Here is a 63,751-nt window from a genome sequence, read left to right as displayed (position 1 = left end):
GAGTCACTCACCACCTTCTGGAGACACTTCAAACCCCACCTCTTTAAGGAATACCTGGGATAGGATAAAAGTAATCCTTCTACCCTCCCCCTACCAAAATAAAAAAAAGGATATATTGTAAAGTGGTTGTCCCACTGGCTATCATAAGGTGAATGCACCAATTTGTAAGTCGCTCTGGATAAGAGCGTCTGCTAAATGACGAAAATGTAAATGTAAATGTATCAGGCTGGGTGAAGAAGGAGTTTGCTTCTGTCAATTAGGTCAAAGTATCCAGAGGCGGACGTGTTGATTTTTTGTGTGTCTGCTGCTCAGAGGGAGAGGGCGCTGCGAGTTTCGAGACTCGGGACGAAAGTGGTGTCCTGCTTTGCTCTCCAGCGCCGCTGAAAGTAGTGATAACTGGGGTTGGGGTTGAGTGTTAAGGTGGATCAACTGAAGTTGGGACTCCCCGATGTCTGTGATGCACACCGTTTGGTGCGACGCAGACCTGGTGGCGAGTGTGAGACTGAGGAAACCCTGTCTGTCCTTCTGAGTTTTGATGCAGAGTGTTTGCCGGATAAAGTCATGCTATGCTATATAAGTTATCCCGTGAGAGCTTTTGTTCCGAACCCACTACGTTGTTTCAGGTGCCAGGTGTATGGTCATGTTGCAGCAGTATGTAGGAGGGAGATTCCAAGGTGTGAGATATGTGCAGGAGGGCATGGGACAAAAGAGTGTGTAGTTTCAGTGGAAAAAGTGTTTCAATTGTGGGGGTGGCCATGTTGCTGGGGATCAGAAATGTCCTGTGCGAGTGAGACAGATTTAAGTTTCCAGGGTGAGAGCAGTGCAGAAAGTGTCATATGCTGAGGCAGTGCAGAAAGTAGAGGATGGTGGGCAAAGGGTGAGGGAGCCTGAGCGGATCCCTGTGAGTAGTAGGCCAGTACAGAGTGACCCGAACAGTTTGTGCTTTAGTAAGGTTGGCTTCTTGGTATTTATTGCTATGGTACTTAATTGTGCCGCACAGATGGAAAGGAAATCCCAGAAGATTTAATTGGTAGTAGCAGCAGAGAAGTTTTTGGGTATCAGAGATTTGAGTGCAGAAGAACTACAGGGGGTTTTGAGAGAAAGGGTTCCAGCCTCCCAGGCCAACAATCCTGGTATAGGATCTGTCTGGGACAAAGTACTGGGAAGGGTGTTGGGGTAGTGGCATATTTTGTTTTATTTTTTTATTTTACCTTTATTTAACTAGGCAAGTCAGTTAAGAACAAATTCTTATTTACAATGACGGCCTACACCAGCCAAACCCAGACGATGCTGGGCCAATTGTGCGCCGCCCTATGGGACTCCCAATCACGGCCGGTTGTGATACAGCCTGGAATCGAACCAAGGGGTCTGTAGTGACGCCTCAAGCACTGAGATGCAGTGCCTTAGACCGCTGCGCCATTCAGGAGCCCATACTTTATATAGGGTTAGATGGCGGTGCAATTTCATTTCACCCCATTTCCCTTTTTTTTATTTTAATTTTTTATTTTATTTTTTACAAATATGTTTCAGCTGCCAAGTGTATGGTCATGTTGCAGCAGTGTGCAGGAGGGAGATTCCAAGATGTGGGAAGTGTGCAGGAGGGCATGGGATAGAGGAATGTTTAGTTTTGGTGGAAAAAGTTGTGTTTTAATGAGTATAGGGTTAAATGGTAGGGTAAATTGTTTTTTTTTGTTTTGTGGATCAAATTATAATGGATTTATACTCCAGTCTAGTTGGTGGTGGTAATTAAGTGATAATGCCAGAGAAGCCGGTGTTTGGAGGATATATTGGCACGGGTGTTGTTAGGCAAACCGTGCCAATATGTCCTACAAACACCGTCTTCGAGGGCATTATCACTTTTATACAACGGGTTACCAACATATTCAAATAATGATTAACATACAGTATTTTAATTTAAAACATTATTTTGATTAATTTATTCATACTATTTCATTGTTCCACAAGATACAGTCCCGACACAAATCTAGGGTTGCTACCCAAGCCGGCTAATCGTTTGTTCTATCGGTTCGGTTGCCAGAGACACGAGCCAGTCATTCAGTCTTTTTGTACTGTATCATGGACGCGACCCAGTTCTTCATTCTAAATGTTCCATTGCCATACTGGCTGGCAACGTTCCTATCCCTTGCTTTCTAGCTAGCTAGCCAACTATGACTAACTTACAGTCACGTCAAAAAGCCAGAATAACAGCAAAGTAGCTGCATTTGCATTTGTTAAAGCTGTTTTCTAGTGACATTTATTTGGATACATCCATAACAATGAGCTAATGTGGTGCGATTTCGCCTGGCATAGAAAATGTGCTCACTCATCAGGACACTGTTGTTCAGAGGAGCTAGCCAGCAACACAGCTAACAACACAGTAACTTCAAACGGAAGCTGGAAAGACTGCAAACTAACTCACTTTTACCTTTTTTCAATAGACATTTCTTTGTATACAGTATATCCATAAAATGATGCCAGCTGATTCATGATTTCGACTGGCTGAGAAACGCTGCCTGCCTGTCTGTCTCGTCCCAACTCGTTCATTACTATGGGACAGCTGGAGATGGAATTTGAATATTAAAACAATGTTGCAAATGCAAAAACAATGTTGCAAATGTCGGAGAGACATACAACAAGGTTTATACAAATCTCTGCTGTTGAAAACTAAATGTTAGTCTAAAAGAAATGTACGATAATGTCTAGCTTTTTATGGTGGAGATCAAGTTGATAAATTGCCTGGCTGGGCTGATGAAACAGTGGATTGCGCAGTCAGATGGAACAGAGTAAATAGGCATTTTAACTTCATAGATTTAGCCGGTGGTAACTTGTGGAATAGACACCGGCTGGAAGGCAGTTTTAACCAATCAGCATTCAGGATTAGACACACCCATTGTATAATGCAACATACATTGGATTCCAGCCGCTGTTAAACCTCAACGAAGAAGAGGAAGAAGAAGCTCAGTCTTGCTGATGACATGAACACATTTGTGTTTACTGAGGAACTAACTGCAAGCGAGAATCACCTGCCTTCCACCAGCAAGAATAAGCAAGACCTAGCAAGAATACATCTGGGACCTTGTCGATTTTCCTTCAAAATAAAAGTCCCACAACGAAGAAGGTGAAAAATAATAAATGGTCGAAAATCGTGAAATTTTATGAGGAAATGTTAGCAGACTTGAAATGTTGTTTAACAATATGAAAAAATGAAAAGTTAATCGCTTTTATAGCACAAATAATATTATAGCATTGTTTATTATTGTTAACAGTATTAAAAGTAATGATTAGGCCTACTAGATAGTTATCATGGTAACAACAGTAAAACAAATAACAAAACATTATTTATAATGCTACTATTAATAATAATAGTAATAACAATATTAATAATAATACAATTATTATAATTATAATAATCAACTTTAGAAAGCAGTTTAAAAATCCCATTGTTAATTAGCCCATTCCTATTGCACTATGTTCAGTACCTTTTGGACATACTGCACCGTTGTACACAATTTCCTGTACGTTGTGTCGCAGTAAAAGCGGGGTCCATTCTACTCAGTAGCACTTATAGTTTCCAAATCCACAGAGTTTACACCCAGAGGAGCGTTGCTGCTCATTTTGCAGCCCTTATAGTGGCCCATCATCTTAAATCCAACAGATTTTTCCATATTGGACATACACTGCCTTCAGAATGTATCATACCCCTTGACTTATTCCACATTTCGTTGTGTTACAGGCTGACTTCAAAAGGATTAAACACAATACCCCATAATGACAAAGTGAAAACGTTTTTCGACATTTTTGCAAAAGTATTGAAAATGTAAGACAGAAATATCTTCTTTACAAGTATTCACACCCCTGAGTCAATATTTTGTAGAAGCACCTTTGTCAACGATTACAACTGTGAGTCTTTCCAGGTAAGTCTCTTAAGAGCTTTCCACACCTACAGTGGGGAGAACAAGTATTTGATACACTGCCGATTTTGCAGGTTTTCCTACTTACAAAGCATGTAGAGGTCTGTAATTTTTATCATAGGTACACTTCAACTGTGAGAGACGGAATCTAAAACAAAAATCCAGAAAATCACATTGTATGATTTTTAAGTAATTAATTTGCATTTTATTGCATGACATAAGTATTTGATCACCTACCAACCAGTAAGAATTCCGGCTCTCACAGACCTGTTAGTTTTTCTTTAAGAAGCCCTCCTGTTCTCCACTCATTACCTGTATTAACTGCACCTGTTTGAACTCGTTACCTGTATAAAAGACACCTGTCCACACACTCAATCAAACAGACTCCAAACTCTCCACAATGGCCAAGACCAGAGAGCTGTGTAAGGACATCAGGGATAAAATTGTAGACCTGCACAAGGCTGGGATGGGCTACAGGACAATCGGCAAGCAGCTTGGTGAGAAGGCAACAACTGTTGGCGCAATTATTAGAAAATGGAAGAAGTTCAAGATGATGGTCAATCACCCTCGGTCTGGGGCTCCATGCAAGATCTCACCTCGTGGGGCATCAATGATCATGAGAAAGGTGAGGGATCAGCCCAGAACTACACGGCAGGACCTGGTCAATGACCTGAAGAGAGCTGGGACCACCGTCTCAAAGAAAACCATTAGTAACACACTACGCCGTCATGGATTAAAATCCTGCAGCGCACGCAAGGTCCCCCTGCTCAAGCCAGCGGATGTCCAGGCCCGTCTGAAGTTTGCCAATGACCATCTGGATGATCCAGAGGAGGAATGGGAGAAGGTAATGTGGTCTGATGAGACAAAAATAGAGCTTTTTGGTCTAAACTCCACTCGCCGTGTTTGGAGGAAGAAGAAGGATGAGTACAACCCCAAGAACACCATCCCAACCGTGAAGCATGGAGGTGGAAACATCATTCTTTGGGAATGCTTTTCTGCAAAGGGGACAGGACGACTGCACCGTATTGAGGGGAGGATGGATGGGGCCATGTATCGCGAGATCTTGGCCAACAACCTCCTTCCCTCAGTAAGAGCATTGAAGATGGGTCGTGGCTGGGTCTTCCAGCATGACAACGACCCGAAACACACAGCCAGGGCAACTAAGGAGTGGCTCCGTAAGAAGCATCTCAAGGTCCTGGAGTGGCCTAGCCAGTCTCCAGACCTGAACCCAATAGAAAATCTTTGGAGGGAGCTGAAAGTCCGTATTGCCCAGCGACAGCCCTGAAACCTGAAGGATCTGGAGAAGGTCTGTATGGAGGAGTGGGCAAAAATCCCTGCTGCAGTGTGTGCAAACCTGGTCAAGACCTACAGGAAACGTATGATCTCTGAAATTGCAAACAAAGGTTTCTGTACCAAATATTAAGTTCTGCTTTTCTGATGTATCAAATACTTATGTCATGCAATAAAATGCAAATTAATTACTTAAAAATCATACAATGTGATTTTCTGGATTTTTGTTTTAGATTCCGTCTCTCACAGTTGAAGTGTACCTATGATAAAAATTACAGACCTCTACATGCTTTGTAAGTAGGAAAACCTGCAAAATCGGCAGTGTATCAAATACTTGTTCTCCCCACTGTATATTGTGCAACATTTGCCCTTATTATTTTCAAAATTCTTCAAGCCATGTCAAATTGGTTGTTGATCATTGCTAGACAATTTACAGGTCTTTCCATAGATTTTTTAAGTAGATTTAAGTCAAAACTGTAACTCGGTTACTCAGGAATGTCTTCTTGGTAAGCAACTCCAGTGTAGATTTGGCCTTGTGTTTTAGGTTATTGTCCCACTGAAAGGTGAATTAATCTCCCAGTGTCTAGTGGAAAGTGGATTGAACCAGGTTTTCCTTTAGGATTTTGCCTGTGCTTAGCTCCAATCCATAACATTATGCCACCACCACTGTGCTTGAAAATATGTAGACTGGTACTCAGTAATATTTTGTATTGGATTTGCCCCAAACATGACACTTTATATTCAGGACAAAAAGTTAATTGCGTTGCCAATTTTTTTGCAGTATTACTTTAGTGCCTTGTTTGCAATACAGGAATACAGGATGCATGTTTGGAATATTTGTATTCTGTACAAGCTTCCTTCTTTTCACTCTGTCAATTAGTATTGTGGAGTAACTATCATGTTGTTGATCCGTCCTCAGTTTTCTCCTATCACAGCCATTAAACTCTGTAACTGTTTCAAAGTCAACATTGGCCTCTTGGTGAAATCCCTGAGTTGTTTCCTTCCTCTCCGGCAACTGAATTAGGAAGGATGCCTGGTATTGGTATTTTATTAGGATCCCCATTAGCTGTTGCGAAAGCAGCAGCTACTCTTCCTGGGGTCCACACAAAACATGAAACATGACATAATACAGAACATTAATAGACAAGAACAGCTCAAGGACAGAACTACATAAATTATCTTTGTAGTGACTGGGTGTATTGATACACCGTCCAAATTGTAATTAATAACTTCACCATGCTCATAGGGATATTCAATGTCTGCTTATTTACATTTAACCATCTACCAATAGGTGCCCTTCTATGTGAGGCATTGGGAAAACCTCCCTGGTCTTTGTGGTTGAATCTGTGTTTGAAATTCAATGCTTGACTGAGGGACCTTACATAAAATTGTATGTGTGGGGTACAGAGATGAGCTAGTCATTCAAAAATCATGTTAAACACTATTATTGCACATGCAACTTATTATGCGACTTGTTAAGCAAACGTTTACTCCTGATTTAGGCTTGCTATAACAAAGGGGCGGAATACTTATTGACTCAAGACATTTCAGCTTTTCGTTTTTAATTAATTTGTAAAACAAATAAAGAAAATTAAAATTAAAATAATTCCACTTTGACATTATGGGGTATTGTGTGTAGGCCATAGCCGCGTGAAGTAAGGGTGCTGAGGGTGCTGCAGCACCCCCTGAAAAATCACAATAAAAATATATTAATAAAAATATAGAAAAATAATAATAATAATGTCTTCACAAAGGTAGTGATCTGGGCCTTTACTAGTATTAGCAGACCGATATAGATGTCTGTAGCGCAAGCAATATCTATTTTTTTAGCTTTGGCAAATAATGTATTAAATTAAGCAATAAGGGCCGAGGGGGTATTGGTATATGGCCAATATACCACAGCTCAGGGCTGTTCTTATGCATGATGCAAGGCGGAGTGCCTGGATACTGCCCTTAGCCGTGGTATATTGGCCATATCTCTAGAAAGAGGCCCGAGTTCCTGACTTGGAATTCTGAGTTGGATGACCGTTCAAAACGTATTTTCAAAGTCTGAGCTAGTTTTTTTCAGAGTTCCCAGTTGTCTTGAAGTCTGAGATTTCCCAGTTCCGAGTTTCCAGTTGTTTTGAATGTGGCAGAAGTCATGCTGGATTGACAACATGGCCAATGTATTCAACCTTTTCTGGCCCATGGTGTGTTGCGAGTGAATGTTTATCCTTTTAAGCTTGGAAAAGAGACCCTTAAACCCAGACTTGGACCACACACCCTCTCCACTGAATAGCAGGCTAGTGATTGCTTTGCAAAGCTTGCAGTTAGCCACTGATTCCTTCCAAACCACTCATTGTTGAATTTGCGATTTCCAACTTGTTGTGTACAGTTTATGTCCAATTGCCAATGAGCAATGGCCGATAGGTTGAATCTATAATTTCTCTTCATATGACAAGGTTTGAAAAGGATTTGCCAGTAGATTGTTGACATGATTTTACAGCCCTCTAACCAATTGTACTATTATGTGTGTTTTTTCGCATTATTTGTAATTTATTCTGTACATAATGTTTCTGCCACCGTCTCTTATGACCAAAAAGAGTTTCTGGATATCAGGACAGCGATTACTCACCTCGTATTGGACGAAGATTTTTCTTCAACGAGCCGGACGCGAAGGATATCCTACAGACACCCAACAAGGCCCAAATACCCGTCATTCGCATGAGAAAGAGACGGAGATATCGTGGACGTAGGTCGGGGTGCCTTGTAAGGATCCGATGGCGAGCGAGTAAACTGCCTCTTCCATCAATCCTATTAGCCAATGTTCAATCATTTGAGAACAAATTGGACGACCTAAGATTACGGTTATCCTACCAACGGGACATTAAAAACTGTAATATCTTAAGTTTCACCGAGTCGTGGCTGAACGACGACATGGACAACATACAGCTGATGGGATATACGCTACATCGGCAGGATAGAACGGCTGACTCCGGTAAGACAAGGGGTGGCGGTCTGTGTATATTTGTAAACAACAGCTGGTGCACAAAATCTAATACTAATGAAGTCTAGCTGTCTATCTACCACCACAAACCGATGCTGGCATTAAGATTGCACACAATGAGCTGTATAAGGCCATAAGTAAACAGGAAAATGCTCATCCAGAGGCAGCGATCCTAGTGGCCGGGGACTTTAATGCAGGGAAACTTAAATCCGATCTGCCTAATTTCTACCAGCATGTTAACCAGAGGAAAAAAAACTATAGAACACCTTTACTCCACACACAGAGACGCATACAAAGGTCTCCCTCGCCCTCCATTTGGCAAATCTGACCGTAACTCTATCCTCCTGATTCCTGCTTATAAGCAAAAACTAAAGCAGGAAGCACCAGTGACTCGGTTATTAACAAAGTGGTCAGATGACGCAGATGCTAAGCTACAGGACTGTTTTGCTAGCACAGACTGGAACATGTTCCGGGATTCTTCAGATAGCATTGAGGAGTATACCACATCAGTCACTGGCTTCATCAATAAGTGCATCGATGACGTCATCCCCACAGTGACCGTACGTACATACCCCAACCAGAAGCCATGGATTACAGGCAACATCCGCACTGAGCTAAAGGGTAGAGCTGCCGCTTTCAAGGAGCGGGACTCTAACCCGGACGCTTATAAGAAATCCCGCTATGCCCTCCGACGAACCATCAAACAGGCAAAGAGTCAATACCGGACTAAGATTGAATCGTACTACACCGGCTCTGACACTCGTCGGATGTGGCAGGGCTTGAAAACTATTACAGACTACAAAAGGAAGCACAGCCGCGAGCTGCCCAGTGACACAAGCCTACCAGATGAGCTAAATCACTTCTATGCTCACTTTGATGCAAGCAACACTGATGCTTGAATGAGAGCACCAGCTGTTCTGGATGACTATGTGATCACACTCTCCGTAGCCGATGTGAGAAAGACTTTTAAGCAGGTCAACATTCACAAGGCCGCAGGGCCAGACGGATTACCAGGACATGTACTCCGAGCATATGCTGACCAACTGGCAAGTGTCTTCACTGACATTTTGAACATGTCCTTGACTGAGTCTGTAATACCAACATGTTTCAAGCAGACCACCATAGTCCCTGTGCCCTAGGACACTAAGAGAACCTGCCTAAATGACTACCGACCCGTAGCACTCACGTCTGTAGCCATGAATTGCTTTGAAAGGCTGGTCATGGCTCACATCAACACCATTATCCCAGAAACCCTAGACCCACTCCAATTTGCATTACGCCTCAACAGATCCACAGATGATGCAAACTCTATTGCACTCCACACTGCCCTTTTCCATCTGGACAAGAGGAACACCTACGTGAGAATGCTGTTCATTGACTACAGCTCAGCGTTCAACACCATAGTGCCCTCAAAGCTCATCACTAAGCTAAGGATCCTGGGACTAAACACCTCCCTCTGCAACTGGATCCTGGACTTCCTGGCGGGCCTGCCCCAGGTGGTAAGGGTAGGTAACAACACATCTGCCACGCTGATCCTCAACATGGGGGCCTCTCAGGGGTGCGTGCTCAGTCCCCTCCTGTACTCCCTGTTCACCCATGACTGCATGGCCAGACACGACTCCAACACCATCATTAAGTTTGCTGACGACACAACAGTGGTAGGCCTGATCACTGACAAAGATGAGACAGCCTATAGGGAGGAGGTCTGAGACCTGGCTGTGTGGTGCCAGGATAACAACCTCTCCCTCAACGTGATCAAGACAAAGGAGATGCTTGTGGACTACAGGGGGGAAAATGAGGACTGAGCACGCCCCCATTCTCATCGACGGGCTGTAGTGGAACAGGTTGAGAGTTTCAAGTTCACCAACATACTATCATGGTCCAAACACACCAAGACAGTCGTGAAGAGGGAACGACAAAGCCTATTCCCCCTCAGGAGACTGAAAAGATTTGGCATAGGTCCTCAGATCCTCAAAAAGTTATACAGCTGCACCATCGAGAGCATCCTGACTGGTTGCATCACTGCCTGGTATGGCAACTGCTCGGCCTCCGACCACAAGTCACTACAGAGGGTAGTGCGTACGGCCCAGTACTGGGTACATCACTGGGGCCAAGCTTCCTGCCATCCAGGACCTCTATACCAGGCGGTGTCAGAGGAAGGCCCTCAAAGTTGTCAAAGACTCCAGCCACCCTAGTCATAGACTGTTCTCTCTGATACCGCACGGCAAGCGGTACCAGAGCGCCAAGTCTAGGTCCAAAAGGCTTCTCAACAGCTTCTACCCCCAAGCCATAAGACTCCTGAACAGCTAATCATTGCTACCCGGACTATTTACACTGCCCCCCACCCCCACCCCCACCCCCACCCCCCTCTTTTACGCTACTGCTACTCTGTTTATTATTTATGCATAGTCACTTTAACATATTACCTCAATTACCTCGACTAGCCAGTGCCCCCGCACATTGACTCTGCACTGGTACCCCACTGTATATAGCCTCCCTACTGTTATTTTATTTTACTGCTGCTCTTTAGTTATTTGCTTTAATTTTTTTACTTAACACTTTAAACATAAAAAAAAAATGCTTTGTTGGTTAAGGGCTTGTAAGTAAGCATTTCACTGTAATGTCTACACCTGTTGTATTCATCGCATGTGGCAAATAATATTTGATTTGATTTGATTCATGATGATGACTGCTTGTCTAGCTTGCTAGCTAAGATTTAAAAAATATGATGTTGACATGATCAGTCCGATCAAAGCTACGGTAGATATAACGTGATTTGACATCATTTTATCTGTGGCCAATGACCTTGAGCCTTCTTGGATGGGCACTTCTGATGTACCTCTAGGGCAGCACCAAATGGGCTTGAACTTTCTAGGTCTCCCTGTAGATTTTGCGGTGACGTAGTGTCGCCATGAGTGACAGAACACTGAGCCAATCACAGCGCAACTAGAGAAGATTACCGACCCCTACGCTCTGTATTTTCCGCTGGCTGCCCATCCACCACAGAAAGCACTGAGCTAGGCTGAAACACCTACATTTTGGAGCTGCCTTAATCAAGAAAGCAAAAAAGTTACTATGTTTGTATGCGGCTTTATTAACTCAATAAATAAAAAACATTGTTTGCAAACTGATATGTGACACGTGTTAATGACAAAATAACAGGCAAAACAGGCATCAACAACAAAAAATATACAGAAGATAGCCCTATTTTGTAAAAGACCAAGTCCATATTATGGCAATAACAGCTCAAATAAGCAAAGGGAAACGACAGTCCATCATTACTTTAAGACATGAAGGTCAGTCAATCCGGAACATTTCAAGAACTTTTAAAGTTTCTTCAAGTGCAGTCGCAAAAACCATCAAGCGCTATGATGAAACTGGCTCTCATGAGGACAGCCACAGGAAAGGAATACCCAGAGTTACCTCTGCTGCAGAGGATAAGTTCATTAGAGTTACCAGCCTCAGAAATTGCAGCCCAAATAAATGCTTCACAGAGTTCAAGTAACAGACACATCTCAACAACAACTGTTCAGAGGAGACTGCGTGAATCAGGCCTTCATGGTCGAATTGCTACAAAGAAACCACTACTAAAGGACACCAATAATAAGAAGAGACTTGCTTGGGCCAAGAAACACGAGCAATAGACATTAGACCGGTGGAAATATGTCATTTTGTCTGATGAGTCCAAATTTGAGATTTTTGGTTCCAACCGCCGTGTCTTTGTGAGATGCAGAGTAGGTGAACGGATGATCTCCACATGTGTGGTTCCCACCGTGAAGCATGGAGGAGGAGGTGTTGTGGGGGTGCTTTGCTGGTGACACTGTCAGTGATTTATTTAGAATTCAAGGCACACTTAACCAGCATGGCTACCACAGCATTCTGCAGCGATACGCCATCCCATCTGGTTTGCGCTTAGTAGGACTATCATTTGTTTATTATAATTATATCTGATGAGACAAAAATAGAGCTTTTTGGTCTAAACTCCACTCGCCGTGTTTGGAGGAAGAAGAAGGATGAGTACAACCCCAAGAACACCATCCCAACCGTGAAGCATGGAGGTGGAAACATCATTCTTTGGGAATGCTTTTCTGCAAAGGGGACAGGACGACTGCACCGTATTGAGGGGAGGATGGATGGGGCCATGTATCGCGAGATCTTGGCCAACAACCTCCTTCCCTCAGTAAGAGCATTGAAGATGGGTCGTGGCTGGGTCTTCCAGCATGACAACGACCCGAAACACACAGCCAGGGCAACTAAGGAGTGGCTCCGTAAGAAGCATCTCAAGGTCCTGGAGTGGCCTAGCCAGTCTCCAGACCTGAACCCAATAGAAAATCTTTGGAGGGAGCTGAAAGTCCGTATTGCCCAGCGACAGCCCTGAAACCTGAAGGATCTGGAGAAGGTCTGTATGGAGGAGTGGGCCAAAATCCCTGCTGCAGTGTGTGCAAACCTGGTCAAGACCTACAGGAAACGTATGATCTCTGAAATTGCAAACAAAGGTTTCTGTACCAAATATTAAGTTCTGCTTTTCTGATGTATCAAATACTTATGTCATGCAATAAAATGCAAATTAATTACTTAAAAATCATACAATGTGATTTTCTGGATTTTTGTTTTAGATTCCGTCTCTCACAGTTGAAGTGTACCTATGATAAAAATTACAGACCTCTACATGCTTTGTAAGTAGGAAAACCTGCAAAATCGGCAGTGTATCAAATACTTGTTCTCCCCACTGTATATTGTGCAACATTTGCCCTTATTATTTTCAAAATTCTTCAAGCCATGTCAAATTGGTTGTTGATCATTGCTAGACAATTTACAGGTCTTTCCATAGATTTTTTAAGTAGATTTAAGTCAAAACTGTAACTCGGTTACTCAGGAATGTCTTCTTGGTAAGCAACTCCAGTGTAGATTTGGCCTTGTGTTTTAGGTTATTGTCCCACTGAAAGGTGAATTAATCTCCCAGTGTCTAGTGGAAAGTGGATTGAACCAGGTTTTCCTTTAGGATTTTGCCTGTGCTTAGCTCCAATCCATAACATTATGCCACCACCACTGTGCTTGAAAATATGTAGACTGGTACTCAGTAATATTTTGTATTGGATTTGCCCCAAACATGACACTTTATATTCAGGACAAAAAGTTAATTGCGTTGCCAATTTTTTTGCAGTATTACTTTAGTGCCTTGTTTGCAATACAGGAATACAGGATGCATGTTTGGAATATTTGTATTCTGTACAAGCTTCCTTCTTTTCACTCTGTCAATTAGTATTGTGGAGTAACTATCATGTTGTTGATCCGTCCTCAGTTTTCTCCTATCACAGCCATTAAACTCTGTAACTGTTTCAAAGTCAACATTGGCCTCTTGGTGAAATCCCTGAGTTGTTTCCTTCCTCTCCGGCAACTGAATTAGGAAGGATGCCTGGTATTGGTATTTTATTAGGATCCCCATTAGCTGTTGCGAAAGCAGCAGCTACTCTTCCTGGGGTCCACACAAAACATGAAACATGACATAATACAGAACATTAATAGACAAGAACAGCTCAAGGACAGAACTACATAAATTATCTTTGTAGTGACTGGGTGTATTGATACACCGTCCAAATTGTAATTAATAACTTCACCATGCTCATAGGGATATTCAATGTCTGCTTATTTACATTTAACCATCTACCAATAGGTGCCCTTCTATGTGAGGCATTGGGAAAACCTCCCTGGTCTTTGTGGTTGAATCTGTGTTTGAAATTCAATGCTTGACTGAGGGACCTTACATAAAATTGTATGTGTGGGGTACAGAGATGAGCTAGTCATTCAAAAATCATGTTAAACACTATTATTGCACATGCAACTTATTATGCGACTTGTTAAGCAAACGTTTACTCCTGATTTAGGCTTGCTATAACAAAGGGGCGGAATACTTATTGACTCAAGACATTTCAGCTTTTCGTTTTTAATTAATTTGTAAAACAAATAAAGAAAATTAAAATTAAAATAATTCCACTTTGACATTATGGGGTATTGTGTGTAGGCCATAGCCGCGTGAAGTAAGGGTGCTGAGGGTGCTGCAGCACCCCCTGAAAAATCACAATAAAAATATATTAATAAAAATATAGAAAAATAATAATAATAATGTCTTCACAAAGGTAGTGATCTGGGCCTTTACTAGTATTAGCAGACCGATATAGATGTCTGTAGCGCAAGCAATATCTATTTTTTTAGCTTTGGCAAATAATGTATTAAATTAAGCAATAAGGGCCGAGGGGGTATTGGTATATGGCCAATATACCACAGCTCAGGGCTGTTCTTATGCATGATGCAAGGCGGAGTGCCTGGATACTGCCCTTAGCCGTGGTATATTGGCCATATCTCTAGAAAGAGGCCCGAGTTCCTGACTTGGAATTCTGAGTTGGATGACCGTTCAAAACGTATTTTCAAAGTCTGAGCTAGTTTTTTTCAGAGTTCCCAGTTGTCTTGAAGTCTGAGATTTCCCAGTTCCGAGTTTCCAGTTGTTTTGAATGTGGCAGAAGTCATGCTGGATTGACAACATGGCCAATGTATTCAACCTTTTCTGGCCCATGGTGTGTTGCGAGTGAATGTTTATCCTTTTAAGCTTGGAAAAGAGACCCTTAAACCCAGACTTGGACCACACACCCTCTCCACTGAATAGCAGGCTAGTGATTGCTTTGCAAAGCTTGCAGTTAGCCACTGATTCCTTCCAAACCACTCATTGTTGAATTTGCGATTTCCAACTTGTTGTGTACAGTTTATGTCCAATTGCCAATGAGCAATGGCCGATAGGTTGAATCTATAATTTCTCTTCATATGACAAGGTTTGAAAAGGATTTGCCAGTAGATTGTTGACATGATTTTACAGCCCTCTAACCAATTGTACTATTATGTGTGTTTTTTCGCATTATTTGTAATTTATTCTGTACATAATGTTTCTGCCACCGTCTCTTATGACCAAAAAGAGTTTCTGGATATCAGGACAGCGATTACTCACCTCGTATTGGACGAAGATTTTTCTTCAACGAGCCGGACGCGAAGGATATCCTACAGACACCCAACAAGGCCCAAATACCCGTCATTCGCATGAGAAAGAGACGGAGATATCGTGGACGTAGGTCGGGGTGCCTTGTAAGGATCCGATGGCGAGCGAGTAAACTGCCTCTTCCATCAATCCTATTAGCCAATGTTCAATCATTTGAGAACAAATTGGACGACCTAAGATTACGGTTATCCTACCAACGGGACATTAAAAACTGTAATATCTTAAGTTTCACCGAGTCGTGGCTGAACGACGACATGGACAACATACAGCTGATGGGATATACGCTACATCGGCAGGATAGAACGGCTGACTCCGGTAAGACAAGGGGTGGCGGTCTGTGTATATTTGTAAACAACAGCTGGTGCACAAAATCTAATACTAATGAAGTCTAGCTGTCTATCTACCACCACAAACCGATGCTGGCATTAAGATTGCACACAATGAGCTGTATAAGGCCATAAGTAAACAGGAAAATGCTCATCCAGAGGCAGCGATCCTAGTGGCCGGGGACTTTAATGCAGGGAAACTTAAATCCGATCTGCCTAATTTCTACCAGCATGTTAACCAGAGGAAAAAAAACTATAGAACACCTTTACTCCACACACAGAGACGCATACAAAGGTCTCCCTCGCCCTCCATTTGGCAAATCTGACCGTAACTCTATCCTCCTGATTCCTGCTTATAAGCAAAAACTAAAGCAGGAAGCACCAGTGACTCGGTTATTAACAAAGTGGTCAGATGACGCAGATGCTAAGCTACAGGACTGTTTTGCTAGCACAGACTGGAACATGTTCCGGGATTCTTCAGATAGCATTGAGGAGTATACCACATCAGTCACTGGCTTCATCAATAAGTGCATCGATGACGTCATCCCCACAGTGACCGTACGTACATACCCCAACCAGAAGCCATGGATTACAGGCAACATCCGCACTGAGCTAAAGGGTAGAGCTGCCGCTTTCAAGGAGCGGGACTCTAACCCGGACGCTTATAAGAAATCCCGCTATGCCCTCCGACGAACCATCAAACAGGCAAAGAGTCAATACCGGACTAAGATTGAATCGTACTACACCGGCTCTGACACTCGTCGGATGTGGCAGGGCTTGAAAACTATTACAGACTACAAAAGGAAGCACAGCCGCGAGCTGCCCAGTGACACAAGCCTACCAGATGAGCTAAATCACTTCTATGCTCACTTTGATGCAAGCAACACTGAAGCTTGAATGAGAGCACCAGCTGTTCTGGATGACTATGTGATCACACTCTCCGTAGCCGATGTGAGAAAGACTTTTAAGCAGGTCAACATTCACAAGGCCGCAGGGCCAGACGGATTACCAGGACATGTACTCCGAGCATATGCTGACCAACTGGCAAGTGTCTTCACTGACATTTTGAACATGTCCTTGACTGAGTCTGTAATACCAACATGTTTCAAGCAGACCACCATAGTCCCTGTGCCCTAGGACACTAAGAGAACCTGCCTAAATGACTACCGACCCGTAGCACTCACGTCTGTAGCCATGAATTGCTTTGAAAGGCTGGTCATGGCTCACATCAACACCATTATCCCAGAAACCCTAGACCCACTCCAATTTGCATTACGCCTCAACAGATCCACAGATGATGCAAACTCTATTGCACTCCACACTGCCCTTTTCCATCTGGACAAGAGGAACACCTATGTGAGAATGCTGTTCATTGACTACAGCTCAGCGTTCAACACCATAGTGCCCTCAAAGCTCATCACTAAGCTAAGGATCCTGGGACTAAACACCTCCCTCTGCAACTGGATCCTGGACTTCCTGGCGGGCCTGCCCCAGGTGGTAAGGGTAGGTAACAACACATCTGCCACGCTGATCCTCAACATGGGGGCCTCTCAGGGGTGCGTGCTCAGTCCCCTCCTGTACTCCCTGTTCACCCATGACAGCATGGCCAGACACGACTCCAACACCATCATTAAGTTTGCTGACGACACAACAGTGGTAGGCCTGATCACTGACAAAGATGAGACAGCCTATAGGGAGGAGGTCTGAGACCTGGCTGTGTGGTGCCAGGATAACAACCTCTCCCTCAACGTGATCAAGACAAAGGAGATGCTTGTGGACTACAGGGGGGAAAATGAGGACTGAGCACGCCCCCATTCTCATCGACGGGCTGTAGTGGAACAGGTTGAGAGTTTCAAGTTCACCAACATACTATCATGGTCCAAACACACCAAGACAGTCGTGAAGAGGGAACGACAAAGCCTATTCCCCCTCAGGAGACTGAAAAGATTTGGCATAGGTCCTCAGATCCTCAAAAAGTTATACAGCTGCACCATCGAGAGCATCCTGACTGGTTGCATCACTGCCTGGTATGGCAACTGCTCGGCCTCCGACCACAAGTCACTACAGAGGGTAGTGCGTACGGCCCAGTACTGGGTACATCACTGGGGCCAAGCTTCCTGCCATCCAGGACCTCTATACCAGGCGGTGTCAGAGGAAGGCCCTCAAAGTTGTCAAAGACTCCAGCCACCCTAGTCATAGACTGTTCTCTCTGATACCGCACGGCAAGCGGTACCAGAGCGCCAAGTCTAGGTCCAAAAGGCTTCTCAACAGCTTCTACCCCCAAGCCATAAGACTCCTGAACAGCTAATCATTGCTACCCGGACTATTTACACTGCCCCCCACCCCCACCCCCACCCCCCTCTTTTACGCTACTGCTACTCTGTTTATTATTTATGCATAGTCACTTTAACATATTACCTCAATTACCTCGACTAGCCAGTGCCCCCGCACATTGACTCTGCACTGGTACCCCACTGTATATAGCCTCCCTACTGTTATTTTATTTTACTGCTGCTCTTTAGTTATTTGCTTTAATTTTTTTACTTAACACTTTAAACATAAAAAAAAAATGCTTTGTTGGTTAAGGGCTTGTAAGTAAGCATTTCACTGTAATGTCTACACCTGTTGTATTCATCGCATGTGGCAAATAATATTTGATTTGATTTGATTCATGATGATGACTGCTTGTCTAGCTTGCTAGCTAAGATTTAAAAAATATGATGTTGACATGATCAGTCCGATCAAAGCTACGGTAGATATAACGTGATTTGACATCATTTTATCTGTGGCCAATGACCTTGAGCCTTCTTGGATGGGCACTTCTGATGTACCTCTAGGGCAGCACCAAATGGGCTTGAACTTTCTAGGTCTCCCTGTAGATTTTGCGGTGACGTAGTGTCGCCATGAGTGACAGAACACTGAGCCAATCACAGCGCAACTAGAGAAGATTACCGACCCCTACGCTCTGTATTTTCCGCTGGCTGCCCATCCACCACAGAAAGCACTGAGCTAGGCTGAAACACCTACATTTTGGAGCTGCCTTAATCAAGAAAGCAAAAAAGTTACTATGTTTGTATGCGGCTTTATTAACTCAATAAATAAAAAACATTGTTTGCAAACTGATATGTGACACGTGTTAATGACAAAATAACAGGCAAAACAGGCATCAACAACAAAAAATATACAGAAGATAGCCCTATTTTGTAAAAGACCAAGTCCATATTATGGCAATAACAGCTCAAATAAGCAAAGGGAAACGACAGTCCATCATTACTTTAAGACATGAAGGTCAGTCAATCCGGAACATTTCAAGAACTTTTAAAGTTTCTTCAAGTGCAGTCGCAAAAACCATCAAGCGCTATGATGAAACTGGCTCTCATGAGGACAGCCACAGGAAAGGAATACCCAGAGTTACCTCTGCTGCAGAGGATAAGTTCATTAGAGTTACCAGCCTCAGAAATTGCAGCCCAAATAAATGCTTCACAGAGTTCAAGTAACAGACACATCTCAACAACAACTGTTCAGAGGAGACTGCGTGAATCAGGCCTTCATGGTCGAATTGCTACAAAGAAACCACTACTAAAGGACACCAATAATAAGAAGAGACTTGCTTGGGCCAAGAAACACGAGCAATAGACATTAGACCGGTGGAAATATGTCATTTTGTCTGATGAGTCCAAATTTGAGATTTTTGGTTCCAACCGCCGTGTCTTTGTGAGATGCAGAGTAGGTGAACGGATGATCTCCACATGTGTGGTTCCCACCGTGAAGCATGGAGGAGGAGGTGTTGTGGGGGTGCTTTGCTGGTGACACTGTCAGTGATTTATTTAGAATTCAAGGCACACTTAACCAGCATGGCTACCACAGCATTCTGCAGCGATACGCCATCCCATCTGGTTTGCGCTTAGTAGGACTATCATTTGTTTTTCAACAGCACAATGACCCAAAACACACCTACAGGCTGTGTAAGGGCTATTTGACCAAGAAGGAGAGTGATAGAGTGCTGCATCAGATGACCTGGCCTCCACAATCACCCGACCTCAACCCAATTGAGATGGTTTGGGATGAGTTGGACTGCAGAGTGAAGGAAAAGCAACTAACAAGTGCTCAACATGTGTGGGAACTCCTTCAAGACTGTTGGAAAAGCATTCCAAGTGAGGCTGGTTGAGAGAATGCCAAGAGTGTGCAAAGCTGTCATCAAGGCAAAGGGTGGCTACTTTGAAAAATCTAAAATACATTTTCATTTGTTTAACACTTTTTTGGTTACACATGATTCCATATGTGGTATTTCATAGTTTTGATGTCTTCACTATTATTCTACAATGTAGAAAACAATAAAGAAAAAATTATTGAATGAGTAGGTGTGTCCAAACTTTTGACTGGTACTGTATATAGATTATTTTTGCTAAACAGGTACACCCAATATGTTCCCCCTGTTGAATATGCTTATTATGCATTATGGTTGTACCAGAATATGTAACAAACATTTTATGAAATTGGAAACAATTAAATATATATGTGAAATAAAATAAAATAATAATGTATGTTGATGTTAATGTTATGCTAATGATAACAATAGCCTAACATATTCAATATGCTGTAAATTATTGTCTTTTAACAGTTTAACTTTTTTTCATTCTAATCAACCAAATAATTATGACACACCCCTCACTATTGTCATTTGTTGCACTAATTGCACTGTTTGTCTACATAACCTGGTTCAAGCATTCATGACATTACCCTGAAGAAGGCACAGCGATGCCGAAACGTTGGTGTTTTACCCAGTAAATTACTGGGAGTTTATACATATGGAGTGTGCGACTCTCTTTGTTTTTATAGCTCATGGGGCAAATCCAATACAACACATTACTGAGTACCACTCTCCATATTTTAAAGCATAGTGGTGGCTGCATCATGTTATGGGTATGTTTGGAATCATTAAGGACTAAGGAGTTTTTCAGGATAAAAAAAGAAAACGGAATGGAGATAAGCACAGGCAAAAACATAGAGGAAAACCGGGTTCAGTCTGCTTTCCACCAGACACAGGCAGATGAGTTCACCTTTCAGCAGGACAATAACCTAAAACACAAGGCCAAATCTACACTGGAGTTGCTTACCAAGAAGAGAGTGAATGTTCCTGAGTGGCCGAGTTACAGTTTTGACTTAAATCTACAGTACTTGAAAATCTATGGCAAGACCTGAAAATGGTTGTCTAGCAATGATCAACAACCAATTTGACAGAGCTTGAATATTTTTTTCCTAATCCAGGTGTGGAAAGCTCTTAGTGATATACCCAGAAAGACTCACAGCTGTAATCATTGCCAAATGTGTTTCTACAAAGTATTGACCCAGTGGTGTGAATACTTATGTAAATGAGATATTTCTGTATTTCATTTCATAGTAAATTTGCAAAAATTTGTATAAACATGTTTTCACATTGTCAATATGGGGTATTGTGTGTAGCTGGGTGAGACAGAAAAAATATTTAATCAGAGTTGAATTCAGGCTGTAACACACTAAAATGTAAAATGTTATGTGCATTGTGTTGCAGTAAAAGGGGGGTCCATTTTGCTCAGTAGCACCTGTAGTTTCCAAATCCACAGTGTTTACACCCCCAAGGTCATCATTGCTATTATTGTGGCCCTTTAAGAGTGGGAATTCAGCTTACATCCAGATATTTGCATATTAGATTGCTAGGTTATATTTACACAAATACATGTGCCACAGTGGCACACTTTGGCAGGAATTGCAGTGCAGCTTACATAAGATATATAAGAACATGCACATGATTAAAAGAGATATTCATGAAAAAATTTCACTTGGAACAACTACCCCTTCTAGTGTCCGTTTAAAAGCCTAACTAATGATGGAAATTTGCCTTTTTTTGTAGTGTTCAGTGTCACATTGAACATACATATTACACTGTAAATGATTTCTGCTTTATCGTGGCCCTTAATCTGTGGAAAAGTTACAGAGAACTGATATTCAATGCATAGAGCTGGCCATGCTCCTTAAGTGGGTTGATGATGAAAATGAATGCAAAATGAAGGTAAGTTGTATTGTAGTAAAGACACAAAATAATGACACATGGAAACAGAAATAATGTCAATGCTAGTTCATATTTGATGCTACTTTGAAATATCTATTTTCCAGAGGGAAGTGAAAAAACAGAAACCCATTTAAGCCAATGTTGGATAAACTGGAAAAAATGTCCCTGATCGCATTTAAGACAATCGAGCAACCTCCTGGAAAAACACAGATCGCTAACAATAACTAAACTATTTACATGGAAATGTACGTTAAAATACCTGTAAAACAAGTGGCTTATTACAACAACAACAACAAAAACGATTTACAGCCAAACCTACAAAGTCAGACTTAGGAACTAGTACTTATTCATCGGGGCTGGTCCAACCTGCTCTTAAGGAACCATAGGGTGTGCAAGCCTTTGTTTAAGCCCAGTTCTACCATACATGTTTCTACTAATAAACTGTTTACTAGAATCTGATACAAAAGACAAGTACAAAGAAAATGATTGGATTTAAGTTGATGGGCCACTCTATAAGGGCCGCCAAATGAGCAGCAACGCTCCTCTGGGAGTAAACTCTGGAATTGAAACTAGAAGTGTTCCTGAATAGATTGGACCCCCTTTTTACTGTGACACAATTTACAGATAATTTTGTATAGTGCAATATGTATATCCAATATGAAACAATTATTGGATTTCAGTTGATGGGCCACTATAAGTGACGCTCCTCTGGGTGTAAACTCTGTGGATTTGGAAACTAAAAGTGCTCCTGATTAGAATGGACCCCCCTTTTACTGCGACACAATGTACAGATAATTTTGTACGGTGCAATAAATGATAGGAGTACACACACAAAAACCATTGTTGAGGCTTGAACAAATAAAGAACAAACAAATAAATTACATATCTTATAGAAATACATGTTATTATTCTTTGTATGATAACTAGTTTATAATATATCGATAATTGTGCACATTGTCCATAATTCTCGCCCTAATTATTCATTTACAAAGTATATAGGACGGGACATTTATTCTGAAGAATTAAAAGGATCCGTGACCCGGAAGTACTTAGTTATTCTTGCCTGCTTCACAGCGGTGCGAGAACCAAAGCTTTTCTAGCTGATTGAAATATACGTATCTGCTGTTGTTTCAGGTATGACAATATTCCGATATTTGAATGTATGTTTTTTTGTTTGACATCTGTCAAAACAGTCAGGTTTTGCCTCCTAACTGACAAAGTACAGTGGTCTTGTAAGTCGCTCTGGATAAGAGAGTCTGCTAAATGACTTAAATGTAAATGTCTTGACAACGTACCTGGCTCATGTGCAGTCCAGCTGCTAGCCTACCGTTTGCTAGCTAGCTTGCCAGCTAAATACGAAGCCTGCGACAGCTAGCTAGCTAGCTACTTCATCTTGTGCGCAACCGGTGATTCGCTGACAACTACATTATTAGCTTTCTTATTTAGTCATTTATGCAATTGATTCTAGGTATTGAAAGATAAGTGGCTAGCTAGTTATGTGCCCTTCCTTCAAATAACACATCACGGAACACCTTTCTTCGTTTGTTGTGATATAGCTACATCATGGCTTGACAGGTCGTTAATTAGCTAGCCAGGTAGCAATCTAACCAGCTATGTGACTAACTAGCACGTTTGACAGGTGTCAAGGTTACCACCACTTGACGTTGACAGACCCTTTCCTACACATCATGATGATGATAATAATATGTACACTACCGGTCAAAAGTTTTAGAACTCCTACTCATCCAATGGTTTTTCTTTATTTTTATATTTTCTACATTGTAGAATAATAGTGAAGACATCAAAACTATGAAATAACACACATGGAATCATGTAGTAACCAAAAAAGTGTTAAACAAATCAAAATATATTTTATATTTGAGATTCTTCAAATAGCCACCCTTTGCCTGATGACAGCTTTACACACTTTTGGCATTCTCTCAACCAGCTTCACCTGGAATGCTTTTCCAACAGTCTTGAAGGAGTTCCCACATATGCTGAGCACTTGTTGGCTGCTTTTCCTTCACTCTGCCGTCCGACTCATCCCATCTCAATTTGGTTGAGATTGGGGGATTGTGGAGGCCAGGTCATCTGATGCAGCACTCCATCACTGTCATTCTTGGTAAAAGAAGCCTGGAGGTGTGTTGGGTCATTGTCCTGTTGAAAAACAAATGATAGTCCCACTAAGCCCAAACCAGATGGGATGGCGTATCACTGCAGAATGCTGTGGTAGCCATGCTGGTTAAGTGTGCCTTGAATTCTAAATAAATCACAGAATGTGTCACCAGCAAAGCACCCCCACACCATAACACCTCCTCTGAACAGTTGATGTTGAGATGTCTGTTACTTTAACTCTGTGAAGCATTTATTTGGGCTGCAATTTCTGAGGAGCCAGTTTCATCATAGCTCTTGATGGTTTTTGCGACTGCACTTGAAGAAACTTTCAAAGTTCTTGAAATGTTCCGTAATGATGGACTTTCGTTTCTCTGCTTATTTGAGCTGTTCTTGCCATAATATGGACTTGGTCTTTTACCAAATAGGGCTATCTTCTGTATAGTCCCCCTACCTTGTCACAACACAACTGATTGGCTCAAACGCATTAAGAAGGAAATAAATTCCACAAATTAACTTTTAAGAAGGCACACCTGTTAATTGAAATGGATTCCAGGTGACTACCTCATGAAGCTGGTTGAGAGAATGCCAATTTTTGACCAGTTGTGTACAGCTTCTACCCCCAAGCCATAAGACTCCTGAACAGCTAATCATGGCTACCCAGACTATTTGCATTGTCCCCCCGACCCCACCCCACCCCCTCTTTTACGCTGCTGCTACTCTCTGTGTATTATCTATGCATAGTCACTTTAACTCTACCCACATGTACATATTACCTCGACTAACCTGTGCCCCCACACATTGACTCTGTACCGGTACCCCCTGTATATAGCCTCCCTACTGTTATTTTTTACTTATCAATTTTTTACTTAACACCTATTTTTCTTAAAACTCCATTGTCTGTTAAGGGCTTGTAAGTAAGCATTTCACTGTAAGGTCTACAACTGTTGTATTCGGCGCATGTGGCAAATAAAATTTGATTTGATTTGCATTATGCAAAATCAAAGTGTAAGATGGAAGACGTCAATCTGTTGACAGTCTGTTTATGCTGCCTTATTTCAGTCAAACAGTAAACATCCACATTCATTCAGGACTCTACTGTGACGTGCACTTAATTTGAAAAATGTAGGAGCACAAACAATAACAAAGAAGGATCCCCGCCACTGTTTCCGTCAAAGGTTGAGGGATGGGTCTGGAGAAATGTAACCACACTCAAATTCATAGACAGAGCTATGGATGCAAAGACTGACCAGATATCAAAATTATAGTTCAAACTATGTTTTGAGGCTATACAGAGTTTGTTTACATTGACTTTGTTTACAAACATTGGGAAAACAAGCATATATTTTGGCTTCTGATGGGGTAAGACAGTTGAACTAAGCTCATGGGTCATTATGTTTTACATTTCAAGAATCAATGGGTTTATATAATACATTTATACATAAAAAAAAAAGAAAGATGTAGTAACTGCGGATTGCCGCTTTAATGATATGAATTGCCAGCAATGACAAAATATCGGGTTTAGGAGCACCATAATACATTTTTTAAAGATTGAGATATAGCCTATAGTGGGCATATTGTTCCTAGCTACTTTTGAAGCTCATCTCCTAAAGAAGTTATCCCTCTTTCTTTCTTTCTTTCTGTGCCACCACATGTTCACTACTGAGGCTGTGGGCAGCGGGACAGTGAAGAAATCATTACAACAATCATTACCTGGGTGATTTTTTTTCTAGTGGCATCGGTGCTACCATATTAAAATTCCAGGTAGCACAGCAAAATATTTAGGGTCATATGCCCCCAAAATGGTAGCACTGTAGAGCCCTGTCAATAAGGTAATCAGTCAGTCTGTGGTTCACAAATAAACATTGGGTTTCTGTTATTTCTCTGGTCTGAATGAAAATTCATACTGTCTGGGTTTAGCCTAGGGGTAACAGTCTGTTTGAGTTATCATTCCACTCCTTGGCACTCCTTGACACGTAGTAGCATATAAGGAGTGGATCGTTAGCAAAACAGGTTCTGGATTTCAAAGTCTGGGTTCCCCTGCATCCCCTGATTGCCCTCACAGACTGACACACATTTATCACTTGAAACAACTTCTGTAGATTTGTTTGAGCTCACCTAGTCCAGTGTTCCCTACAACAGTGTACCTATCTGTCCAGGCTGGTGCCAGCACCTGTGGATGGAGTCTATGCTCCAGTGAGATGACTGACCAGGGCAACAACAACCAAAACATCTCCCGCAACCCCTTCGCTGCCCTTTTCAGCTCCCTCGCCGACGCCAAGCAGTTTGCATCGGGCCAGAAACCACCTTTGCACCGTGGCGAACCACCCTGTGAGTTAACCCTCCAGAGGAGGAGTTACAGGGCACGCAGGCTTTTGCTCCAGCCCAGCTCTAACACACATGACCTGACTAATCGGCTGCATGACAGGACCTTGATTAGCTCAATTGGTGGTGTTTTAGTGCTGGGTTGGAATAAAGGCCTGCAAACCTCGTTCTCCCCAAGAGTGAGGTTGGCCACTCCAGCTCTAATGGTTGACTGTGTTGCTTATATAGGATATAGCCTGTCTGTGAAACTTAAACATTACTGATTTGATGTGGCTCACTGGCTTGACGTTCGACAATGACCTCATACAGTTTCATATATTTGCTGGCTTATCTCATGTCTTGCAGCGGAGGACTCGGAGGGGAGTCAGTCAGAGTCTGAGAACTCGGACAGCATCGAGGACAATGACGACTCGGTGGCCGAGATCAGCCGCTCCTTCCTGTCGCAGCAGGAACTGTGTGAACAGCTCAACATCAACCACATGATCCAGAGGATCTTCCTCATCACCTTGGACAACAGTGAGTGCAGGAAGTTAGAGTGTATTAGGGTTTTTACACTGTTTATACTTCATTTAGGACACTTCTTTTCCATTGGAGTAGCAGCATGATGCTACTTGTTCCTTCTTCTAGTTTACTGAATCTTGTTGCCACGTAAACAACCCTTACTGTTGCCTGGCTGGCTCTATCTGATGTAGCGTAGCGATATGAACTAAAGCAAATTAGTCTGTTTCCCAGGCAACTGTTTATGTGCCCATACACAAGCAATGGCTTGATTAATCACCCATCAACATCCCCCTGTTTTAATGACAAAGCCCCCATTCTGACTGCATCCTTTATTCCCCTGTGTTTTCTGTTGATTGATCTGAGGTGCTGGATTGAGGCATGGTCAATGTGTGATTACAGCTTTCTTAAACTCCTTCTTAAACTCAAGGGAATTCAGTACAACCATCCTTCCTGGCAGTCTTCTCTTCATGACGTCACTGTGTGTGTATAGATTAGATGGAGAGTGATCGGCGTGGCATCAGCCAACTGACTGACTCAGAGGCTGTGTCATCAAGGGAGTCTACAGGTCCCAGATTACTGTCCTCCTCTCTCCTCTTTTCCCGCTCATGATCACCACTGACTGGCATGAAAGTGCCCTGATGACGGAGCCTCTGTTTGTCCATTTCTAGTCTAAATGTAATCTGCTCATGCTCTTTGGTGCTGCTGGACTGCTGGCCTCTTTTAGTATTCCATTTCAGGGCCATCCAGTAAACAGTAAATGACTCACCCCAGCTCAATACTCATAAACTGGATACTGGAATGAGTCATGAATGAATCGTGTCTGCTCAAAGTGAAAAGTAAAATGGTCTGGGTGTTTGCTGTTCAACGTGACTGTTGTTTGACCTCAGGTGACCCCAGTCTGAGAGGAGGCAATGGGATTCCTCCACGCTGTGTGTTCCTGGAGGAAATGGCCGCCGAGATGGACGGGCAAGACTGGCTGGACATGGACAACATCGAGCAGGTACAATAGCATTGGGAATGGTGGTGGCGAACTGTTCGCTGGTCAGCTCAGTTGACCTCTATGCCATAAGGTCCACATATACAGTTCTGTATCCTCTTCTCATGATGATTTCCTCGCTGGCTTGTATTTTCAGGGGACTAGGCCTATTAAATATACAGTGCATCGTCTACTCTAAGAAGATGGAATAGTGAAAAATGCGTAGCATACAAAGTTCATAGAGACCTTATGCTCAACAGGGAGCAGAGATCAGTAAGTAAGTACATAAAGTTCATAGCACAGAATGTTGGCAAAGTAATTCTATTTTTTATTTTATTATTTTATATATTAGGCACTCTTCAACAGATTACTGATGCTGGAGCCAGGGAACCACCTCATCTACATGACCTCGTGTAATACTGTGAATCTCTCTGCCGACCGAGACGCTGGGGACAAGTGCGCCATACCGTTCCTCTACGCCTGCTACCAGAGAGCCAAGGAAGAGGTGGGGTCACATACGCAGCACTCACTCTCATTCCTAATTTCTTTCTCTACGAATTGCCAGTCATAATTCAGTCAAGAAAAGTGTGCTGTATAGGACAATTTAAAAGGCATACACGAAGTGTACAAAACATTAGGAACACCTGCTCTTTCCATGACAGACTTGCCAGGTGAAAGCTATGATCCCTTATTGATATAACTTGTTAAATCCACTTCAATCTTTGTAGATGAAGGGGAGGAGACAGGTTAAAGAAGGATTTTTAAGCCTTGAGACAATTGAGACATGGATTGTGTATGTGTCGCACTCAGAGGGTGAATGGGCAAGACAAAATATTTAAGTGCCTTTTGAGCGGGGTATGGTAGTAGGTTCCAGGAGCACCGGTTTGAGTGTGTCAAGGACTGCAACGCTGCTGGGTGTTACACGCTCAACAGTTTCCCATGTGTATCAAGAATGGTCCAGGACTTCCAGCCAACTTGACACAACCGTGGGAAGCTTTGGAGCCAACATGGGCCAGCATCACTGTGGAACGCTTTTGACACCTTGTAGAGTCCATGCCCGACGAATTGAGGCTGTTCTGAGGGCAAAAAGGGGGTTGCAACTCAATTTTTTGGAAGGTGTTCATAATGTTTTGTACACTCAGTGTCTAAACCATGCTGTATAGGACAATGTAAAACGAAAATATCAGAGCCTGCACAGTTCGGTTTGGGTCGCCACAATAGTGTGAAAAGGTTAATAGTCTTACTGAACATAATGAGTGACCTGTCTAAGGTTACATCTGCTGTTTATTTCTAGATTATTTCAATCTGTATATAGGTGAAATAAAGCATGTTTAGCTTGTGCTCCATTGCTGACAATGACGTGACAAATTCTTAACCTCCCTGCTTCCTCCCTACATTACACACCCCCAGGTCACCAAAGTACCTGAGAAGCTGCTGTCGTACGCGGTGCGCTGTAGGAACCTGACGGTGTCCAACACGCGCACGGTCCTGCTCACCCCCGAGATCTACATCAGCCAGAACGTGTACGAGCAGCTACTGGATCTGCTGCTGGAGGGAGTCGGCGGAGCCCGTGAGTCCATTCAATTATTAAAGCCCCCGACTGTCTGAGGATCCCTGTTCTGTTCCATCTCAGTAGCCAAATAAAGTGGTGTTGTCTGCTGCTCAGGTATCAACTGTTGAGGCCTCACAAGACAGGATGTGCTGGAACTTAGGCTAGTTTGCCCCCACTGATGAAATAACTGGTTTTGACTGGTTTGAAGTTGTCGATCTGCATGAGTACATAATATCCTCACTTTGCTGTGTGTTGTCGTGTGAAGTCCTGATTATGTTGTGTGTGGTTTGTGTCCAGAAAAGGGTGGGAAAGAAGCCTGTACAATAAAGAGAATAAACAGGTTTTTTTCTGATATATATACCTAAACCCTTTTTTGAGCCAGGAAAAACCCTGTACATGTATGGTTCTGTAAAGTACAGTATCTTCTCTGCATTATACAGGCCTATTATACAGGATTTTTACTTATCTATCTAGCCCTTTTTTGAGCCAAGAAAAACCCTGACATTAAGTGTGGTTTCTGTCGTGCGTTGCAGAGCTGGAGGATGTGGTGGAGTTCATGGAGGAGGTGATCGCTGGCCTGTTGTCTGACCAGGAGGTGCGCACCTTCAGCGAGGTGATCGTGCCCGTGCTCGATATCTTCCAAGGCCGTGTGAAAGACTTGGATCTCTGCCAGCTGCTGCTCTTCTCCTACCTGGACCTGCTCCTCTACTTCAGCCGGCAAAAAGATATCGCTACGGTCAGGGGCGGAAATGCATCGTCATCACTCCTCTGGACTGTTTTGCATAACCATGATTATTAATTGATTATATTCTATGCAATTCTATTGTATTCTATTTATAACAAGATTATTATTATTATTACAACAACGGCATTCATATGTCTGAAATGGACAACCTGGATCTCAAAAGTAGTTTATATACTTCAAATGATCTTCCTCCAGGTATTGGTGGAGCACATCCAACCCAAAGATCCCAACAATGGGCTTCAGTATCAGAACACCCTCCTTGGCACTGTGTTGAGTATCTCTTGCCTGCTGAAGACTTCAGGGGTGGTGGAGGGTCACGGCTTCTTCCTCAACCCCTCACGCTCCAGTCCACAGGAAATGAAGGTCCAGGAGTCCAACATACACCAGGTAAGGGCACTAGAAATAGAGGCTTTGGTCAAAAGTAGTGCTCTACAGTGAGGGAAAATAGTATTTGATCCCCTGCTAATTTTGTACGTTTGCCCACTGACAAAGACATGATCAGTCTATAATTTTAATGGTAGGTTTATTTGAACAGTTGATGCCAAAGAGCTCGATTTTGGTCTCATCTGACAACAACACTTTGACCCAGTTCTCCTCTGAATCATTCAGATGTTCATTGGCAAACTTCAGACGGGCCTGTATATGTGCTTTCTTGAGCAGGGGGACCTTGCGGGCGCTGCAGGATTTCAGTCCTTCACGGCGTAGTGTGTTAACAATTGTTTTCTTGGTGACTATGCTCCCAGCTGCCTTGAGATCATTGACAAGATCCTCCCGTGTAGTTCTAAGCTGATTCCTCACCGTTCTCATGATCATTGCAACTCCACGAGATGAGATCTTGCATGGAGCCCCAGGCCGAGGGAGATTGACAGTTCTTTTGTGTTTCTTCCATTTGCGAATAATCGCACCAACTGTTGTCACCTTCTCACCTTCTCACCAAGCTGCTTGGTGATGGGCTTGTAGCCCATTCCAGCCTTGTGTAGGTCTACAATCTTGTCCCTGACATCCTTGGAGAGCTCTTTGGTCTTGGCCATAGTGGAGAGTTTGGAATCTGATTGATTGATTGCTTCTGTGGACAGGTGTCTTTTATACAGGTAACAAGCTGAGATTAGGAGCACACTCTTAAAGGGAGTGCTCCTAATCTCAGCTTGTTACCTGTATAAAAGACACCTGGGAGCCAAAAATCTTTCTGATTGAGAGGGGGTCAAATACTTATTTCCCTCATTAAAATGCAAACCAATTTATAACATTTTTGAGATGCGTTTTTCTGGATTTTTTTGTTGTTATTCTGTCTCTCACTGTTCAAATAAACCTACCATTAAAATTATAGACTGATAATTTCTTTGTCAGTGGGCAAATGTACAAAATCAGCAGGGGATCAAATACTTTTTTCCCTCACTGTATATAGGGAATAGAGTGCTATTTGGGACAGTCCCCTAACCTTATAATCTTCTGTGTCTCCAAAACCCCACTTAGGCCTACATCTACAGTGGGGAGAACAAGTATTTGATACACTGCCGATTTTGCAGGTTTTCCTACTTACAAAGCATGTAGAGGTCTGTAATTTTTTATCATAGGTACACTTCAACTGTGAGAGACGGAATCTAAAACAAAAATCCAGAAAATCACATTGTATGATTTTAAAGTAATTAATTTGCATTTTATTGCATGACATAAGTATTTGATACATCAGAAAAGCAGAACTTAATATTTGGTACAGAAACCTTTGTGCAATTACAGAGATCATACGTTTCCTGTAGGTCTTGACCAGGTTTGCACACACTGCAGCAGGGATTTTGGCCCACTCCTCGTTACAGACCTTCTCCAGATCCTTCAGGTTTCGGGGCTGTCGCTGGGCAATACGGACTTTCAGCTCCCTCCAAAAATGTTCTATTGGGTTCAGGTCTGGAGACTGGCTAGGCCACTCCATGACCTTGAGATGCTTCTTACGGAGCCACTCCTTAGTTGCCCTGGCTGTGTGTTTCGGGTCATTGTCATGCTGGAAGACCCAGCCACGACCCATCTTCAATGCTCTTACTGAGGGAAGGAGGTTGTTGGCCAAGATCTCGCGATACATGGCCCCATCCATCCTCCCCTCAATACGGTGCAGTCGTCCTGTCCCCTTTGCAGAAAAGCATCCCCAAAGAATGATGTTTCCACCTCCATGCTTCACGGTTGGGATGGTGTTCTTGGGGTTGTACTCATCCTTCTTCTTCCTCCAAACACGGCGAGTGGAGTTTAGACCAAAAAGCTCTATTTTTGTCTCATCAGACCACATTACCTTCTCCCATTCCTCCTCTGGATCATCCAGATGGTCATTGGCAAACTTCAGACGGGCCTGGACATGCGCTGGCTTGAGCAGGGGGACCTTGCGTGCACTGCAGGATTTTAATCCATGACGGCGTAGTGTGTTACTAATGCTTTTCTTTGAGACTGTGGTCCCAGCTCTCTTCAGGTCATTGACCAGGTCCTGCCGTGTAGTTCTGGGCTGATCCCTCACCTTCCTCATGATCATTGATGCCCCACGAGGTGAGATCTTGCATGGAGCCCCAGACCGAGGGTGATTGACCGTCATCTTGAACTTCTTCCATTTTCTAACAATAGCGCCAACAGTTGTTGCCTTCTCACCAAGCTGCATGCTTATTGTACTGTAGCCCATCCCAGCCTTGTGCAGGTCTACAATGTTATCCCTGATGTCCTTACACAGCTCTCTGGTCTTGGCCTTTGTGGAGAGGTTGGAGTCTGTTTGATTGAGTGTGTGGACAGGTGTCTTTTATACAGGTAACGAGTTCAAACAGGTGCAGTTAATACAGGTAATGAGTGGAGAACAGGAGGGCTTCTTAAAGAAAAACTAACAGGTCTGTGAGAGCCGGAATTCTTACTGGTTGGTAGGTGATCAAATACTTATGTCATGCAATAAAATGCAAATTCTTTACTTAAAAATCATACAATGTGATTTTCTGGATTTTTGTTTTAGATTCCGTCTCTCACAGTTGAAGTGTACCTATGATAAAAATTACAGACCTCTACATGCTTTGTAAGTAGGAAAACCTGCAATATCATCATAACAAAATGTGTAGAATTGCAGGATATTACCTTTGAAATTGCAAATGTTTCTCTACACCCCATGCCAAAATGTGCAGAATTGCTGAAATGTTTACTTTAACAATACATAAACAATTATCCACTGCCAAGAAGGCAATATTTTGTTTCACCCCAAAAGGCTAGAGGTGCTTCTGCCTGATGAGCTTCCCTGAGGTTTTCCTGAACTTTTCAGTACCTTTCCCATATTTAAAGCTGCAATATGTAACTTTTTGGGCTATCCAATTAAATTCACATAGAAATGTCAGTTCTAGGGCCTCCCGAGTGGCGCAGCAGTCTAAGGCACTGCATCGCAGTGTTGTGGCGTAACTACAGCCTGGGGTTCGATCATGACTGGGAGTCCCATATGGGGGCGCACAATCCGGGTTTGGGGAATTGGCTGGGGGGGGCTTTACTTGGCTCATCGCGCTCTAGCGACTCCTTGTGGCGGGCTGGGCGCCTGCAGACTGACTTCGGTAGTCAGTTGAACGGTGTTTCCTCCGACACATTGGTGCAGCTGTTTTCTGGGTTAAGCAGGCGGGTGTTAAGAAGCGCGGCTTGGCGGGTCATGTTTCAGAGGACGCATGACTCGACCTTCACCTCTCTCCCGAGGCCATTGGGGAGTTGCAGCGATGAGACAAGATCGTAATCATTGTAGCAAAGTATTTATAAACTAAAAATCAGATCTCTTAAACTTTTTCTTTTAATATCTATACAATAGGCCATAATTGATTTTGGCACAAAAGGCCTGGCATATTCCTACTTTTAAGGAGCTTTCCGTTTTGATTGGGTTATTTTGCCTAAAAACCTTTAGGCCTACCTATTAGGGCTGTCCCCGACAAAAAAAAAATCTTGGTCGACCGAAAGTCGTCTGTTCTTTCGACCAATCGATTGCTAGAAATGTTTAAACGTGTTTTTTTTCCATACAGTACATTTGGAAAGTATTCAGAGATCTTTTGTTACGTTACAGCCTTATTTAAAAGTTGATTAAAATATATATATATCATCAATCTACACACAATACCCCATAATGACAAAGCGAAAACATATACCTTATTTACATAAGTATTCAGACCCTTTGCGATGAGACTAGAAATTGAGCTCCGATGCATCCTGTTTCCATTGATCATCCTTGTGATGTTTCTACAACTTGATTGGAGTCCACCTGTGGTAAATTCAATTGATTGGACATGATTTGGAAAGGCACACACCTGTCTATATAAGGTCCCACAGTTGACAGTGCATGTCAAAAACCAAGCCATGAGGTCGAAGGAATTGTCCGTAGAGCTCAGAGACAGGATTGTATCGAGGCAAAGATCTGGGGAAGGGTACCAAATGTCTGCAGCATTGAAGGTCCCCAAGAACACAGTGGCCTCTATCATTCTTAAATGGAATACGTTTAGAACCACCAAGACTCTTCCTAGAGCTGGCCGCCCGACCAAACAGAGCAATCGGGGGAGAAGGGCCTTGGTTGACCAAGAACCCGATGGTCACTCTGACAGAGCTCCAGAGTTCCTCTGCGGAGATGGGAGAACTTTTATGGTAGAGTGGCCAGACGGAAGCCACTCCTCAGGAAAAGGCACATGACAGCCCGCTTGGAGTTTGCCAAAAGGCACCTAAAGACTCTCAGACCATGAGAAGGTTCACCTTCCAACAGGACAACGACCCTAAGCACACACCCAAGACAACGCAGGAGTGGCTTCGGGACAAGTCTCTGAATGTCCTTGCGTGAACCCGATCGAACATCTCTGGAGAGACCTGAAAATAGCTGTGCAGCAATGCTCCCCATCCAACCTGACAGAGCTTGAGAGGATCTGCATAGAAGAATGGGAGAAACTCCCCAAATACAGGTGTGCCATACCCAAAAAGACTTGAGGCTGTAATCGCTGCCAAAGGTGCTTCAACAAAGTACTGAGTAAAGGGTCTGAATACTTACAGTACCAGTCAAAGGTTTGGACACACCTACTCATTCAGGGGTTTTTCTTTATTTTAACTATTTTCTACATTGTAGAATAATAGTGAAGACATCAAAACTATGAAATAACACACATGGAATCATGTAGTAACCAAAAAAGTGTTAAACAAATCAAAATATATTTTATATTTGAGATTCTTAAAATAGCCACCCTATGCCTTGATGACAGCTTTGCACACTCTTGGCATTCTCTTAACCGGCTTCACCTGGAATGCTTTTCCAACAGTCTTGAAGGAGTTCCCACATATGCTGAGCACTTGTTAGCTGCTTTTCCTTCACTCTGCGGTCCGACTCATCCCAAACCATCTCAATTGGGTTGAGGTCAGGGGATTGAGGAGGCCAGGTCATCTGATGCAGCACTCCATCACTCTCCTTCTTGGTAAAATAGCCCTTATACAGCCTGGATGTGTGTTGGGTCATTGTCCTGTTGAAAAACAAATGATAGTCCCATTAAGCCCAAACCAGATGGGATGGCGTATCGCTGCAGAATGCTGTGGTAGCCATGCTGGTTAAGTGTGCCTTGAATTCTAAATAAATCACAGACAGTGTCAGCAGCAAAGCACCCCCACACCATAACACCTCCTCCATGCTTTACGGTGGGAAATACACATGCAGAGATCATCCGTTCACCCACACCGCGTCTCACAAAGCCACAGCGGTTGGAACCAATAATCTCCAATTTGACTCAAGACCAAAGGACACAGTTCCACTGGTCTAATGTTTATTTGGGCTGCAATTTCTGAGGCTGGTAACTCTAATTAACTTATCCTCTGCAACACAGGTAACTCTGGGTCTTCTATTCTTGTGGCGGTCCTCATGACAACCAGTTTCATCATAGCTCTTGATGGTTTTTGCGAGTTCTTGAAATGTTCCATATTGACTGACCTTCATGTCTTAAAGGAATGATGGACTGTTGTTTCTCTTTGCCTATTTGAGCTGTTCTTGCCATAATATGGACTTGGTCTTTTACCAAATAGGGCTATCTTCTGTATTGCCCCCTACCTTGTCAAAACACAACTGATTGGCTCAAACGCATTAAGAAGGAAAGACATTTCACAAATTAACTTTTAAGAAGGCACACCTGTTAGTTGAAATGCATTCCAGGTGACTACCTCATGAGGCTGGTTGAGAGAATGGTTGAGAGTGTGTAAAGCTGTCATCAGGCAAAGGGTCTCTCTCCCAACTTCCACTTTATAAATTATAATTGTTGTAAACTACAGCGGTTCAATGTTTCCTAGGAATAGACTTACTTAGTTTATTCAGCTAGCTAACTTGGTACAGTATTCTTCCGTGAAAACCGTCCAGGACACCGAATCCAATGACGCCATAGCCAACTAGCATGCCAGCCTCCAATAACACGGTTTAGCACCAATATTCGGTTACAACAAACCAGTGTGTTAACACACCAAACAGATAATTTGTGTCCGTGTCTAACGTTGTGTAAAGTTTTGGGTTAGTTTTGACAGTTTGAGTGAGTACGTCGTCAACTTATTCAGCCAGTTAGTTAGCTAGAATAGTTAGCATACTAGCTAGCCATTGCTCTCTGTCAACGAACCACCCCTCCTCCGACGGCACGAAACACACAGAGAGAGCCAAGCTAACGTTAACTAGTCACCCATGTCCCGAATTCCCTTGAACGACTCTTGTTACCAGTATGTAAAAACAAAACAAAATTAAATGTAGGTTATAACTTACCCTTAGTAGCTACTGTTAGCCAGTAAAGTGCAAAGCTAGCCACTGAATCTATTCAGCCAGTTTGCGTCTAATCAGGGGGAATGGGAACTTCTATTGCCATTGCCAATTATGTAAAAATAGCCTACATAAAGCCAACAAATAAAAACATTGCAGGTAGAAAATATCCTGATTTAAAAATAAATATCCTATATATCACATTGGCTACACATTGCCTGTCTGCATCGAACTTGAAACATTGTATCAACTATTAACTTGGGTCCGGCCCAAAGCTTGTGCTAGCGAACTTGCAACATTGTATAAAATATTCTGGGCCCTCAGTTTCCCACACCAGTGAGCTTGGGACAGACACAGTTGTAGGCTATTTGTGCAAGGGATAAGAAGCAGTGCTTGACTTGGGCAAGAGCTCACCGGAGCTGAGTACCGGCACCTCAAATGTTCTACTGCGTGAGCTCCTATACCTCTTATAGAATATTAGCTCTAAAGTATTGTGGAGCTCCTGCACCTAAATATAAACAGTGCCAGCCCCCAAAATGAGTACCGGAACCTATTTCAGTCCAAGTCGAGCACTGATAAGCCTGTATTATATGATATGTCCACTGCATCAGAGCATTACATTTTTCCCTTTTCACGCTGAGTGGTTATCGAAAAGGAGAGAGCTGGTAAGATTTTTCAAATACATTGAGGAACTATTGTAGTTCTCAATTGATGTAAAAACAGACTTTGTTTGCTTGCTGTTTGAGGTGAGGTTAAGCCAATCAGAAATACTATCAGATCCCCAAATGGGCACATTTATATGCCTACATTTGCGCGCAGACCAGGTAGCCTCATAAATGGAATTAAATAAACCAAAACGTGTTTCTCAAAAGTGTAGCATAGGTTGTGCACTCTGCAAACAATGTGTCCACTCCGACAATGAGAACAGGAAGACTGGAATAATATTGAATGCATTAAAATATATGACCGTAACCAAAGTAACAAACATTGTAGATTAGAAATTATAGGAATTAACGGTGAATGTGCTACTGGTGATGTATGTAATGGGTGAGTTTGTGTTTATACAGGATGTACCGCCCCCACCTACCGTCAACCAATCATGTCAATGCGGTGCTATACAGAGCCCTCCGCATTGTTAAATAATTTGGGAGGTGCATGGCGATGTGGTACAGAGCTCGATTTGGCCACTGCATGCCTCTGGAGGCTCAGCAATTGCGTCACAACCCCCATATGGAGCCTCCGACCACATTTTCGAATCAAGCATAAATTGCTTTTAGTCTAGGACATCATTTGAGCCAATTGGAGGTGTAACTGTGGATGTATTTCAAGGCCTACCTTCAAACTCGGTGCCTCTTTGTTTGACATCATGGGAAAATCAAAAGAAATCTGCCAAGACCTCGGAAAAAAATTGTAGACCTCCACAAGTCTGGTTCATCCTTGGGCGCAATTTCCAAACGCCTGAAGGTACCACGTTCATCTGTACAAACAATAGTACGCAAGTATAAACACCATGGGACCACGCAGCCGTCATACCGCTCAGGAAGGAGAGGCGTTCTGTCTCCTAGAGATGAACGTACTTTGGTGCGGAAAGTGCAAATCAATCCCAGAACAACAGCAAAGGACCTTGTGAAGATGCTGGAGGAAACGGGTACAAAGGTATTTATATCCACAGTAAAACGAGTCCTATATCGACATAACCTGAAAGGCTGCTCAGCAAGGAAAAAGCCACTGCTCCAAAACCGCCATAACAAAGCCAGACTACGGTTTGCAACTGCACATGGAGACAAAGATCGTACTTTTTGGATAATGTCCTCTGGTCTGATGAAACAAAAATAGAACTGTTTGGCCTTAATGACCATCGTTATGTTTGGAGGAAAAAGGAGGTAACTTGCAAGCCAAAGAACACCATCCCAACCGTGAAGCACGGGGGTGGCAGCATCATGCTGTGGGGGTGCTTTGCTGCAGGAGGGACTGGTGCACTTCACAAAATAGATGGCATCATGAGGAAGGAAAATTATGTGGATATATTGAAGCAACATCTCAAGACATCAGTCAGGAAGTTAAAACTTGGTCGCAAATGGGTCTTCTAAATGGACAATGACCCCAAGCATACTTCCAAAGTTGTGGCAAAATGGCTTAAGGACAACAAAGTAAAGGTATTAGAGTGGCCGTCACAAAGCCCTGACCTCAATCCTATAGAAAATTGTGGGCAGAACTGAAAAAGCGTGTGCGAGCAAGGATGCCTACAAACCTGACTCAGTTACACCAGCTCTGTCAGGAGGAATGGGCCAAAATTCACCCAACTTATTGTGGGAAGCTTGTGGAAGGCTACCCAAAACGTTTAACCCAAGTTAAACAATTTAAAGGCAATGCTACCGAATACTAATTGAGTGTATGTAAACTTCTGACCCACTGGGAATGTGATGAAAGAATAAAAGCTGAAATAAATCATTCTGACATTTCACATTCTTAAAATAAAGTGGTGATCCTAACTGACCTAATACAGGGAATTTTTACTAGGATTAAATGTCAGGAATTGTGAAAAACTGAGTTTAAATGTATTTGGCTAAGGTGTATGTAAACTTCCGACTTCAACTGTGTATACAGTGAGGGAAAAAAGTATTTGATCCCCTGCTGATTTTGTACGTTTGCCCACTGACAAAGAAATTATCAGTCTATAATTTGAATGATAGGTTTATTTGAACAGTGAGAGACAGAATAACAAAAAAATCCAGAGAAACGCATGTCAAAAATTTTATAAATTGATTTCCATTTTAATGATGGAAATAAGTATTTGACCCCTCTGCAAAACATGACTTAGTACTTGGTGGCAAAACCCTTGTTGGCAATCACAGAGGTCAGACGTTTCTTGTAGTTGGCCACCAGGTTTGCACACATCTCAGGAGGGATTTTGTTCCACTCCTCTTTGCAGATCTTCTTCAAGTCATTAAGGTTTCGAGGCTGACGTTTGGCAACTCAAACCTTCAGCTCCCTCCACATATTTTCTATGGGATTAAGGTCTGGAGACTGGCTAGGCCACTCCAGGACCTGAATGTGCTTCTTCTTGAGCCACTCCTTTGTTGCCTTGGCCGTGTGTTTTGGGTCATTGTCATGCTGGAATACCCATCCATGACCCATTTTCAATGCCCTGGCTGAGGGAAGGAGGTTCTCACCCAAGATTTGACGGTACATGGCCCCGTCCATCGTCCCTTTTGATGCGGTGAAGTTGTCCTGTCCCCTTAGCAGAAAAACACCCCCAAAGCATAATGTTTCCACCTCCATGTTTGACGGTGGGGATGGTGTTCTTGGGGTCATAGGCAGCATTCCTCCTCCTCCAAACACAGCGAGTTGAGTTGAGACCAAAATCGAGGTCTTTGGGATCATCTGACCACAACACTTTCACTCAGTTCTCCTCTGAATCATTCAGATTAATCATTCATTGGCAAACTTCAGACGGGCCTGTATATGTGCTTTCTTGAGCAGGGGGACCTTGCGGGTGCTGCAGAATTTCAGTCCTTCACGGCGTAGTGTGTTGCCAATTGTTTTCTTGGTGACTATGGTCCCAGCTGCCTAGAGATCATTGACAAGATCCTCCCATGTAGTTCTTGGCTGATTCCGTTCTCATGATCATTGCAACTCCACGAGGTGAGATCTTGCATGGAGCCCCAGTTCGTGGGAGATTGACAGTTATTTTGTGTTTCTTCCTTTTGCGAATAATTGCACCAACTGTTGTCACCTTCTCACCAAGCTGTTTGGCGATGGTCTTGTAGCCCATTCCAGCCTTGTGTAGGTCTACAATCTTGTCCCTGACATCCTTGGAGAGCTCTTTGGTCTTGGCCATGGTGGAGAGTTTGGAATCTGATTGATTGATTGCTTCTGTGGACAGGTGTCTTTTATACAGGTAACAAACGGAGATTAGGAGCACTCCCTTTAAGAGTGTGCTCCTAATCAGCTCGTTACCTGTATAAAAGACACCTGGGAGCCAGAAATCTTTCTGATTGTGAGGGGGTCAAATACTTATTTCCCTCATTAAAATGCAAATCAATTTATAAAAATTTTGAAATTCGTTTTTCTGGATTTTGTTGTTGTTATTCTGTCTCTCACTGTTCAAATAAACCTACCATTAAAAGTATAGACTGATCATTTATTTGTCAGTGGGCAAACGTACAAAATCAGCAGGGGATCAAATACTTTTTTAGTCAGCCACCAATTGTGCAAGTTATCCCACTTAAAACGATGTGAGAGGCCTGTAGTTTTCATCATAGGTACACGTCAACTATGACAGACAAAATGAGGAAAAAAATTCCAGAAAATCACATTGTAGGATTTTTAATGAATTTATTTGCAAATTATGGTGGAAAATAAGTATTTGGTCACCTACAAACAAGCAAGATTTCTGGCTCTCACAGACCTGTAACTTCTTCTTTAAGAGGCTCCTCTGTCCTCCACCCGTTACCTGTATTAATGGCACCTGTTTGAACTTGTTATCAGTATAAAAGACACCTGTCCACAACCTCAAACAGTCACACTCCAAACTCCACTATGGCCAAGACCAAAGAGCTGTCAAAGGACACCAGAAACAAAATTGTAGACCTGCACCAGGCTGGGAAGACTGAATCTGCAATAGGTAAGCAGCTTGGTTTGAAGAAATCAACTGTGGGAGCAATTATTAAGAAATGGAAGACATACAAGACCACTGATAATCTCCCTCGATCTGGGGCTCCACGCAAGATCTCACCCCGTGGGGTCAAAATGATCACAAGAACGGTGAGCAAAAATCCCAGAACCACACGGGGGGACCTAGTAAATGACCTGCAGAGAGCTGGGACCAAAGTAACAAAGCCTACCATCAGTAACACACTACGCCGCCAGGGACTCAAATCCTGCAGTGCCAGACGTGTCCCCCTGCTTAAGCCAGTACATGTCCAGGCCCGTCTGAAGTTTGCTAGAGTGCAGTTGGATGATCCAGAAGAGGATTGGTAGAATGTCATATGGTCAGATGAAACCAAAATAGAACTTTTTGGTAAAAACTCAACTCGTTGTGTTTGGAGGACAAAGAATGCTGAGTTGCATCCAAAGAACACCATACCTACTGTGAAGCATGGGGGTGGAAACATCATGCTTTGGGGCTGTTTTTCTGCAAAGGGACCAGGACGACTGATCCGTGTAAAGGAAAGAATGAATGGGGCCATGTATTGTGAGACTTTGAGTGAAAACCTCCTTCCATCAGCAAGGGCATTGAAGATAAAACGTGGCTGGGTCTTTCAGCCTATTGTGTCGCACTCGCAAGTGCTTCACAATGTATTTCTTTGTAGGCTAAAGCCTTGAAATCATATAGCCTAAATAATTCATTTTCGTTCCTTTTTAGGCTCCCTGTCTGGCTCCTGACCTATTTAGTGTTTACATGCTGTTTAATATTACATGTAGCCTATTTGAAATGATGAGCGCTTCTAAAATACTTTTCTTTCAAAACATATGGTTTGGTTTTAATACTTCAAAACCAAATGGTAGGTCCAGGTAGTCACAAAAATAGATGGGTGTTGATTAAATTGTGATTTTTAGTGAATGGAGCAGATTTGGAGCGGCATTTTTTTTTTTCTTCGCGGAGTGGTTTTTAGTGGAGCGGTTGGAAAGGACTAGGAGTGCCGGTGCGCACGCTTTCCGACCGCTCAACTCCGCTTACATACTCTGCTCCCGTCTAGTTATTGACGTATCCTATCCTGTTCTCCTTTCCTCCCAGTTCATGGGCCAGTTCCATGACAAGCTGCATCAGCTCCTGAAGAACCTGCTGCAGCAGTCGGGTGAGACGCGCCACCTGCTGCTCTCCTGGCTGGGTGGCTGCCTGCAGGCCAACGCCGGGCGCACCAAGATCTGGGCCAACCAGATGCCTGAGATCTTCTTCCAGATGTATGCCTCAGACGCCTTCTTCCTCAATCTGGGCGCCGCACTGCTCAAGCTGTGCCAGCCCTTCTGCCGGCCGCGCTCACCCAAGCTACTCACCTTCAACCCTACCTACTGCGCGCTCAAGGAGCTCAGCGAGGAGGAGCGGCGCAACCGCAATGTGCACGCCAGAGGTGTGTGTGTGTGTGTGCATACTTTTATATGAGTGCATGTGTGCGTGCATGTGTGTCTGGGTCATTGGATGTCCTTTTTACATAGTTGATTCTCTATTTTATGTTAGTAAATACGAATCTATCGTAATTTTCTCATTGATCATTAGGTCTGGACAAAGAGACGTGTCTCGTCCCCCTCCCCCCCCAGCAGTCGGTGGAGTATGCCCAGTCATACAGCCTCCTTACTGAGAACCTCATCCTTACCCAGATGACCCTGCACCTGGGCTTCCACAGGTAACTAACTGGCCCTGTTCAGAAGGGTGCAACGTTACAGATCATTCAGATAGAATAACAATTATAGGATAGATATGATTGTCTTTCACGTAGAATAGGGAATCATGTCAGGTCTATTCAATGCATTTCTATCTGCAAATTTGTGAACATATCTCCTAACTGAATATACCCCTGACCTAGCAATGCTGTATCCATATGATGAGCATTAGTATGTCATCACAGGGTTTTGGGTTTGTGCATGAAGAAAGTTCTACTTACCATGTTAGTACACAATACTTTTGGTGCTGTTTTTTCTGACCCAGTACTATATCGTGGAGCTCCGCCCCATAGGGGAGCTCTGCTCCTAGTGGTTTACCCTCTGCCCTAAGGCAGCAGCAGCCTGAGACAAAATTATGCACACACCTACAGCCAATAGGAGTACAGGTGTCCCTATAAGAGGGGATGCCTCCCCTCAATCAGCCTCCCTTTTTCTTCAGCGACTGGATGACTAGACTGAAGAGCCAAGAAGAGACGAAGCACGAAGACTCAGGACGAAAACGCCGTTGATATTCCAGTCATCAACGTCGTCTAAATGAGCACACCGGGAGATTTTCCACCCCCAAAAGCTCTTTTCAGAGCTCAGTGCAGATGCACTTCCATGGGGGCCGGTGAGCACCACGACCTATGTTTTGTGTGTTTGGGATCCCAGCATGCCAAGGAAGGCGTCTGCAGTCCCCTGAATTGCGCCTCCTGCGCCCTCCTTTCTTTAAAGGAGAGGAAGCAGCGTTGGGTGTTTTTCAGGGAGGACATCCCCCTTGAGGATGTGCTGTCGATACTAGCCTCTGCTTCAGAGGCGTTGTCCGACGGCGCAGACTCGGGGGAAGATAGGGACTTTGAGGAAGGGTCTGGCATTCCAATGGAACAGTCGGACCCCGTCCCTCATACTTTCAAGCCCCCCTTTCCTTTGGAGAGCGAGAGGGCTTGTAGTCCCTATAGCGAAGGGGATACAAGCTCTGAGAGATCAGAAGCTATCTCTTTCGCTGCAGCCTCTCTGAGATCGGACTTTCCGGGTCTCATTGAGAGAGCTGCTCAACGGCTGGTAATAAGGCTGCCCCCTCTTCCCTCCGCACCGGAGGTTGATATGATGGAGGGCGGTCCTTATTCCAGGCCAAGGAAGGCGGCAGAGCCAGTGGCTCCTGCCATGCCTTCTTTGGCTAGGTACGTTGAGGGCTCGTGGGAGGCACCTTTAGCGGCGCGTTCGCCTGTAAAAGCGTATCTCCCATTCACGAGAGTGGAAGGAAGGTTTCAGGGTCAGGGAATCCCCAGGTTAGAGAGCGCCATGGCGGCGTATCTCGTACCGGGTTCGAGCCCTTGGCCCTCTTCCAAGAAGGCCACGTTGCCATCCCAGAAGGACCGACTCACAGCACAGCTGTTAGAGAAGTCTTTTGGGTTGGGAGCCCAAGCTGTAGCAGCAGCTAACAACATTTCCCTCTTGGCGGCCTCTCTGTCCCGTTTAACCACGGGTAAGACAGAGATGGCACCGGAGGAGGTGGAGGAGGCGTCCAGAATTTCTGGCGCCATACTCCACCTGACACAGGCGTCCGCAGTCTGCGCGGGGAGATCCATGGCCACTTCGGTGGTCGGGGAACGACACCTCTGGTTGTCATTGACATCCATGAAAGAGGCAGACAGGACGTCTCTCTTGAACGCCCCCCTCTGACGACGGCCTCTTTGGGGTCGCAGTCAAAGAGGCGACGGAGCGTTTCTCTAAGTTAGAGGAGGAGAAGAAGCAGTTGGCCAAGCACCTGCCGTTGGCAGGACGACTCGGCCCCCCTCCTCCCCAAAGGCCATCTACCTCCGCCCCTCTAAGTAGACCGGGGTCTACGACGAGGCGGCGTAATCGGCGTCATCCGGCGGCCACGAGCAGCAAGGGAACGGGCCCGGCCTTCCCTGCAGCTACGGTAGCCCCACTACAGCCGGCGAGGGAGGTGACGAGGACGCCGACCTGGCCCTCCAAGGGAGGCAAGAGGAGGCGTACGTGACGGGACGCGGGGGAGAGGATGGAGGACGCATCGATGGTGTCGAACGTGCCCACTGTTCCCCCCCACCCTTCGGTTGAAGGGATGGGTGTTGATATTAATGCCTTTGTTGATGTGTTTAATAAAGAGTTGGCTCCACCTGACTTTGTCAAAAAAGAGCCTCTTTTCCATAATACGTCCGAGAGCGTTCAAATCTCACCCTCTCTTCCTTACCACTCTAAGAGCCGTTCAGCCCACCAAGGGTGCGTTGCTGAACAGGCACTAAGAGTAGGTATCCAGAAGACCTCAATCAGGTCGTCACATCACACTTCACGTATAAGAAGTGCTTTACATAGAAGGCAGCAGTCCCGGTCAGATTCTGACATGAGGACGCAGCCGCTATTTGGGGATGGCGCACTAGCACAGACTAAGGTCTCCACTAGTACGAGCCAGACCCATGCTGCGTTCACGGAGGGCCCGATTACCGCGGTCACCAAGGTGCCCAGAGTATCGGCGCCCCCAGGCATTGTAACACAGCAGCTATCTGGGGACGGCGCATTATCGCAGACCAAGGTCTCGGTTAATGCGATTCAGACCCATGCTACGTTCACGGAGGGCAGGATTACTAGCGTTATGGGTATAACCAAAGTATAGGCTCCCCTGACAGAACGAGCCAGTACTCACCACACTGAGCATGAATCAACCCACCAGGGGTGCAGTGTTGAACACACACAGAAGGTGAAAGTCAAGAAGGTATCAAGGCGCCGCCTTGTTTTACCTCATAGAGACCTCATACTACAGACTTCTAGGAGTACTGTAGTGAAGGGCTCTGATAGCGAATTGCAGTCACCTAAGATGACGCAATCGCTTGCTGGGGATGGTGCCCTGCCGCAGGCTGTGGCCTCGGTCAGCGCAATTCAGACCCGCGATGCGTTCAAGGAGGGCAGGAATACGACGGTTACGGGTTTAACCGACGTCCCTACTCCTCTTTCTTTCTCAGAACGCATCGATAGTTCCTCTCCCTTTCACGGGAGGCCCACCTTGGGCTGTTCCACCACTTCAATGTTGGGGAACAGTGGCGGTAAGGGCCATAGAGGAATACAGGTCCTTCCTACTGGATGCACCACAGCTTCGCGCCCAGCCGCTTTCTCTGCATTGCTGGCAGTGGCGAAGAAGCTGCACCCTCTCACGCTGGCTAGAACAGACGTTGCAGAAGGGTTATGCTCTCGAATTCCACCGGACCCCACCTCCGTTCAGGGGAGTGGTGGAGACGTTGATGAAAACGGCAGACAAAGTGGCCGCTCTGATGACAGAGATTACGGAACTTTTGGCGAAGGAGGCGGTGACAGTAGTTCCCCGGGAGCAAAGGAACAAAGGGCTATATTCGCCTTATTTCCTAGTGCCCAAAAAGACGGGGGGAGTGAGGCCGATTTTGGATTTACGCATTCTCAACGAGAGCATAACCAAACGGCCCTTCCGAATGCTAACGACAAAACATCTGCTGGAATGTGTCCAGAGAGGGGACTTTTGTACGAGCATAGACCTAAAGGACGCGTACTTTCATGTGCCGGTTCAGCCGCGTCACAGGAAGTTTCTGCGGTTCGCCTTTCAAGGGGTGGCGTACGAATACACGAGGATGCCATTTGGGTACGCCCTGGCACCTCGCAAATTTTCCAAGTGTGTGGAGGCGGTATTGGAACCGTTGCGTCATCAGGGAATACGGCTACTAGCCTACCTGGACGACCTACTGGTTCTCGCCCCGTCAGCAGAGCTGGCGATCACTCACACAACACAGACAGTGATGCATCTCACAAGTCTGGGGTTTGCTGTGAATTGGAAAAAGAGCGCGCCCTGGCCCACTCATCAGATTGTCTACCTGGGGATACAGCTAGACACTGTGAGGATGAGGGCCCGAATCTCGGACCCCCGAAGGGTAGCCTTGTTGCTAGCCCTAAGGAAGAGTCGTCCGAATCACACGGTGACGGCGCTGTCGATCATGTCACTTTCGGGTCTCATGTCGTCAGCCCACTCTGTGGTTCCGCTGGGACTCCTGCATATGCGCAGGATGCAGCGATGGTTCGCCCAACTAAGACTAGACCCATTGCGTCAACGTCATCGGTTGGTGGTGGTTCCCCTCTCGCTCAGTGCAGACCTAAACTATTGAAGAAACTCGCGCGTTCTCACGCACGGAGTCCCGATAGGAAAGGTGTCCTCTCACATCCCAGTATTCACGGATGCGTCCCTGACGGGATGGGGAGGGACATGTCAGACACAAGCGATAGGAGGTGTGTGGCCTCAATCAGGTCGTCACATCAACCTCCTGGAGTTGGAAACGGTTCGACTGGTTCTGACCCACTTCGCGTCTACCCTTCGGGGTCGCGATGTGCTGGTCTGGTCAGACAACCGGACCACAGTAGCCCACATAAATCGCCAGGGAGGAGTCAGGTCTCCTGCTCTCCATCGGGCGGCAGAGGAATTGTGGCTGTGGGCTCACGAGCACCTTCGCTCATTGAGAGCAGCACACATTCCGGGCTACTTGAACGTAGGAGCAGACCTCATGTCAAGAGGGGGTCCTCGAGACGACGAGTGGTGTCTGCATCCAGACATTGTTCTCCAGATTTGGGAACAATTCGGGAGAGCCGAGGTGGACCTATTCGCGTCACGCGTGAACGCGCAATGTCCTCTATGGTTCTCTCTGAGGGAACAGGACGAACCGCCACTGGGAAGGGACGCCTTTGCGCACCAACCGTGGCCGAGAGTTCTCCTGTATGCATTCCCTCCGCTGTCCTGCATTCTCCCACTGCTAGCCAGGGTGAGGTCAGGGGGGCTGTCAGTGATACTGATAGCGCCCGATCGCCCGGGGGCTCCTTGGTTTGCGGAGATGAGTCAGACGTTGATTGCGCCACCTTGGCCAATTCCACATCGACGGGACGCGTTGTCTCAGGCGGCTGGCACGATAGGGAAATTGCCCATAATCGGCCAACCACTGAAGGCCTGGCTGCTGAGAGGGACAGGCTAGAGCGCCGTGGGTTATCTGATGCAGTGATCAGGCCATACAGGGTTCACGTGCCAGTTCCACTTCTAAGATGTATGCCAGTAGATGGAACGTGTTTTCACGATGGTGTGTCACACAAGGTGTAGACCCCATGAGCTGTCAGGTGGAGAGTATTCTCTCTTTTCTACAGCTCATGTTTGATAAGCAAAAATCGCCTGCCACGATTAGAGTGTTTGCAGCAGCGATTTCAGCTTGTCATGAGGGTTTTGGCAGAGACAATGTCTTTAGTCACCCTCTAGTGAAACGCTTCCTATTAGGAACGCGGCGACTTAGGCCAACACCTAGAGTCACGCTTCCTCAGTGGGATTTGGCTTTGGTACTCGAAGCGCTATGTAAGTCGCCGTTCGAGCCATTTAATCAAATACCCCTCAAGATGCTGTCTATAAAGACAGCACTGTTGCTCGCTTTGACTACAGCTAAGCGGGTCAGTGATTTGTGTGCTCTTTCGACGAGACCTGACTGCTTGGCCATCAATGGTGACCTGAGCAGAGCAGTGTTACGTCCTAACCCGGCATTTGTGCCGAAGGTTATTAAGAGTTCATATAGGTCACAGACCGTGGAGCTGTGGGCTTTTTCTCCTCCTCCTCATAGAGAGAGGAGTGAGGAAAAGCTCCATCGCCTGTGCCCGGTACGCGCTTTGGCGTGTTACGTCGAGCGCACAGCAGCGATTAGGTCATCGCCTCAGTTGTTTGTGTGTCACGGTGCGGCTGCACTAGGTAGACCACTTTCAAAACAGAGGTTGTCTCATTGGCTTTGTGAAGGCATTGAGACAGCTTATGAGGCAGCGGGGCGGCAATTGCCTCAGGGTATCAGAGCTCACTCCACTCGTGGAGTAGCGGCTTCTACTGCCCTTTTCAGAGGAACAGGAGTAGAGGATATCTGTAGAGCAGCATCCTGGTCGACGCCGTCTCCATTTATCCGTTTCTATCTCTTAGATATGTCTTCTAATTCTCTGGCTCGATCTGTACTCAGCGTGGCTGAAGGGAGATCTTGAGCAAGAAAGAGAGGAGAAGCAGGACTGTGGACACAGGTTTCCATCAGGTCCGCTTTGGTTAGGAAGACGTGTTTTTTGACAGATGTGTTTTCTAACTCTTTGGCTCGGTCTGTACTCAGCATAGCTGAAGGGAGATCTTGAGCTAGGAAGAGAGGGAAAAGCAGAACTATGGACAGGGTTTCCATCAGGTCCGCTTTGGATAGGAAAACATATTTTGTGGCATGAATCCTGGCTGACAGGGTCAGTACAGTAGAGGCATGCGTTGATTAACAGAATGTGAGATGATCTATCTGCTTGTTCAGTTAGTATGACTCATGTTTTTGTTCCTGCCCACTAATCTCTGGGATTCCATTGAGTGAGTGAGGCGGTCTACCGCGTTTACAATGTAGAGTGACACTTGGTGTCATTCCATTAGTGGTCGGTAGTGTTTTCACAGGATATTGAGGCACATCTATCTGCTAGTACAGATTAGTATGGCTTCTATTCTGGTGATCTGCCCACTAGTCATTGGCATTGCCAGTGGACTAGGTGGGGGCGGGTCTTTAACCGATGACGCGGTATATTGTGACGCCCGTAGGGGTTTTTAGTTGCAGTACTGCAGGACTCGATTGCAGCCATTGCTAGGCCTGACTTTCTCGTTTCGATGGGAAGTGTTAGGCTCGGCAGGGAGTACATTTTGGAGCGCTACGCTCCGCCTTAAACCACTAGGAGCAGAGCTCCCCTATGGGGCGGAGCTCCACGATATAGAACGATTGGTTACCGGAGTGTAACTCCAGTTCTATGAGTGGAGCGGAGCCCCATAGGACTTAAGGCCCTGCTGACCCTCTCTAGTCTCGCTGAAGAAAAATATCTCGGGAGGCTGATTGAGGGGATCCCCTCTTATAGGGACACCTGTACTCCTATTGGCTGTAGGTGTGTGCATAATTTTGTCTCAGGCTGCTGCTGCCGTAGGGCAGAGGGTAAACCACTAGGAGCAGAGCTCCCCTATGGGGCGGAGCTCCACTCATAGAACTGGAGTTACACTCCGGTAACCAATCGATTAAGCCTGTTTCTTGACACACACGAAAAAACTCTGTGGTTCTCCATTGAGCATGGGTTTAAGTCCAGGAGTATGCTCGATCTGTGCCCGGCAACCTGGCCCTTGGAGTAGAGTTGTGATAACGTCTCAGTGTTATCCTTCATAACAGCTGAGCCATATGTACTGTATCTAACGCTGTGAACTGGACCTTGACACATTCCAATTGTTCGCTGTAACGTATGGTTAAGAAAGTTTTATTGTATTGTGTATTCTCCTTGCCTCTCCCTAGACTCCATGAGCAGATGGTGAAGATGAACCAGTCGCTCCACCGGCTGCAGGGTACGTGGCGGGAGGCCCAGCCCACGGGCGGCCCGGCGGCCGAGCAGCTCCGCGAGCAGTTTGAGCGCCTAATGACGGTCTACCTGTCGACCAAGGCAGCAGCCACTCAGCCGGGCATGCTGCAGTGCTGCCTCAACCTGCAGGCGTCCAGCGCCACACTCCTAGTTCAACTGGGCCTCAGCAACCAGGGGCCCGAGCACATCCAGCTCTCCTTCCCCCTGCCGCCGCTACACAACAGCCTGCTCTGTCACATGCCAGGTAGCTGCCCCTCCCTCCCTCTGTCAGTTTACTTTTAATTTTTTTGCAGGGAGACTTAGTCAGGGCATTTAACTAAGGTAGGAAAGACAACCAAGTATCACAGTCATTGCAGGTAAAACTGTCCGTCAACCTTGCTTGTTTACTTACTTAGTTAGACCAGTCGGCCGATGAGGAGCAAAGGCCGTCAACAACTCAACTTTTGGCAGTTTTTTTAATGTTGCGCCATCAACCATGACATCACGTTTTCAGTCATTTGACAGATGCTCTTATGCTGACTTGCAGTCAGTGCGTACAATAGAGGTGCTAAATCAGCGGTTTTCAACCGGTGCGCCGTGGCACACTGGTGTGCCTTGAGGAACTCTCAGGTGTGCCGCAAATGTTTTCCTAATCTTGATAATTGTTTTGAACACTCACTTATAAACATGACCTGTGGAATGGGTGCACCAGTGCCGCTCAGATAATGCATTGAATGGCACATGGTTTCATCTGTATCGTTGTTTCAAGTCCAGTTCACTCAGGCTGTTGTTACATTTATATCATTTGAGGGGCACGCATCACGAGCAAAGTAATTTGTATCATTTTACTTCGCCTGTGAAAACCATTAGCACAGGCAAGTCTGATTAGACGTAGCTGTGCCACAGCCTCTGCCATAGAAACAAACTGAACATGGCTTTGTGGCCGTGGTTGCACCTTTTACAATGCAGAAATCCGCTCGTTAAAAGCTCAATCCGTTCAAAACGGAGCTACACTTTTTATTTATTTCCTGCACAGATTGCGGGATGCTCTTAAAGTTGTACACAGAAATGAATCATCCTTTTTTTTTTTTTTTTTTTTATTAGTTTTATCTTTTTATCTTTTTATATATTTTTGTTATATACAGTGAGGGAAAAAAGTATTTGATCCCCTGCTGATTTTGTATGTTTGCCCACTGACAAAGAAATTATCAGTCAATAATTTTAATGGTAGGTTTATTTGAACAGTGAGAGACAGAATAACAACAACAAAATCCAGATAAATGCATGTCAAAAATGTTATAAATTGATTTGCATTTTAATGAGGGAAATAAGTATTTGACCCCCTCTCAATCAGAAAGATGTCTGGCTCCCAGGTGTCTTTTATACAGATAACGAGCTGAGATTAGTAGCACACTCTTAAAGGGAGTGCTCCTAATCTCAGCTTGTTACCTGTATAAAAGACACCTGTCCAAAGAAGCAATCAATCAATCAGATTCCAAACTCTCCACCATGGCCAAGACCAAAGAGCTCTCCAAGGATGTCAGGGACAAGATTGTAGACCTACACAAGGCTGGAATGGGCTACAAGACCATCGCCAAGCAGCTTGGTGAGAAGGTGACAACAGTTGGTGCGATTATTCGCAAATGGAAGAAACACAAAATAACTGTCAATCTCCCTCGGCCTGGGGCTCCATGCAAGATCTCACCTCGTGGAGTTGCAATGATCATGAGAACGGTGAGGAATCAGCCCAGAACTACACGGGAGGATCTTGTCAATGATCTCAAGGCAGTTGGGACCATAGTCACCAAGAAAACAATTGGTAACACACTACGCCATGAAGGACTGAAATCCTGCAGCGCCCGCAAGGTCCTCCTGCTCAAGAAAGCACATATACAGGCCCGTCTGAAGTTTGCCAATGAACATCTGAATGATTCAGAGGAGAACTGGGTGAAAGTGTTGTGGTCAGATGAGACCAAAATCGAGCTCTTTGGCATCAACTCAACTTGCCGTGTTTGGAGGAGGAGGAATGCTGCCTATGACCCCAAGAACACCATCCCCACCGTCAAACATGGAGGTGGAAACATTATGCTTTGGGGGTGTTTTTCTGCTAAGGGGACAGGACAACTTCACTGCATCAAAGGGACGATGGACGGGGCCATGCACCGTCAAATCTTGGGTGAGAACCTCCTTCCCTCAGCCAGGGCATTGAAAATGGGTCGTGGATTGGTATTCCAGCATGACAATGACCCAAAACACACGGCCAAGGCAACAAAGGAGTGGCTCAAGAAGAAGCACATTAAGGTCCTGGAGTGGCCTAGCCAGTCTCCAGACCTTAATCCCATAGAAAATATGTGGAGGGAGCTGAAGGTTTGAGTTGCCAAACGTCAGCCTCGAAACCTTAATGACTTGGAGAAGATCTGCAAAGAGGAGTGGGACAAAATCCCTCCTGAGATGTGTGCAAACCTGGTGGCCAACTACAAGAAACGTCTGACCTCTGCGATTGCCAACAAGGGTTTTGCCACCAAGTACTAAGTCATGTTTTGCAGAGGGGTCAAATACTTATTTCCCTCATTAAAATGCAAATCAATTTATAACATTTTTGACATGCGTTTTTCTGGATTTTTTTGTTGTTATTCTGTCTCTCACTGTTCAAATAAACCTACCATTACAATTATAGACTGATCATGTCTTTGTCAGTGGACAAACGTACAAAATCAGCAGGGGATCAAATACTTTTTTCCCTCACTGTATATATAAAAAATAAAATAATGTTTTAGTCATTTAGCAGACGCTCTTATCCAGAGCGACTTACAGGAGCAATTAGGGTTAAGTGCCTTGCTCAAGGGCACATCGACAGATTTTTCACCTAGTCGGCTCGGGGATTAGAACCTTTCGGTTACTGGCACAACGCTCTTAACCACTAAGCTACCTGCTGCCTAGTAAGGAACTATGCAAACTATGAAAATAGTTCAAATAAACCCGATTTAATCTATAAAAAAATGTTTGTGACAGAAAATAGATTATTTGCAGTAAGGATCAGATAAGATTGAGGTCATTACCACTAAATTAATTAATATGGACATTTTAGGTGTGCAACAATTTTTTATCCCATCAAGATGTGCCACGCTTCATAAAAGGTTGGGAACCACTGTGCTAAATAACAGCAAAATTAATAATAATTTGCACAAGTCCCAATGACAGTGCTATAAAGAGTTGTGAGTGAGAGAATAACACATAAGTAGAGAGCAGAGGAGGCTGGTGGGAGTAGCTATAGTAGGACGGGCTCATTGTAATTGCTGGAATGGAATTAATGGAAACATCAAACACATGGAAACAACATGTTTGACTCCATTCCAGCCATTAAAAAGAGCACATCCTCCTATAGCCTCTCCCACCAGCCTCCTCTGGTAGAGAGTGTATTTAAAGGGTGGCTACTAAGAGGGGTTGGTTATCAAAATGATTATTGTACGTCTGCAGAGTTCTTTGCAGAGAACTTGGGAGATTTCTTTGTCTTCCTCCGCCGCTTTGCCGACGAGGTCCTGGAGTCTTCTGCCGAGAGCTTGGAGCAGGTCCTCAACTTCATCACTGTGTTCATGGGAAACGTGGAGAGGTAGGGGAGAGAGGGGGAGGACTTGAGTTCACCCCCCCCCCACACACACACACACACACACAGTACCAGGCCACATGTTTACACATCTGTGCATAATATTCATGTATCCTGGTACATATAAAATCCTGAGGTCTGTTTATCTCAATTGTTGATCCCCATTGGCTGTTACAACAATCACTCTTCTGGATGTGATATTCCTAAGGGGTTTATGCGTCTACCATTCAGAGTCATCTGTTTTACTCTTTACCCATGTACCCAGGATGAAGAACCCTCATTTGCGGGCGAAGCTGGCAGAGGTGCTGGAGGCGGTGATGCCCCACATGGAACCGGCATCGTCCGGCACGGCCCAGCCAATCATGTTCCAGCGTCAAAGGGTCTTCTGCTCCTACCGCCACGCCCCTCACCTGGCCGAGGCGCTCATCGCTGTGTTTGTGGACATTGAGTTCACTGGTGGGTTTAGTGTGTGAGCAAGTGTGTGTGTGCGTCTTGCTCGCATGGGTTTGTGTGTGCTAGAATCTAAACCTTTGTAATGAAGCTCAAGTGCATGCATGATGTGACTTGTATGTTATTGACGTTTCACCTCAGGTGACCCTCACCAGTTTGAACAGAAGTTCAACTACAGGAGACCTATGTATCCCATCCTCAAGTACATGTGGGGGAAGGATAGCTACAGGGAGAGCATTAAGGCAAGCTTGTCTCCCTTTTTTTCTTTAGTTATTTAGATGGTATCACATGTAGAGTCATCCTTATTGAAGACAGCAGAACACACACGGCTATTGATTTTCAGTTCTGCACCAAAATGCTTACGTGGCATGTTGTTTACTTCAGAGTCTTGCTGTTTATGCATCCGAGAACCTCGAGGCCATGAATCCTCCACTTTTCCTGCGGTATCTGAATCTCCTGATGAACGACGCCATCTTCCTGCTCGACGAAGCTATACAGGTGAGAAACTGTCAGCATTTAGCTCTCGTTTGAATGAAAAGGACATTCCTAGCATTGACTTATATTGACATATCCATCTCAGTAGTGGCTGGTGCCACTTTAAATCGGCGGACGTGCTCTTTGTAATGGCTGGAATGGAATCAACAAACTGTATTTAAACACATGGTTCCAGTCTGACCGTGCTCATCTCACCAGCCTCTACTCATCAATCTTTTTTATACATTCTTTGGGACATAAAAGACCGTAAGAACACGAGAAAATCAGCCCCAATTGGTTTTCATTTTGGAAATCTGGTCCAAAGTATTCCCACGCATAATAGAGAGATACTGTATATGTGATGGTATACAAATGTAAGCAAGGTTTGAAATGATTATGTTTTAATAAAATATGATGTCTGTTTGGGCTTCTTGCAGTCAATTTGCAGTCTACAAATTATTTATAATTATGTTCCGGCCGCCTGACCATCCCCTCAAGAAGAAATTGGCCCGCGGCTGAATCTAGCTGATATTCCCTGGTTTACATGAAGATCCTAAATTTAAACTGTCAGATTTTCTCACTACTTCTCTCTGTACTGGTCCTTGTCGTGGTAGTACCTGAGCAAGATCAAGCTTCTGCAGCTGGAGAAGGACCATGGCGAGTGGGAGGGCCTGGCTCCTGATGCCCTCAGGGAGAAGGAGTCCAGTCTGCAGATGTTGGGACAGCTGGCACGCTTCCATAACATCATGTCCAACGAGACCATCGGCACTCTGGCTTTCCTCACATCAGGTTAGTTGGAGAGGGAGGATGAATGGATAACAATGAATGGATAATGTCTTGGACATACGTCTCTATCTAGAGCTACACAAACTATGGGTGTTTATGTATATTTTTTTTACATTTACATTACATTTTAGTCATTTAGCAGACGCTCTTATCCAGAGCGACTTACAGTTAGTGAGTGCATACATTATAATTTTTTATATACTGGCCCCCCGTGGGAAGCGAATCCACAACCCTGGCGTTGCAAACGCCATGCTCTACCAACTGAGCTACATCCCTGCCGGCCATTCCCTCCCCTACCCTGGACGACGCTGGGCCAATTGTGCGCCGCCCCATGGGTCTCCCGGTCACGGCCGGCTACGACAGAGCCTGGATTCGAACCAGGATCTCTAGTGGCACAGCTAGCACTGCGATGCAGTTCCTTAGACCACTGCGCCACTCGGGAGCATTTTTAGACATCATTGTCCAGTTCATTGAGTTAGTGAAACCATAAGCAGAATTAAGAGATTGCCCTGTTAAAGGTAAATGGCAATAATTTATATTTGATGGCACTGTGTTGTACACTGAGGATACAAAACATTAGGAACACCTTTTGCCCTCAGAACAGCCTCAATTTGTCAGGGCATGGACTCTACAAGGTGTCTAAAGCGTTCCACAGGGATGCTGGCCCATGTTGACTCCAATGCTTCCCACAGTTGTGTCAAGTTGGATTGATGTCCTTTGGGTGGTGGACTATTATTGATACACACGGGAAACTGTTGAGCGTGAAAAACCCAGCAGCGTTGCAGTTCTAGACACAATCAAACCGGTGCGCCTGGCACCTACTACCATACCCCATTCAAAGGCACTTAAATATTTTGTCTTGCCCATTCACCCTTTCAATGGCACACATACACAATCACCTGTATTCAGTCTGTCATGGAAAGAGCAGGTGTTCCTAATGTTTTGTACACTCTGTGTAAATGAGTATATTGAAACTCCTACTCGCTTCTCCCTCTCCATGATATCCCAGAGATCAAGGGTATTTTTGTGCACCCTTTCATGGCCGAGAGGATCATCTCCATGCTCAACCACTTCCTGCAGCACCTGGTCGGCCCCAAGATGGGCGCCCTGAAGGTGAAAGACTTCAGCGAATTTGACTTCAAGCCCCAACAACTGGTCTCCGATATCTGCACCATCTACCTTAACCTGGGGTACGTTTCAAAACGACAATATTTCAAGGCTAATACAAGACTCAGAAGTTTTTTGGGTTGAAATTCGCTTGCTTTTTCCATCCGTACTTCAGACCTGTATTTGAAGTTGTTCAAATATTTTGAGCGTTTGCCTGGAGTGCCAGGTGGGTGGTGTTTGCATGTTTTGGATGGTTATATTGTGCCAGGCAAGCACAGTCAAGCATAACTAAATTAGTTGAATGTTTTTTTGAAGTACCATTTGAATCCATGTGTGGCAAATATGGTGGCTATTTGGTTTCTAGCGACTCTAACAATGTCCGTTTTCTCTTCGGCAGTGATGAAGATCATTTCTGTGCCACTGTCCCAAAAGACGGGCGCTCCTACTCTCCCACGCTCTTCTCTCAGACTGTCCGAGTCCTGAAGAAGATCAACAAGCCCGGAGAAGTTATTGTGGGTTTCAGTCTCCTTGCTGACAAAATAAAGGTTAGATCTGTATAAAATCACCTTATACTGTACCACTATGCCCTCTCCATACCATAACCCTAAACAAATAACTACTGCCTGTCTCCTGTCTTAGTCTCATGCAGACCGGCAGCTGCAGGATGAGGAAACGTACGCGGACGCCCCAGACGAGTTCCTGGACCCCATTATGTCCACGCTGATGCTCGACCCTGTGCTGCTCCCCTCCTCCAATGTCACGGTCGATCGCTCGACCATAGCACGGCACTTACTCAGGTGAGTGATTCCCTTAGGAGTAGTATGTCTACGTGCTGCTGGTTTATTCCAGGGACCGTATGCATCAAGCATCTCAGAATAGGAATGCTGATCTAAGATCTGGTCCCCACCTGTCCATGTAGTCTTATTCATTGTGATCTAAAATACAAAGTTGATCCTAAAGCAGCAGTCTTACTCTGAGCGGCTTGAAACATGCGGCCCGAGATCAAGTTTTTTGTACGGTATTGAGTATCAATCTAAATTTCCCTACAGTGATCAGACAGACCCGTTCAACCGCAGCCCCCTCACCATGGACCAGATCCGGCCCAACGAGGAGCTGAAGCAACAGATCTTACAGTGGCTGGCCCAGCATAAGCAGGATCAGCTGCAGATGGGCCCTAGTGGCTAGCCCTGGGATCTTCTCAAACAAACTATGACTGTACCATACCTTCCCTCACTACCTAGACAGTAGTATGCTCCACTTTGACTCATCCATGTGTGCTTGCCTTTAAGCTTTGGACTTCAAACCACGTGAGACACTGGTATCTCCCGCTCATGCAGCGCACATGTCACTCAAATACCCTCACTGGTCAGTGGAAGATCCCAGGTCTCAAAAACTGTCAAGAGAGCAGGTAGTGGTGCATTTGAAAACCGAGTTGCACTGCTACATTCATATGCCCTATGGTGGTTTTAGAATTCTGCCCCCTGCTTCAGAGAATATACTGTTTACCATCAGTGGTTGCAGTCTGCTCAGAACCACTGGTCTTACTGGACAATAGTCGTTTAGCAATTCCTAAATGATCATCAGCTCTGCCAAATGTTTTATATTTTAAAAGTAGGCAAAGTATACTGAAAACCTGGACTTCAGAACAAGGAAATGTCATATGTCTTATTAATTTCCCCTTGTCTCTATAGTAAACATAAGGTATATATGCACCATCCATCTATGAACCTAAACAAGATTATCGAATGTTATTTAGCATTTACCATTGAAATAATGTCTTATGCTAGCATATAATGCCCATGTAATAAAATGTGGGCATCCAATCTTCATTTAAAGAATCGGTGCCTAAAACCACCAGCCTTGCTTTAATTTCATCGACCAGACATTTTTCAAGTTATTATTTTGTGTCTTCGTTGCATTTATGGAATTAAATGTGCCGTCAATGGATATGTCTTATATCCTAAACAAGAGATGGTATAGACAGTGGAGGAGTTGGGGTGTCACTTGCTTTGGTTATTTACAAAGCAGTTTGTAACTTGTGTGAGTTGCTCTTGTTTGGAATTTGAGACTTTTAATTCAAAGTGAAGTGTGATTTGCTGAAGAAATTAGTAGAACATGTGGCAAAGAATACCCATTTGATGATGTATGTTGCATATCTACTAACTTGATGATTACCGGGGTGAAATTGTAATGCAATATTTTAACTGTGAAAATGTATTTTGAATGTACAGTATGACTAATAAATAAAAAGCTTTGATGTGTTACAGTATCAAGCTTGCAACAAATGTTTGCATTACTTCTTCCAGTACCCTAATAACAGGCAATAACCAAGTATGGTTATTAATTGGTAGCTGTTTGTATGCAAACAGTCACTCATTTATTCCCAATACTCATTCATTTAGTACTAAAGTTACCATAACATAATGATAATTTAATGTTATTAGGCACTGAACAAGAAAGTGCTTCCAAATTAACACTATCCAATTACACTGAACAAAAATATAAACACAACATGGTCAATGTTTTATGAGATGAAATAAAAGATCCCAGAAATGTTCCATAAAAACAAAAAGCCTTTCTCTCAAATTTTGTCCCCGTTAGTGAGCATTTCTCCTTTGAATGTTCAATTCTCTACCATAAACTGCCTCCAACGTCGTTTTAGAGAATTTGGCAGTATGCCCAACCGGCCTCACAACCGCAGACCACGCCAGCCCAGGACCTCCACATCCGGCTTCTTCACCTGCGGGATCGTCTGAGACCAGCCACCTGGACAGCTGATGAAACTGTGGGTTTACACAACTGAAGAATTATGCACAAACTGTCAGAAACCGTCACAGGGAAGCTCATCTGCGTGCTCGTTGTCCTCACCAGGGTCTTGACCTGACTGCAGTTTGGCGTCGTAACTGACTTCAGTGGGCTCACGTTTGATGGCACGCTGGAGAAGTTTGCTCTTCACGTATGAATCCCGGTTTCAACTGTACAGGACATATGGCAGACTGCGTGTATGGCGGCGTGTGGGCGAGCGGTCTGCTGATAACGTCATGAACAGAGTGCCCCATGGTGGGGGTGGGGTTATGGTATGGGATGGCGTAAACTACGGACAATGAACACAATTGCATTTTATCAATGGCATTTTGAATGCACAGAGATACCGTGATGATGTTCTGAGGCTCTTTGTCGTGCCATTCATCCGCTGCCATCACCTCATGTTTCAGCATGATAATGCACGGCCCCATGTCACAAGGATCTGTACACAATCCCTGGAAGCTGAAAATGTCCCAGTTCTTCCATGGCCTGCATACTCACCAGACATGTCACCATTGAGCATGTTTGGGATGCTCTGGATTTACGTGTACGACAGCGTGTTCCAGTTCCCGCCAATATCCTGCAACTTCGCACAGCCATTGAAGAGGAGTGGGACAACATCAAACAGGCCACAATCAATCAGCCTGATCAACTCTATGCGAATGAGATGTGTCACGCTGCATGAGGCAAATGGTGGTCACACCAGATACTGACTGGTTTTCTGACCCATGCCCCTACCTTTTTTTTTAAAGGTATCTGTGACCAACAGATGCATATCTGTATTCCCAGTCATGTGAAATCCATAGATTAGGGGCTAATGAATTTGATTAAATTGACTGATTTCCTTATATGAACTGTAACTCAGTAAAATCTTTAAAATTGTTGCATGTTGCGATTTATATTTTTGTTCAGTGTAGCTAAGGAGAGCCATTGAGTAATTTGGTTGGTCAAGTAGACGCTTCACCACACACTTTTTTTTATTGGTCAACCGTATCCGAATAAAAATTGGAATAGAAAAACAACTGTCGACCAATAAAAAAAGTGTGTTGAAGCTTGTACTTAACCAACCAAATTACTCCTTTTATCATGAGTCTTGTCATTTTACACATATCACTATTACCTGTTTCATGTCATACTGTAGCTCAGCTGGTAGAGCACGGCGCTTGTAACGCCAAGGTAGTGGGTTCGATCCCCGGGACCACCCATACACAAAAATGTATGCACGCATGACTGTAAGTCGCTTTGGATAAAAGCGTCTGCTAAATGGCGTATTATTATTTATTATTACCTTGGTATTAAGCATTTTCTCAGGCCCAATGGGAAATCAACACTGAACAGTGTGGGTCACTTTCAGGTTCCAGCAAACAGTATCGGGGTGATTTCAATTGTTTAAGATCATATCGAACTCTACAAGGCAACAGTAAACATGTTGTCCCCCACGAAAGATGCAGCGCCCCCCTTGGGCAAATCAGTGTAATTTTGTAAATGAAGGATCTTTATGAAAAGACACATTCACTCAAGTTTCCTCAAAATGGGGCTAGTGGTGTCTGAGACATCGTGTGTGACTAACGTATATCCAGTTGATTACTATAACGCCCCCCTGGGCCAATCAGTGTACTTTTGTAAATGCCGGAACTCTCTGGCAAGACTCATCATTCACCCAAATTTGGTCATAATCGGGCCAGTGGTGTCTGAGATATTGCGTGAGTTAGCTAGACTCATATCCCTGAGCATGTGTGCCAAATGTCATCACTCTAAGTCAAACAAATCAAGAGCTATAAACATGTGCCCGTTATAGTGCCACGGGGAGGTCCATATTAATGTTGAGTCTTGACAGTATTAAATTGTTTTTTTCCCTCATCAATCTACACACAATATCCCATAATGACAAAGCAAAAACAGGTTTTAGACATTTTTGCAAATTTATAAAAAAATACTAAACTTAGGAAGAGTCTTGGTGGTTCCAAACTTCTTCCATTTAAGAATGATGGAGGCCACTGTGTTCTTGGGGCCCTTCAACGCTGCAGACATTTTTTTGGTACCCTTCCCCATATCTGTGCCTCGACACCATCTTGTCTCGGAGCTCTCCGGACAATTCCTTCGACCTCATGGCTTGGTTTTTGCTCTGACATGCACTGTCGACTTTGGGACCTTATATAGAAAGGTGTGTGCCTTTACAAATAATAATAAAAATAAGCCATTTAGCAGACGCTTTTATCCAAAGCGACTTACAGTCATGTGTGCATACATTTTTACGTATGGGTGGTCCCAGGGATCGAACCCACTACCCTGGCGTTACAAGCGCCATGCTCTACCAATTGAGCTACAGAGTACCAAATCATGTCCAATCAATTGAATTTACCGCAGGTGGATTCCAATGAAGTTGTAGAAACAGCTCAAGGATGATCAATGGAAACAGGATGCACCTGAGCTCAATTTCGAGTCTGGTAGCAAAGGGTCTGAATACTTACGTAAATAAGGAATTACAACAACAACAAAAATATATATACAGTGGGGATAACAAGTATTTGATACACTGCCGATTTTGCAGGTTTTCCTACTTACAAAGCATGTAGAGGTCTGTAATTTTTATCATAGGTACACTTCAACTGTTAGAGACGGAATCGAAAACAAAAATCAAGAAAATCACATTGTATGATTTTTAAGTAATTAATTTGCATTTTATTGCATGACATGAGTATTTGATCACCTACCAACCAGTAAGAATTCCGGCTCTCATTGACCTGTTAGTTTTTCTTTAAGAAGCCCTCCTGTTCTCCACTCATTACCTGTATTAACTGCACCTGTTTGAACTCGTTACCTGTATAAAAGACACCTGTCCACACATTCAATCAACCAGACTCCAACCTCTCCACAATGGCCAAGACCAGAGAGCTGTGTAAGGACATCAGGGATAAAATTGTAGACCTGCACAAGGCTGGGATGGGCTACAGGACAATAGGCAAACAGCTTGGTGAGAAGGCAATAACTTTTGGCGCAATTATTAGAAAATGGAAGAAGTTCAAGATGACGGTCAATCACCCTCGGTCTGGGGCTCCATGCAAGATCTCACCTCGTGGGGCATCAATGATCATGAGGAAAGTGAGGGATCAGCCCAGAACTACACGGCAGGACCTGGTCAATGACCTGAAGAGAGCTGGGACCACAGTCTCAAATAAAACCATTAGTAACACACTACGCCGTCATGGATTAAAATCCTGCAGCGCACGCAAGGTCCCCCTGCTCAAGCCAACGCATGTCCAGGCCCGTCTAAAGTTTGCCAATGACCATCTGGATGATCCAGAGGAGGAATGGGAGAAGGTCATGTGGTCTGATGAGACAGAAATTGAGCTTTTTGGTCTAAACTCCACTCGCTGTGTTTGGAGGAAGAAGAAGGATGAGGACAACCCCAAGAACACCATCCCAACCGTGAAGCATGGAGGTGGAAACATCATTCTTTGGGGATGCTTTTCTGCAAAGGGGACAGGACGAGCTGTGTAAGGACATCAGGGATAAAATTGTAGACCTGCACAAGGCTGGGATGGGCTACAGGACAATAGGCAAACAGCTTGGTGAGAAGGCAATAACTGTTGGCGCAATTATTAGAAAATGGAAGAAGTTCAAGATGACGGTCAATCACCCTCGGTCTGGGGCTCCATGCAAGATCTCACCTCGTGGGGCATCAATGATCATGAGGAAAGTGAGGGATCAGCCCAGAACTACACGGCAGGACCTGGTCAATGACCTGAAGAGAGCTGGGACCACAGTCTCAAAGAAAACCATTAGTAACACACTACGCCGTCATGGATTAAAATCCTGCAGCGCACGCAAGGTCCCCCTGCTCAAGCCAGCGCATGTCCAGGCCCGTCTGAAGTTTGCCAATGACCATCTGGATGATCCAGAGGAGGAATGGGAGAAGGTCCTGTGGTCTGATGAGACAGAAATATAGCTTTTTGGTCTAAACTCCACTCGCTGTGTTTGGAGGAAGAAGAAGGATGAGGACAACCCCAAGAACACCATCCCAACCGTGAAGCATGGAGGTGGAAACATCATTCTTTGGGTATGCTTTTCGGCAAAGGGGACAGGACGACTGCACTGTATTGAGGGGAGGAATGGATGGGGCCATGTATCGTGAGATCTTGGCCAACAACCTCCTTCCCTCAGTAAGAGCATTGAAGATGGGTCGTGGCTGGGTCTTCCAGCATGACAACGACCCGAAACA

General features: G+C 44.5%; 1 protein-coding gene across 2 annotated transcripts; it reads left to right on the top strand.

Moving 5' to 3' along the window:
- The first annotated feature begins 22,686 nt into the window (after positions 1–22,686).
- Positions 22,687–59,285, top strand: LOC311101838 (ubiquitin conjugation factor E4 A-like). Of its 2 annotated transcripts, none has more exons than XM_084143049.1 (20): positions 22,687–22,741; positions 25,879–26,050; positions 26,390–26,560; positions 27,433–27,545; positions 27,874–28,026; positions 28,932–29,091; positions 29,607–29,809; positions 30,014–30,205; positions 42,301–42,634; positions 42,781–42,907; positions 50,261–50,568; positions 53,781–53,913; positions 54,173–54,363; positions 54,499–54,599; positions 54,742–54,855; positions 55,446–55,620; positions 56,627–56,807; positions 57,122–57,269; positions 57,364–57,521; positions 57,774–59,285. In XM_084143049.1, exons 2-20 carry the CDS (start codon positions 25,921–25,923, stop codon positions 57,907–57,909), a joined length of 3,228 nt encoding a protein of 1,075 aa, XP_083999175.1. In that variant the 5' UTR covers positions 22,687–22,741; positions 25,879–25,920; the 3' UTR covers positions 57,910–59,285. The 2 variants fall into 2 exon arrangements, with proteins under 2 accessions (XP_083999175.1, XP_083999176.1); XM_084143050.1 differs by having other exon boundaries at positions 25,862–26,050.
- Positions 59,286–63,751: the final 4,466 nt, after the last annotated feature.

Source organism: Coregonus lavaretus, assembly GCF_964263955.1.
Source record: "Coregonus lavaretus genome assembly, chromosome: 26".
NCBI lineage: Eukaryota > Metazoa > Chordata > Actinopteri > Salmoniformes > Salmonidae > Coregonus > Coregonus lavaretus.
Note: the sequence above shows the minus strand (reverse complement) of the source record. Positions and strands in the feature narration are given on the sequence as shown.

What these genes read in the sequence shown, in the direction of transcription:
- LOC311101838 (XM_084143049.1), top strand. Translation starts at nt 25,921, where the DNA reads ATGACTGACCAGGGCAACAACAACCAAAACATCTCCCGCAACCCCTTC. An exon ending in GGCAAAAAGATATCGCTACG is followed by an intron (nt 29,810 to 30,013) that starts GTCAGGGGCGGA and finishes ATCTTCCTCCAG; the next exon opens with GTATTGGTGGAGCACATCCA. An exon ending in TTCATGGGAAACGTGGAGAG is followed by an intron (nt 53,914 to 54,172) that starts GTAGGGGAGAGA and finishes CCATGTACCCAG; the next exon opens with GATGAAGAACCCTCATTTGC.